Raw genomic sequence first — 72,089 nt, forward strand, 5'->3', positions numbered from 1 at the left:
GAACCATTCTTGCATCCCTGGGATGAATCCCACTTGGTCATGGTGTATGATCATTTTGATATACTGTTGGATGCGATTTGCCAATATTTTGTTGAGGATTTTAGCATCTATGTTCATCAGCGATATTGGCCTGAAGTTTTCTTTCTTTGTTGTGTCTCTATCTGGTTTTGGAATTAAGATGATGCTGGCTTCATAAAAAGAATTTGGGAGTTTTCCATCCTTCTGGATTTTTTGGAATAGTCTGTGGAGAATAGGGGTTAGCTCTACCTTAAATGCTTTATAGAATTCTCCTGTGAAACCATCTGGTCGAGGGCTTTTGTGTGATGGGAGTTTTTTGATTACTGCTTCAATTTCTTTTGCTGTTATTGGTGTATTTAGATTTTCTGCTTCTTTTTCACTGAGTTTTGGAAGATTGTATTTTTCTAGAAATGTGTCCATTTTCCCTAGGTTTTCAAATTTCTTGGCATACAATTCTTCATAGTAATTTCTTACAATCCCTTCTATTTCTGTGGTATCAGTTGTAATCTCTCCTCTTTCATTTGTGATTCTGTTTATTTGTGTCCTCTCTCTTCTTTTTTTGATGAGCCTCCTTAAAGGCTTGTCTATTTTGTTTATCTTCTCAAAGAACCAACTCCTGGATTTATTGATTCTTAGAATTTGTGGTTTTACATTCCATGTCATTTAATTCTGCTCTAATCTTGGTTACTTCCTTCCTTCTGCTTTCTCTGGGCTCTCTTTGTTGTTGTTCTTCGAGTACTTGCAGGCGTAGGGTTAGATTGTTTGTTCAAAATGTTTCTATCTTCTTTAGGTAGGCCTGTATTGCTATAAACTTCCCTCTCAGGACTGCCTTCACTGTGTCCCATAAGTTTTGGGTTGTTGTGAGATCATTTACATTTGTTTCCAGAAACGTTTTGATTTCTTCCCTGATTTCATTCTTGACCCATTCATTGTTTAATAGCATACCATTCAGTCTCCATGATTTTGGGTGCTTTGGGTTTTTTTCTTTGGGGTTGGTTTCCAATTTCAGTCCCTTGTGGTCAGAGAAGATATTTGGTATGATTTCAATTGTGTTGAATTTTTTGAGGCTCGTTTTGTGTCCTATCATGTGGTCTATCTTTGAAAATGTTCCATGTACATTTGAAAAGAATGTGTATTTAGCTTCCTTGGGATCAAGAACTCTATATATATCCGTTAAGTCCATTTCATCTAGAATGTTGTTTAATGCCACAATATCTTTGTTGATATTTTGTTTGGAAGATCTGTCCATTTTTGATAGTGGGGTGTTAAAATCCCCTACTATAATTGTGTTGCTGTGAATATCTTTCTTGAAGTCCTCTAAGATTTTCTTGATATATTTGGGTGCCCCTATATTTGGTGCATATATGTTTACAATTTTAATGTCTTCCTGGTGGATTCTTCCCTTGAGTATAATGAAGTAACTCTCTGGGTCTCTCTTTACGGACTTTTTTTTTTTTTGAAGTCTATTTTTTCCGATATGAGAATTGCTACCCCAGCTTTTTTTTCTTGTCCGTTTGCTTGGAAAACTTGTTTCCAGCCTTTCACTTTGAGTCTGTGATGGTCTTTTGTCCTGAGGTGGGTCTCTTGTAGGCCGCATATGTGTGGGTCATGCTTTCTTATCCATTGAACTATTCTGTGTCTTTTGATTGGAGCATTTAATCCATTTACGTTTAAGGTTATTATTGATAGGTACTTATTCATTGCCATTTTTGTACCTGTGTTCCTCTCTGTCTCCCTCTTATTCTTCCTTCCCTTAAAGCAGTCCTTTTAGTATTCCTTGTAGAGCTGGTTTGGTGGAGGTGTATTCTTTTACACTTCTTTTGTCCTGGAAGCTCTTTATTTGGCTTTCTATCTTGATTGAGAGCCTTGCTGGATAAAGTAGCCTTGGTTGTAGGCCTCTGGTTCTCATTACTTGGAATATTTCTTGCCATTCTCTTCTTGCTTGAAGTGTTTCCATTGAGAAGTCAGTAGCTAGCCTTATTGGGGCTCCCTTGTATGTTATTTCTTATTTCTCCCTTGCTTCCTTTAAGATTCTCTCTTTGTCTTGGAATTTTGCCATTTTCATGATGATGTGTCTTGAAGTGGGCCTCCTTGGGTTCCTCTTGGTTGGGACTCTGTGATTCCTGGATTTGTGAGACTTTTTCTCTTATCAAATTGGGAAATTTTGTCTCATTACTCATTCAAATACGTTTTCTATCCCTTGTTCTTCTTCTTCTCCTTCTGGTATTCCTATTATTTGGATATTATTACATTTTATATTGTCTTGCATTTCTCTTAATTCCTCTACATTGTTTCTGAGCCTCTTTTCATTTTCTTGCTCTTTCTGTGAGATGCTTTCTACCTTGTCCTCCAACTCACTAATCCTATCCTCCGCTTCATCTATCCTACTTTTGAAACTTTCTACTTTGTTCTTCATTTCGGAAATTGTATTCTTCATTTCCTCTTGTCTCTTGCTGATAGTTTCCATTTCGTTTTTCATGTTGATGTAGTTTGCAGAGAGATCATTGTAGTTCCCCTGTAGTTTCTGGTAGTTCACCGTGAGCTCTTTGAACTTCGTAATAACCGGTGCTTTGAATTCACTGATTTTTATCAGCCTCTATTTCATCTAACATTCTTTCTGAAGTTTCTGCTTTTTCTTTCATTTGTGGATTGTTTCTTTGTCTTCCCATTGTTTGAGACTCTTCTTGTTAGTCTCTGCTTCTAAAATTGATCTGTTCTGAAACCCTGGTTTTATGGTGTAAACATCTGTGGTATGATCCTTGTGGAGTTCAGTGGTTCAGACTCCTTGAAGTTTCTTGATATTCTTCGTCTCCACCTACACTCGCGCTGGTCCCTGCATTGGTCGCCTACCACTGCTGAATGTGCCAGCTCTAGTCGCTGCCTCCTCAAGCACCCAGGCCCATTACTATGGCACCAGCACAGAGGCTGGGAATATCCCGGCTCTCGTAGTTAACTCCTCTGGTGCCCAGGTCCATCACAGGGTTTTGGAGTGTCTGGCTCCGGTAGCTGATTCCTTGGCGCCCAGGCCCCTCTCTATGGCAGTGGGGCAGGGGCCTCTAGTGTCCAGGGTCCTGTAGCTGACTCCACGGTTTCCAGACTGGTCGCTATGGCAGTGGCAGAGGGGCTGAGAATATCCTGGCTCCCGTAGCTAACTCCTCTGCCACCCAGGACTGTCACAGGGATTTGGAGTGTCCTGGCTCCTGTACCTGACTCCCCGGCTCCTAAGCCTGTTTCTATGGTGGCAGCACAGGGGCCGTGTGTGTCCCAGCTCCAGTAGCTGACTCTGCTGCTGTCTGGTGTTTCAGTGTTGGTCACAATCTCTTGTCTTTAATTTCATAAATGCTGGGTAACTGATGGTTTATTGTGCTGTTTCTCTGTAAATCTGCCAGGATTTTCACCCATGAGTACAGGAGCTAGAATCAGCTCTGTCCTACTCTGTAGCCATCTTCCCAGCATCCTCTCTTACAATTCTTTATATTTCTATGGTGTTAATTTTTACTTCCTCTTTTTCATTTCTGATTTTATTTATTTGGTTCCTCTCTGGTTTTTTTTTAATAATAAATCTTGTTAAAGATTTGTCAACCTTGCTTATATTTTCAAAGTTCCAGCTCTTGGTTTTATTGAACTTGTATATTGTTATTTTTTAGAGTCTGTTTTGTTTATTTCTGCTCTGATCTCTAGTATTTCCTTTATTTCTACTGAGTTTAGGTTTTAGGTTTTTTTGTTGTGTTTTTCTAGTTTTTTTTTTAAGTGTACAGTTAGATTTTTTTTGAGATACTTTTATTTTCTGAGATAGGCCTGTAATACTATGGATTTCTCTCTTTGGAATGCTTTTACAGTCTTATAGAGTTTGGTTTGTGTTGTCATTATCATTTGTCTCAAGGTATTTATTTATTTATTTTGATTTAAATGTTAACCCATTCATTGTTTAGTAACATGTTATTTAGTCTCAATATCTTTGTGTGTTTCTTCAGTTTTTTCTCATAACTTTATGGTCAGACAAGATGCTTGATATGATTTCAAACTTGTTAAAATTTTTGAGATTTGTTTTGCATCCTAAGATGTGGTCTATCGTTGATGCTGTTCCATGTGCACTTAAGAAAAAATGGATATTCTGCTGCTTTGGGATGAAATATTCAGAAGATATCAATTAAATCCATCTGAAATATTATATCATTTAATACTGCCAAAGCATTTTTCTAATATTAGATGTAGATTTTATGTAGGTCTTCTTTATTGAATTGAGAAGGCTGCCATCTATTCTAATTTTTCTATTTTAAAATATTTTATTTATTTATTTTTAGGGAGAGGGGAAGGGAAGAAGGAAGAGTGGGAGAGAAGCATCAATGTGTGGTTGCCTCTCATGTGTCCCCTACTGGAGACCTGGCCTGCATCCCAGGCATGTGCTCTGACTGGGAATGGAACAGGCAACCCTTTGCTTCATAGGCCTGTGCTCAATCCACTGAGCTATACCAGCCAGGGCAATTTTTCTGACTATTTTTAATCACAGATGGATGTTGAATTTTGTCATAAGCTTTTTTATATGGCAATTGTCAAGATCACATTATTTTTCATTTTTAGTCTGTGAGTATGGTGATTACATTAATTCAAATATTAAGAGTCTTGCGTTTCTGGAATATAATCTACTTTGTCAATGTGTATATTTATTTTTGTATATTGCTGTATTCTATTTGTTAATGTTCAAGATTTTTGTATGTATGTTCATGAGAAATAGTTGAACTTTTATTTATTTTTTTGCACTTTATGTCTTTTTAGAATCAGGGTAATACTCACCTCATTAAAAGAATTGTGAATTGTACCTTTCTCTTTGATTTTCCAGAAGAGATTTTATATAATTGGAGTTAATTCTTACTAAACAACTCAGTAGAATTCTTCAATATAACCATCTGAGACTTTAAATTTGTCTTTTGAAGAGTTTTTAAATTAGAAATTCAATGTATTTAGTACTTATAGGCCTATTAAAATTATTTTTATATATTAAATGAGTTGTGGTAGTTTGTGTTTTTCAAGGAGTTTGGTTCATTTCATCATATTGTCAAATATGTGTGTATAAAGTAATCTTTTTGCATTCCTTTATAATCCTTTTGATGTCTTCAGGTTCTACAGTGATATGATTTGGGGCTTTTCTATTTTTCTTTTCAGTTCTGTTAGTTTTTGGTTCACACATATTGTAGCTCAACTGTTTGTTGCATACATATTTAATAATGCTATTCATGCTTATTAATTTTTCCTTTTATCACTATATAGTATTTCTCTGTCTCTCATAATTTTCTTTGTTCTGTATTTACTTTATATGATGTTAATGTCACCATACCTTCTTTTTTAAATTAATATTTATACAACATAAATTTTTCATTCTTGTACATTTAACCTGATAATTTTGTGCTATTTAAAGTGTGTTTCTTAAGACTATACTTTCAGGGATCATTTCTATAGTTTGTTAAAGTGTGTTTCTTGGAGATAACATATAATTGAGTCCTATTTTTAAATCTACAATATTAATTTTTTTAAATTTTTTGTTTTCAGTTTTTTTCTCCTTTTTTAGTTTCTCTGTTTTCTTTTCCTTAATCTTCCTGTAGATTTCTTGAACATATTTTAGAACTTCATTTTAATTTATCTAGTTTCTTTTCATGGATATCTTTGTGTAGTTATTTTCATGGTTGCTCTAGATATTTATTTTATAAGACTAACTTATCACAATCCATTAGTGTCATTACTTTATCAGTTTAAGTGAAGTGTGGAAACCTTACCTCCCTTTACCCTCTCCCCTTTATATATCAGTCATCTTCAATATTTATTGTATCAACATTTAAAACAATATAAAATATTATAATTTTTGCTTCAGTTTGTTAGTGTGATTTGTTAAACACTAGAAAAGAAGTCTACTGTATAATTTACATATATATGAGTAAATGTGTATTATACATACTCATATATATTATTATTTTCTGATGTTCTAAGATTCTTTTTTATCCTTTCTCCTTTGTTTTTATTATTTTTATCTGATTTTAGGGAGAGAGAGAGAAGCATCAATTTGCCGCTCCACTTATTTTTGCATTCATTGGTTGATTCTTGTGTGTCACTGACCAGGATTTAAACATGCAGTGCTGGCATATTGGTACTACATTTTAACCAACTTAGCTACCTGGGCAGGAACAATTTCCCTTTTCTCAGGTAACTTCCTTTAGACATTCTTTTAGTATAACTCTACCAGTGACAGGGTGTAATAATTTTCCTATATCTAAGAATGTCTTGATTTCATCTTCATTCCTAGAAGAAAATTTTGCTGGATATAGGATTGGAGGTTGACAGTTATTTTATTTTAGCACTTGAAAATATTGTTCTAATTTATTGTGGCCTCCATATTTCCTGTTGATAAACCTATTCTTATTTTGCTTTTCTTCTGTAGGTACTTATTATTGCTGTTTATCTCTGGTTGCTTTCAAGGAATTTTTAAGTTTTTAAAAGGTTGGTGTCTTAGTGTCATTTTAAAAAATATGTTTATTAATTTTTAGAGTGAGGGGAAGAGAAGGAGAAAGAGAGGGAGATAAACCTCAATGTGTCATTGCCTTTCACACATCCTTTACTGGGGACCTGGACCGCAACCCAAACATGTGCCCTGACCAGGAATTGAACCCATGACCCTTTGCTTTGCAGGCTCATGCTCAATCCACTGAGCTACACCAGCCAGGGCCTTTTTTTTTTTTCAGTTTATCATGTTTGGGGGGTTCTCGGGTTTTAGAATCAGTACTTTCATGTTTTCTCTTTCCAAATTCGGGGCATTTCCAGACAAAGTACTTATTCTTTGAGTACTTTTTTAGACCCTCTCTCTTCCCCTTCTCCTTCTGGGATCATATTGACATGAATGTTTTATCTTTTCATATAATCCCAGAGGATTATATGAGTCTCTGAGGCTTTGCTTTTTTCAGTCTCTTTTCTTTATGTTGTTCTGATTGGGTGATTTCTATATTGTATCATTCAGTAAATTTATTCTTCTGCATCTTCCATTTAACTGTTGTATCCATCATTTAGTTTAAGAAATGTTGGTTATTATATTTTAAATACTAAATTTTCCATTTGGTTCTGAATAAATCTTATTTTTTGATAAGACTCTCTTTTGTCATTTTAAAAGCACATACATAATTGTTTGTTGAAGACTTGCCATGATTTCTACTTTAATTTCTTTGTCATATAACTAGCATTTCTGTCATCTTGGTATTGCTATCAATTGATTATCATTTTTATTTAGTTTAAGATTCTCCTGTTTCTTTGTATGATAAGTAATTTTCTATTGAGACCTTTACAATTTCAGTCTTATTCTATAAGATTCAGAAACTTATTTAAATATTTTCTTTCAGCCATCCTCCTCTGACTCCTTTCTAGCAGTAAGATGGGGTGGAGACACTGCAGTGGGGGGGTGCTTGTTACTGCCTGGTGGATGTGAAAGTTCCGGATATGTATCCAGGTTCTTTATTCCATCCTCTAGGGATATTGAGGTACTTTACTACACTCTGGTACGGGTAATGATCTTGGTTCCCCTGTTGGCTCTTGCTTGTATTGGTAGTGTGGAGGTCACAGTTTGTTGCATGGTACTGGACTATAGTAGAACTGCTATTGCCTTAAAGTTTCTTATTTTGTTAGGCTGGGTCTTTTCAGGGTTCTATGGCTAGAGAGAATGGGACTTTGTTGTTGTTTTTGTCTCTACTTTTTAGCACTTGCAAGTTTCTGTCTTCTTCTGTTCCAAGTGTGTGATATATGAAAATAAAAAGAGAAGTCATTATTGTGTTGTTTGGGTTCTGATGTTTTTTCTACTCTCCATTTTTTAATTTTCTCATGTTATATATATAATCAGATTATATGCATATAATCTGTTAGTGGTACTTGGCAGGAAAAATTGGAGATTTTTCCCTGGAATTCAAAGTCCTTATTGTCCAATTTTGTAGAATAAGTAGAAACAAATGAGATTAATAATTGCATTCACTATCACATATCTGAGTAAGCAGGTGATCATTCTCTCCTAATATATTTTCTTCCAACATTGTTATAAATGTAATATAGGCCAGCAGAGAGGGAGGAATGGGGGCACAATTTGCTCCTACTCAGGGCACCTCACAGATGGATCAAAGGAGGGCAGCAGGGGCTCAGAGAGGCAGTGGCTCCCAGAGAGACTTCTTCCAATAGTTGAACTAAGTCACCATGCAGGACCTCATGTATGAAGAGTGGCCAGGCTAACAAAAGGAGGGGGCTAAACAATTAGCTCCCACTCAGTGTACATTATTAACTGACCAAAGGGTCACAAAAAGGTGGATTATCAGCACGGGCCTGGTGCAAATGCACAGAGTGGAGAGTGTGAGCCACACACAAAGAGAGAATCATAAAAGCAGAAAAGGAGAGAAAAGAAGTAATGTACGAAGGACCTCTGACAAGGCTAGCAGCTCACTTTTCAACAGAAGCACTACAAGCCAGAAGGGAATGGCAAGAAATATTCCAAGTAATGAAAAGCAAAGGCCTGTAACTAAGACTACTCTATCCTGCAAGGATCTCAATTAAAATGAAGGGTGAAATAAAGATTTTTCCAGACAAAAGAAGGCTAAAAGAATATACTTCCACCAAAACAGCACTTCAAGAGATGCTAAAGAGACTGCTTTAAGAAGAGGAAGAAAAAGAGTGTGTGAGAGAGAAACACAGGTACAAAGGAGAAAGAATGAATAAGTACTATCAATAATAACCTCAAATACCAATGGATTAAATGCTCCTATCAAAAGCCAGAGAATAGCTGAATAGATAAGAAAACTTGACCTGCACATACATTGCCTACAAGAGACCCACCTCAGAACAAAACACCTATAGAAGCTGAAAGTGAGGGATTGGAAAAAATATTCCTAGCAGTTTCACAGGGGAGTTGTACAAAACATTTAAGGAAGAGCTACCCCCAATTCTTCCCAGTCTATTCCAAAAAACCCCTGAAGAGTGAAGAGTCCCAATTCTTTTATGAGGCCAGCATTATCCTAATCCCAGAACCAGATAAAGACACAACAAAGAAACAAAACTACAGGGAAATATTGCTAATGAACATAGATGATAAAATATTCAACAACATATTGGCAAACCGCATACAGCAATACATTAGAAAGATCATATACCATGACCCAGTTGGATTCACCCCAGGGATGCAAGGAGGGTACAGTATTCACAAATCAATAAACATAATACATCATATAAATAAAAGAAGACAAAAATCACATGATCATATCATATAATCTTATCAAAGTATTTGATAAGGTACAGCACCTATTTATGATAAAAATACTCAACAAAGTGGTAGTAGAGGCAACGTACCTCAACATAATAAAGACCATATATTAGAAACCTACAGCTAACATTATACTCAATGGGCAAAAACTAAAAGCTTTCCCACTGAGGTAAGGAATAAGACAAGGATGTCTGCTTTTACCACTGCTATTCAACATGGTATAAGAAGTCCTAGCCACAGCAACTGTGCAACAAAAAGAAATAAAAAACATCCAAATTGGAAAAGAGGAAGTAAAATTGTCATTATTTGCAGATGCCATGAGAGTGTATACAGAAAACCCTATAGACTCCACCAAAAAAACTACTCAACCTATAAATGAATTTGGCAAAACAGTGGGATACAAAGTCAAGATTCTGAAATCAAAGGCATTTTTGTATGCTAGCAATGATATATCAGAAAGAGAGACCAGGAGAAAAATCCCATTTGCTATAGCAACAAGAAAAATAATGTACTTAGGAATAAACCTAACCGTGGAGGTGAAAGACCTGTACTCAGAAAACTATACATCACTGAAAGAAGAAATTAAGGAAGACACAAGTAAATGGAAGCATATACTGTGTCCATGGATTGGAAGAATTAACATCATGAAAATGTCCATATTACTGAAAGCAATATATAGATTCAACACAATCTCTATTAATGTACCAATGACATATTTCACTGATATAGAACAAACATTCTAAAAATTTATGTGGAACAATAAGCCACCACAAATAGCCACAGGAATTTTGAGAAAGAACAAAGTATGAAGGATCATAATATCTGATATCAAACTGTATTATAAGGCCACTGTAATCAAAACAGTATGGTACTGGCACAACAACAGACATATTGACCAATGGAACAGAATAGAGAGTCCAGAAATAAATGCAAGTCTTTATGGTCAACTAATATTTGACAAAAAAAAAACATATTACTTAAATGGGAGTATAATTCAAACATGTGAAAAGAGAAGAAAGGTTGAGATGAAAGTGTGGCAACCAATGTCTTATGAAAGGGTTATAGATGAACCTTCAATAGTGATTTTCTGGGAGTTTAGGTGGCAAGGTAGAGCCTGGGATAGTGAAATCCCCTAAGTTGTTGACGCTCTGGCTACAAGCAATGTCTACATGTATCATACTGAAATTATATTTAGGAAGCACTGATTTAGTTAGACACATTCATATAGACCTCATTCATTCAATCATTCATTTTAGTTCATAAGCAGGATCTGACGTAAGTATTCTAATCTAATTTCCGTATCTAGGAGAACTAGGGCACCTGTAGTAGGATGGTAAACTTTGAGGTTGTTACTAAGTTTTTATAACATCTTCTTTAGTATCACTTTTAGGAAAAAATATCAAACTGTTTGAGCAATATAGAGTGTTGGGTAAAATATAAGGTTTTAGAGTAAGAGAGAGCAGAAATGAGTTCCCACCTTTACTATTTACTGGTGGAATAGAGCAGTGGCTAGTTCTATAATCTTTGGATCCAAGCTCTTGTAAGTACAAACTCTGTGACCCTGGGCAAGTTACTTCTTTCTGTTTATTTACTAATCTCTAAAATGGTACCAATAATAGTAACATAGCTTGTAAGATCACTTTGATATTAAAGGGGTTAATATATAGTAAGCAATAAGCATAGAACCTGGCACATAAGTGTTTCATAGGTATTAATTGCTAATGAAATTGTTATTATCATTATTAGTTGCATTATAAATACATTATGTCATTCACTTTATGTGACAATTTTCAAGGTTACAAGAGTAATCCTAGTTATACTGTTCTATACTGCATTAGTCAATGGGTAAGTGGCATTGGTGTTAAAAGATAACTATGTAGTAAAGATTGTATGTTTTCTGTTTTGAAAGTGGTAGTATAGGAAGGAGGCATTTACAGTTTTCAACTCTAAATTCTAATTAATTACATAAATATAAGAAACCAGACTGAGATCAAAAGTCCAATTCCACTTGTTGAAAGCTGGACTGAATTATATAATTCTAGATCCTAGGCATGAGGGACTGATGTCTACAGGTGTTCTTGTTTGGAACTGTCACAATTACTATGTGGAAATAAATTTAATATATTGACTATAAAGGACACATGGACAATAACAAGGGGGTGGAGACAGAGGAAGGAGGTGGGGAGGACTGAGGTGGTGGAGAGTGGTAGGGGAAAAGGGCAGAAAACTGTACTTGAACAACAATAAAAAATTAATTAAAAATTTTTTGGTATGTTGGCTTTGTTTATTTATATGTGGTTATATTCACCTGCAGGTGTTCCATCATGCCTTGTTAAATGTCAGTTCCACTCAAAACATTAACAATTCCTACCACAATTTCAAAGTTATCTATTTGATTGGATCTTGAAATTTTATTTTTAACAGATAAAAGATAAAGGAATGATCAGCAACTATACCCAATATTATGAGTTATTATTAAGTCTTACTGTATTAATCTTGGAAGCTTGAATCACTATCTGGATCACCTAGATTTAGCTTATTCAGTACAGTCTAATTAATGGATAGCTTAATTCAGAGAAATACAACTTCATACTGAAATCAATTTGATCACCTATCAGCTTTTTAAAAGACTTTATTAATTTTAGACAGAAGGGAAGGGTGGGAAAAAGAGAGAGAGACAAACAAACATCAAGTGTGTTTGCCTCTCACATGCCCTGGCCCACAACCCAGGCTCATGCCTTGACCAGGGATCAAACCAGTGATGGTTTGGTTCAGAGGCTGGCACTCAATCCACTGAGCCACACCATCCAGGGCTGATCACCTAAAATGATACACAAAGGATTTAAAAAGAGATAACACAAAGTGTAACATATCTGTAGGTACGAGAAATCACTGGGAGCATGTCATATTACTGGACTGAATTTTAGGCATAATCTTGCACTAGATGTAATATTTTTTCATTAATTATATTTAAAGTTCTAAGGATTCTTGTGTCTTCCTCAGCCACAATTTAAGGGCTTTTAAAATAATAATACTTATATAGAATAATCATTTTAATTCTTCTGAATTATACCTTTTTATCATTTTAAGCAAGGTAATATTTTAAAATCTTAAGAGATTAAAGTTTCATTGCTTACCTCTTATTTATTCCCCCTGAAGGGAAATGAAGAGATGTTTGTCATCTAAATGCAACAGTGGAACACAATGTCTTAAAAGTTATGGAGACAGCCCAAACTTCCTTGGGTCACTCTAAATTTTCTCATTTATATCCAATAACAGATCAACATTTTCTCAATAACTTTTCTAGACTCTGTCTCCTGGATCCCTCATTTTTATTTACCTTTCCTTCATCCCCACTTTCTTTGTCCAAACATTTTTTGTCTGTGTTACAGCCATAGCCTTATATGTAGTGTTTTCCCCCTTAAATAATACCTCCTTTTTCTTATCCACTAATAATTGACAAATGAGGTAAGGTAAATGAGGGAAGGATTTACAAAATGGCATAGAGAAATGTAATATGCCAATCAACTGGACAATAATTATTAGAGACCTTGCCAGCCCACAAACACCTGAACTTTAGACAACTGAAAATTAAATATTAGAGTGCTACTTTCATACTTAAAATTGAAAATAATTAATATGAAAGAGTGATATCTATTTTCAACAAGTTCTGAGGAAATGGACAATATCAAGTACGCTGCTGCGAGTGTGGATGCTATAATCTTTTGGCAAAGCAATTTTTTTGTATCTTAATGTTGAACAATTTTATTAGGAATCTGTCCTACCCTAATAAAATATGTGTAAGATGCATAGTATATCATCGTTTTAATTAAAACGAACTATAAATATTCCCACTTTGTAAGGGAATGGATGACAATTATGGTGTAGTCATTCTAAATTTTAAAGAGAAAAATATATCTACGTCTGTTGGCCTAGAAAGGTCTACATAATATACTATTCTGTGGGGAAAATATTGAAGAACAATGAATATAAGATGATTACTTATAGACATAAAGAATAGAGAACCTAAAAATTAGATTTATAGTGTATCTTTGTGATATTACAGAGAAAGGGATGAGAGTGGTGATGGTTACCATTAGAGGGAAGGCTGTTTCCTTTTTTAAACAAATCAACTAAAATGTCAGTATCTTTTAATGATGTTAAAAATGTGATTATTTGTGTGATTATAGAAGATGGCACAGTAGTGGGGTGAATATGTACAAACCTAGTTACCACTGGGTAGGACTGATTGCTTCCTCTACTGTGTGATACTAGAGAGCCAGTATACCATAGCTGTTAAGAACATAGGGTCTGTATTATAACTATGTAGGTTTGAATCTTACTTCCACTATTTACAATATGTGTAATCTTTGACAAGTTTAATAAATCACTTAGTGTTTCTGTTCCCTCATTAGTAAAATAAGGTAACAATAATACTGCTGAATAAAGTGATTATGAGAATTACATAAACTATTAATACATATTTAATGCTTAAAATGTTTCCTGTTACAAAGTAACCATTCAATAAATGTTAGCTGCTATTCTAGAATGACAGAAGTTATATGGTTATCTCACTTACAAGGACATGGCATTTTAAAAGAATTATATATAAGTGGAACCTAATAATAGAAGTATAAAATAAAAGAAGTATAATAAGTGGAACAAAACAAACAAGCAAGCAAAATAGAACCAGAGACATAGAAATAAAGAACGAACTGATGGTGACCAGAGGGAAGGGCAGAGGAAGATAATGGGAAAAGAAGGGGAAGGGTCAAGTCTAGGATCATGTATAAAAGGCCTATGGACAAAGACAGTAGTGGGGGGGATTGGTGGGGGGGATTGAATGTGGGAAGGGTGGGGGAGTTAGGGTAGGGGAAAGTAATGGGGGAAAATGGGGACTGTAGTTAAACAACGATAAAAATTTTTTTTTTAAGTCCCTGATGAGTGCCAGCCTGCGAACCAAAGGGTTGCTTGTTCAGGTCCCAGTCAGGGCTCTTGCCTTGGTTGTGGGTCAGATCCCCCATTAGGGGGTGCATGAGAGGCAACCAAACATTGATGTTATCTCCTTCTCTCTCTCCCTCCCTTCCCCTCTCTAAAAGTAAATAAATAGAATATTTAAAAATTTTTAAAAGAAGTATATATGTAGGTAAATCCAGTTGATTTACATTGAGAATATGATGACAGTTTATTTTTTGATTTTTAATAATTTATAAAATATATATTATTTATTCAGATAAAAACAAAAACTTATTACCAGTAATATATGTTTGATGTTGGGGCAAATAAGATAAATCACCTGCAGCTTACCATACAAACACATCTAAGGCCAAGCTTTAGATTTCAGCCAAATTTATTTCCATATTTCTTCAGCTCTAATTAGAATGACCATATAATTTATCATCTAATAATTCAGGGAAGTTTTGAAAGAAAAATAGGGCATTTTATAATTAAACCTAGAACTTGTCTTAAAAGGGACCGTCTAGATAACTAGGATACATAGTCATGCTAGCCCCGGTAGAATTTCCCTTGACATACCAATACTCACCCCATTGTAGCCCAGTATACTTCACCATTGTGAATCTGAAGGACACCCTGGTTCAGGCTACCACCATTCTTCATTTGGATTAATAATAGCTTTACAAGAGACCTCCATTCTTTCCTTTTTAATATTCATTCACCACAGGTGTCAGAGTGATCATTTTAAAATGTAGGTTAAATCATGTCACTTTTTTGCTCAGTTCCTCCAATGACTTTCTGTGTCACTGAGAATAAAATCCAGTCCTTTTAACTGTCCTTATAAGACCCTACCCTATCTGGCTGTCCTCTACCTTCATATAAAGATCCCATTGATTCTCTAACCTTATCTCCTACTATTCCCCTTCTTATTGGTTTGCCTCCAGCAATGTTGACCCCTTTCCTGTTCTTCAAAATTATCAGAAATGCCTCCACCTGAGTGACTTTGCACTTCTGTTTTCTCTGCTTGTTGTGCTTTCTGCCAACATAAATGGGGTTTGCTTCCTCATATTTGTCAGTTTTTTTCCTCAAAGTCTCATTCCTCATGAAGACTAAACACTTTAAAATTGTAAATCACTGCCCCTCTGATACTCCTCATTCCTTTTCTCAATTTTATTTATTATCTTTTGAAATTCACCATAATGTTAGCCTCTCTGAATTAAGAATTGTCTTTTGTATCCTCTACTGTATCCATAATCCCTACAATAGCACAGACCACATAGCCACTGCTTGAATACATATTTCTTGATGGACAATGAAGACAAACTTTACTTGCTTCTCTAACTTTTTCAAGTACAGACTTGTGTATACTATGGAAATTCTTTGCAGGATCTAAACCCCATTCTTTGGGGGGGGCAATGCCTAATGCCATAACTTCTGTAAGCATATTGCCTATCAATTCTGAAAAGCCTCATGAGTCTGCTAATGACCACGGACTATATACTATTCCAATTTGTAAGTAAATGATGTTTTGAAAACATGTTTCTTCATATATTTTTAAGTAAGTGGGGTAGGAAATGAGAGTATGTTATCTGTGCTGGTGCAGATTTTTATTTTATAGCCACTAATTCCTCAAAGGAGTAGTAAAGAATGACATCAAAAGAAGAAAGATCTCCAGACTCATTTTTGTGTTATGCTTTGCCAAGAGAAATATTATCAGGGCAGTGCATGCAGCACATGGAGTTCAGGGTCCCTGAAAATGTGTGAATTTGTTGCCACCACCAAATTAACTGCTTAATTACGTTGTCTTTCCAATCCTACATTCTTAATTACGCATTCATAAAACTGCCCCTTTGAGCACAAATACAATTGCAACAAAAATATAATTGTGCATGTTTATCAAGTACCTAATTTGTTTTAGTTGCCAGTTTCTAATTATATATGAAATATAAATGAATTGTAGGCCATATATTCTGTGTTAACTCCTGCAAGGAAAACTTTTCATAGGTCCAATCAACACTGAAGTTGCAGGAACTAACAAGCCTGGTGACGAACATTCTTTATGTATACTACTTCTCAACCTAGATATCCAGGAATATACAATTAGCGATGGCTCACATATACATCCATAAAATGTCATAAAACAACATATCCCATGCAATTGTATTTTGAAAAGTTTTCATGCAGGGAAGGGTTTACAGGAAAAATATAAAGGACACATGGACAAAAACTAGGGGGGAGGTGGAAATGAGAGGGTGGTCGGGAGGGCTGGGGGGGTTGGCTGGGATGGGAGTAAAAAACAGAAAACTGTATTTGAACAATTAAATTAAAAAAGGAAAAAATATAAAAACAGAAAAGTTTTCATGCTATGAACAACTATTTTACCTTAACTTGCTCTAGTGCCACTAACTTTATTTCAAGACTAAACTTCATGAAGTCAAGACTCTTGTTCATCATTTTATACATAGGTATATTAGTTTCCTGAGGTTATCACAACAACTTACCATAAATTTAAGTTGAACTCAAATTTATTTTTTCACAGTTCTGGAGGCCCAAAGTCTGAAATAAAGGTGCTTGTACTGCTGCACTCTCTCATGAAGCTCTGTATGGAGAATCATTCCTTGCCTCTTTCTATTTCTGGTGGTTGGCCAACATTCTTTGGTGTTCCAATCCCTGCTTCTCTCTTCACATTGCCTTTTTATCTGTGTTCTTTTTTTATCTAAAAACATCCTCAACCTCTTTCTTTTAGGCATACATGCTGTTATGGACCTATATGCCATTATAAACCTACATGCCATTGCAAACATACATGCATGATAATTCAGCATAAGCATCTCTCAAGATGCTGAACTTAATCACATCTTTTACCATTTAATGTAATGTGCTCTATTTTTCATGTAAGATAATATTTATAGATTCTAGGTATTAGGAAGTGAATATGTCCTTGGGACATGATTTTTTCCAGCTCACCACACTATGATAGTACCTGACACATAATAAAAGGTTGACAAATTTAGTGGCTAATATGCCTTGAGCAAGTGTCTCCCTCTCACCAACCCATCTCTCTCATTTGCTTTGGTTTTCTCATACTTAGTCTGACAGGGTTGAATTATATAATCATTTTGACATAAAATCTCATAAAACAATGATAAAGAAAAAATCACATGGAATATAGATTAATTCAGGTATAGGCTTGAGTATGATATAGTTAATTCCACACTTCCATTGCTCCGTGCAATAGAGAGAGACATACAAATGTCTTTGTGTTTCTGAGTTGGCTTATTATAGTATATCAGTCATTTTGAGGCAATAGAATGAAATTTGATAGAGATATTCTCACTTCAAGTATGTATGTGAAAGTGGGAGAAATATCTGTAAATGTGTAATACTTGCAATATGTTTGTAATCAGTCTTGAGCCCCAAAATTTGATCATGAAGAACAATATTAGAATTATTTTTTTCCTGAATATCACAAAACAAAACACTGTAGGGGGTGTAGACTGCCATCCAAAGAAAACACATTTTGACAGCTAAAATTGTAATCAAGTGTAAACAGTTTGCAGTAGTTATTATTTCAATGTATATTAGAATTATTGATATTTTAAAATAAAACTTTAATTATGTTTAGAAATATATCAGTCATGAAATACAAGTACCATATGGTTTCACTCATATGTGGAATCTGATGAACAAATGAACTAATAAGCAAGATGGAGACAGACTCACAGATAGCTGTAAGGGATAGGATCGAGGGGCTGGGTGGGGAATGGGATGGAGGGACTGAGTGAAAAAGAAAAGCAGAAAAACTCAGGGACACAGACAACAGAGTGGTGATTGGCAGGGGGAGGTGATGAGGGAGGTGGACAAGTGTATAGAGGAGATAAATAATAATGAAAGGAGACTTGACTTGGGGTGGTGAACACACAATGCAGTGTGCAGATGACATGTTGTGGCAATGTGCACCTAAAAACTGTATATATAAGTTTAATAAAAAGAGAAAAAGTTAAAAAAACATGCAAATTTGAGAAAGTTTCTTTATAAATAGGAAATTTCCCCTTAAATTCATTTTTTATTCAACTAGTCAAAAGTTTATTATCCTAATTTAATATACAATTACATGAAAAAAATTTATTGGTTTTCAATGAATGGTGCTTGACAACTGGACATCCACATAAAAAATGAATCTAGACACAGACCTCATACCCTTCACCAAAGTTAACTTAAAATGGATCACAGATCTAAATGTAAAGCACAAACCCATAAAACTCCAAGATGATAACATTGAGGAAAACCTTGATGACTTTGGGTATAGTGATGATTTTTTAGATTCAACACCAAAGACAGAATTCATGAAAGAAATAATTGATAAGCTGAATTTTCTTGAAATTAAAAACTTTTACTCTGAAAGACAATGTTAAGGATGAGAAGATAAGCAACAGACTTGGATATTTACAGGGGTGAGTGAAAGTAGGTTTACAACTGTGAGTATACAAAGCACAGTTTATTCTTGTATTATTATTTATTAATTATTATATAATTTCCCATCCTACCAAACCACTTTTGCCCACCCCTGTATTTGCAAAAGACACATATGATAATGGAATGGTATACAAAATACACAAATAACTAATAACTCAACAACAATAACAATGACAAAATTAAAACTGGGCCAAAAGCCTGGCTGGTGTGGCTCCATTAGTTGGGCATCATCCCGCAAACCTAAAGATCATAGGTTTTGTTCCTGGTCAGTGCACATTGTCTAGGTCAAAAATTTGGTCCTTGGTCAGAGTGCATACAAAAGGCAACCATTCAATATTTCTCTCTCACATGAATGTTTCCCTCCTAATCTTTCTCTCTCACTACCCCTCTTTCTCTTTCTAAAACTTCTCTCTCTCTCTAAAGCAATGAAAAAATAACTTCAGATGATGTTAAAAAACATTTAATGGGACAAAGATGTTAAAAGACACCACAACATAAGATATGTACAGATAGCAAATAAAGTATATGGAAATATGCTTCACATCATATGTCATCAGAGAAAGGCAGTTTAAAACAACAGTAAGATATCACTATGCACTTATTAGAATGGCAAAAATCCAGAACATTGACAACAGTAAATGCTGGTGAGAATGTGGAGCATCAGGAAGTCTCATTCACTGCTGGTGAGAATGCAAAATGATACAGCCACTTTGGAAAACAGCTTGTAATTTTCTTACAAAACTCAACATAATTTTACCATGTGATCCAGCAATCTCATCTCTTGCTTTATACACAAGTAAATTGGAAAATTTATATTCACACAAAGTCCTGCACTTGAATACTCATAAGTTTTTTCCTAATTGCTCAAACTTAGAAGAAACATTATCTTTGAGTAGGTAAATACATAAACTTGGTACATCTAGACAATGGGATCTTATTTAGCACTGAGAGGAAATGAGCTATCAAGCCAAGATAAGACATGGAGAAATCTTAAGTGCATATTAATAAGTAATAGCCAATCTGAGAAGGCAACATACTACATGATTCTAACTATAAAACTTTCTGGAAAATATAAAAATATGAAGGTAATAAAAAGATTAGTGCTTGCCGGGAGGTAATAGGGGATGGGGAAAGGTGAATTTGTAGAGCATGGTGGATTTTTAGGGCAATAAAAATATATAATACTTCACTCACCAGTGTTGTTCAGTTGGTTGGGCATCATCCCACAAAGTGGATGGTTGTCAGTTCAATTCCCAGTCAGAGCACATGCTTAGGTTGCAAGTTTGGTCACAGGTCAGGGAATGTATAAGAGGCAACTGATGGATGTTTTTCTCTCACATCATTGTTTCTTCCCTCTCTTTCAGCCTCCCATCCCCTCTCTCTAAAAATAAATAAATAAAATCTTTAAAAATGTAACAAGTATAAAAATAGGTAATATGTATTTGTCCATACCCATAAAATATATAACACCAAGAGTGAACCATAATCTGAACCAGGGATTTTCAATTCATGTGCTATAAGAATGGTTTAAAAATGTAATACCTGACTAGTTAATTAGGAACACTGGCCTCTTTTTCCATATATTGTCAAATAAAAATGACTACATCCAATAAAACAATAGCTGTCCAGCATGAATAAATCAAAAGCATACCTATTTTCTGTCACATTGGCAAAAATATATATTTTTTGGTGTGCTGCTGAATTTTAGAATTAGTTTCTGTGTGCCATGTGATGAAAAAAGTTGAAAATCACTGGTCTAAACTGTAACTTTGGATGATTATGACGTGTCAATGTAGGTTCATCAATTTCATTTTTTCACCTTTAATCTTTATTATATTTTCCATTGTATTTTTTAAAATTTTTGTTATTTAATTATTGTTCAAGTACAGTTTTACTCCCATCCCAGCCCACCCCCCCAGTGCTCCCCACCTCCCTCCCATTTTCACCACCCTTAGTTGTTGTCCATGTATCCTTTATACTAGTTCCTGTAAATCCTTCCCCTTTTCCCCCTGAAATTCCCTTCCCTTTCCCCTCTGGTCCCCCCCGTTCTCTATTTTAGTGTCTTTATTTTTATATTGCTTGCTTGCTTGTTTGTTTTGTTGTTTAGCTTAGTCCACTTATACTCCCCTCCCCCCAGCAATCACCATTCTGTTGTCCATGTCCATGAGGCCTTTCTCCTTTGTTCTCAATCCCTCCACCTCATAACCTCCCCACACCCAGCTGTTATCTGCTCTCTGTCTATGGGTCTCTGTTTTGCTCGTTAGTTCAGTTTGTTTATTAGATTCCACATATGAGTGAGATTATATGGTATTTATCTTTCTCTGAGTAGCTTACTTCACTTAGCATAATGTTCTGTAGGTCCATCCATACCGTTGCAAGTGGTAAAATTTTCTTCTTACAGCCGAGTAGTATTCCATTGTGTAAATGTTCCATAGTTGTTTTAGCAATGCATCTATTGATGGACACTTGGGCTGCTTCCATACCTTGGCTTTTGTAAATAATGCTTAAATTAACAAAGGAGTGCTTACGTTCTTTTGAATTAATTTTTTGGGCCCCTTCCAATACATTCTCAGAAGTGGGATCACTGGGTCAAAAGACAGATACATTTTTACTTTTTTTGAGTTATCTCCATACAGCTTTCCAGAGTGGTTTCATCAACGTGCATTGCCAGCAACGGTGCAAGAGTTCTGCTTTCTCCACATCCTTGTCAGCACTTGTTGTTTGTTGATTTATTGATGATAGCCATTCTGATAGGCTGGACATGGTATCTCATTGTGGTTTTAATTTGCATCTCTCTGATGACGAGTGATGTTGAGCATCTATTCATAAGTCTATGGGCCATCTGTATGTCCTCTGTTGAAGTGTCTATTCAGTTCCTTTGCCCATTTTTAATTGGGTTGTTTGGGTTTTTTTGGTGTTGAGTTTTGTAAGTACTTTATAAATTTTGGATATTAACCCTTTACTAGATGTATCAGCAAATATATCTCCTATTGTATGCATTGTCTTTTTTATTTTGTTGATGATTTCCTTTGCTGTGCAAATCCTTTTTAGTTTGATATAATCCTATTTGTTTATTTTTTCTTTTTCATCCTTACCAGAGAGATATATTTTTCAATTAGCAACAATTGCACCTTGGATAATCCTCATTGGTTACGATACTGCCACTGGGCAAAGCTCAGAGAGATATGTTAGACAAAAAATTGCTATCAGTAATGTCTGAGATTTGCTGCCTATATTTTCTTCTACAGTTTTTTTTTCTTTTCAGTTTTTTTTCTTTTAATAAATTTTATTTAGTTATTTTTTTACATTTTTTTATCTATTTCTCCCATCCCATTCCCCCTGCCCCGTCTCCCCCCTCCCTCCCATTTCCCCGCCCCCAGTCCTCATCCCTGTGTCATGATACTTGTTCCTCAAAATCCCTCCCCCCTTTTCCCCTTAAATTCCCTTCCCTCTACCCTCTGGTCACTGCCCACTTGTTCTCTATTTCAGTGTCTTTGTTTTTATTCTGTTTGCTTGTTTGTTTTATTCTTTAGCTTCCTGTCAAAGGTGAGATCATATGGTATTTGTCCTTCAATGCCTGGCCTATTTCACCCAGCATAATGCTTTAACTCAAGGAACAACAACAAAAACAGCCCAAAGCAAGTACAGGTTTTTTTTTTATTATTATTTGGGATGAAACATTTAAATCTCTGATCCACTTTGAACTTTCTCTTGTGTTTGGAGTATGGGGATGGTCTAGTTTCATTTTTTTCTGCACATATCTGTCCAATTGTCACAACACCTTTTATCGAATAAACTATCTTCAGCCCATTGTATATGCTTGCTTCCTCAGTTGAATATTAATTGACTGTAAAGGTGTGGGTTTGTTTCTGGGCTCTGTATTCTGTTCCATTGATCTATGTGTGTGTTTTTATGCCAGTACCAGGCTATTTTGATTACTATGGCCTTATAGCATAGTTTGATATTTGATAGCATGATCCCTCCAGATTTGTTCTTTCTCGAATTGCTGTTGCCGTGCAGGGCTTTTTGTGATTCCATATAAATTTTTGATATATTTGTCATAGTTCTGTGAAATACCACTTTGAATCTTGATAAGAATTGTGTTAAATCTATAGATTGCTTTGGGTAATATGGTCAGGTCAGTGATTTTAATTCATCTTGTTCATGAACACGATATGTATTTTTTAAATATATTTTATTGATTATGCCATTACAGTTGTTCTATCCCCCCCTTCATTCCCCTCCACCCTGCACACCCCCTCCCACCCACATTCCCCCCTTTAGTTTATGACCACATGTCCTAAGTTCTTTAGATTCTATATTTCCCATACTATTCTTGCCCTCCCCCTACCTATTTTCTACCTACCCTCTATGCTACTTATTTTCTGTACCTTCTCCCCCCTTCTCCTTCTCCCACTCCCCTGTTGATAACCCTCGATGTGATCTTCATTTCTATGGTTCTTCTTCTGATCTAGCTGTCCTCTTAGTTTGCCTTTGTTTTAGGTGTAGTTCTTAATAACTGTGAGTTTGCTGTTTTTTCACTGTTCATATGTTTTATCTTCTTTTTTAGGTAAGTCCCTTTAACATTTCATATAATAAGGACTTGGTGATGATGAACTTCTTGAATTTGATCTTATCTGAGAAGCGCTTTATCTGCCCTTCCATTCTAAATGAAAGCTTTGCTAGATAGATCAATCTTGGTTGTAGGTCCTTGTCTTTCATGACTTGGAATACTTCTTTCCAGCCCCTTCTTGCCTGTAAGGTGTCTTTTGAGAAATCTGCTGACAGTCTGATGGGAACTCCTTTGTAGATGACTGTCCCTTTATCTCTTGCTGCTTCTAGGATTCTCTCCTTCATTTTAATCTTGGCTAATATAATGATGATGTTACTTGGTGTGTTTCTTCTTGGGTCCAACTTCTTTGGGATTGATTCTCTGAGCTTCCTGGATTTCCTGGAAGTCTATTGCCTATGCCAGATTGGGAAAGTTCTCTTTTATTATTAGTTCAAATAAGTTTTCCACTTGCTCCTTCTCTTCCCCTTCTGGTACCCCTATAATTGGGGTGTTGGAGCATTTAAAGGTGTCCTGGAGGTTCCTAAGCCTCTCCTCATTTTTTTTTGAATTCTTGTTTCTTCATCCTTTTCTGTTTGGTCATTTTTTTTCTTCCTTCTGGTCCACTCCCTTGATTTGAGTCCCAGTTTCCTTTCCATTACTATTGGTTCCCTGTGCAGTTCCCTTCATTTAACTTAGTTTAGCCTTCATATGTTCCTCTAATTTGTGATTAAAATCAACCAGTTCTGTGAGCATCCTGATCACCAGTGCTTTGAACTGTGCATCTGAAAGTTTGGCATTTTCTTTGTCACTTAGATTTATTGGCTCTAGGGCTCTGAGTTGTTCTTGAGCCATGTTTTGATCTGTTCATGCCTGTTAAGTATGAGGAGGGGAGCCTTTGGTGTTCACCAGGATGGGACCACCCAGGTCACTTGTTTGTGATGCTGTATGTGGGGGCAGGGTCAGAGAGGTACAATGGCAGTTTCCTCTGCTGCTTCCCGCTGCTGGGGCTTATGTGGTCTGTCTCACTGCTTGCTCCTTCACCAGGTTATCTCCATGTGAATGTGTGACCATGGTCAGCCCTCAGTGTGTCTGCTGCCTTGTGCTCTCAGTGGGTCCGCCCGATACTCCACACCTGGGATCCACCCATAACTGCCAGGGTGCCTGGGTCATGCTCCGGGGTTGCTCTGGTGGATCTTTCCTTCCAGACCCCATTCTGCTGCTGGCTCTGCTCCTCTTACTGCTTTGGCTGAAGTGTTCGTTGTGGTCAGACTTCCATATAGTTCAATTTTCTGTGGTTTGGCTGCATTTTTATTGCTTAAACTTTGTTGTTTTTAAACTTGGTTGTGCGAGAAGGCACAGTGTGTCCACCTATGCCTCCATCTTGGTGGAAGTCTCCAGTATGTACGTATTTGTACAAATTCTTTCTTCTGTGTCTTCTAATTTTCTAAGTACAGGTCTTTTACATCATTGGTTAGGTTTATTCCTAGGTATTTGTTATTTTTGATGCAGTTGTGAATGGAATTGTTTTCTTAATTTTCCTTCCTCTTAGTTCATTATTGGCATATGAAAATGCGACTTATTGCTCAATATTAATTTAGTATCCTGCTAATTTGCTGAATTTATTTATCAGGTCTAGTAGTTTATTGGTGAAATCTTTGGGGGTTACTGTGTACAGTATCATGTCATCTGCAAATAAAAACAGTTTTACTTTTTCCTTTCCAATTCGGATGCCTTTTATTTCTTCTTCTCTGAATGTTGTGGCTAGGACTTCTAGTACTATGTTGAAAAAGAAATCTGAAAGTGGATATATCCCTGTCTTTTTCTTGATCTTAAGGGCAATACTTGTAGTTTTTTTCCCATAGAGTATGATGCTAGCAGTGGGTTTGTCAAATATAGCTTTTATTATGTTATGTGTGTTCCTTCTATTCCTACTTTGGTGAGAGTTTTTATCATGTGTGCTGGATTTTATCAAATGCTTTTTCTGCATTTATTGATATGATGATGTGGTATTTACCCTTCATTTCATTTAGGTTGTGAATCACATTTTTGATTTATGAATGTTGTACCAACCTTGCATTCCTGGAATAAATCCCACTTAATCATAATGAATGATGTTTTTTGATGCATTGCTGTATTCAGTTTGCTAATATTTTTTTGAGGATTTTAGCATCTATGTTCATCAGGGCTATTGGCCTATAATTTTCTTTTTTATAGTGTTTTTATTTGGCTTTGGAATTACAATGTTGATGGCCTCATAGAGTTTGAAAGCCTTCCCTCCTTTTGAATTTTATTAAATAGTTGAGAAGCAGAGGTGTTAGTTCTTAGAGTGTTTGGTGAAGTTCACATGTGAAACCATCTGGTCCAGAGTTTTTGTTTGTTTGAAATTTTTTGATTATTTCTTCAATTTCACTATGTATCATATGTCTATTAAGATTCTCTGATTCTTCCTGATTTTGTTTTGGTATGTTTCTAGGAATTTATCCACTTTGTCCAAGCTGTCTAGTTTGTTGGAATATAGTTGTTCATAATATTTTCTTACAGTCCTTTGTATTTCTTTGATGTCAGTTGTTATTTCTCCTGTTTCATTTCTGATTTTATTTATTGAGGTACTTAATCTCTTTTTTTTTTCTTGATGGGTGTGGATAAAGGTTTGTCAATCTTATTTATCTCTTCAAAGAACCAGCTCTTGGATTCATTGATCTTTTGTATCATTTTTTTAAGATTCTATTTCATGTATTTCTGCTCTGATATTTAGTGTTTCCTTCCTTTTACTCTGAGCTTTTTTAATTCTCCTTTTTCAAGTTCCTTTTAGTGTGAAGTTAGATTGTTTATTTGAGGATTTTCTTTTTCTTTTTTTCTTTTATTTTTTTAAAGATTTTATTTATTTATCTTTAGAGGAGAAGGGAAGGAAAGAGGGAGAGAAACATCAATGTATGGTTGCCTTTCGTGCGTCCCCTGCTGGGAACTGGCCAGCAGGGAACCGGCCTGCAACCCTGGCATGTGCCCTGACTGGGAATCGAACCTCGATTGTCTGGTTCGAAGGCCCATGCTCAATCCACTGAGCTACACCAGCCAGGGCTCTTTTTTTTTTTTTAAATAGGCCTGCAATGCTATGAATTTCCCCTCATGGGATTAGTTTCCCAGTGTCCCACAGATATTGGATTGTTGTGTCCTCTTTTTCATTTGTTACAAGGTATCTTTTGATTTCTTCCTTCATCTTGTTGGCCCATTCATTGTTTAATAACATGTTATTTAGCTTCTGTATCTTCATGTGATTTTCATTATTCTTATTAGTGATTTCTAGTTTTATAGCATTGTGGTCAGAGAAATGCTTGATATGATTTCAATATTCATAATTTATTGAGACTTATTTTGTGACCTAACATGTGGTCTGTCCTAGAAAATGTTTCATGTGCACTTGAGAAATATGTACATTCTTCTGCTTTGGGGTGAAATACTCTGAATATATCAATGAAATCCATTTGATCTAGTGTGTCATTTAAAGACTCTGTCTTCTTGTTTATTTTAATCCCTGGAAAATCTATTCATTGATGTCAACTGGGTATTGAAATTTTTGTTGTTCTTCCTCTAGTTCTTATAGATGTAGGGTTAGGTTGTTTGTTTGAAATGTTTCTATCTTTTTTAGATAGGCCTGGATTGCTATGAACTTCCCTCTCAGGAATGCCTTTGCTGTGTCCCATAGGTTTTGGGTTGTCGTGAGTTCATTTTCACTTGTTTCCAGAAACTTTTTGAGTTCTTCCCTAATCTCATTCTTGACTCATTCATTGTTTAATAGCATGTTATTCAATATCCATGATTTTGAGTGTTTTTTTTCCTTGAGGTTGGTTTCTAATTTCAGTCCCTTGTGGTCAGAGAGAATGCATGATATGATTCCAATTTTCTTGAATTTGTTGAGGCTTGTTTTGTGTCTTATCATATGATGTATCTTTGAAGTTGTTCCATGTGCACTTGAAAAGAATGTGCATTTTGCTTCTTTGGGAGAAAGGCTTTATATATATATATCAGTTAAGTGCATTTGATGTAGGGCATTTTTTAATGCCACAATATCTTCGTTGATATTTTGTTTGGAAGATCTGTCCATTTTTGACAGCAGGGTGTTAAAATACCCTACTATAATTGTGTTACTGTCAATATCTTTCTTGAAGTCCTCCAAGACTTTCTTTATGTATTTGGGTGCTCCTATGTTGGGAGCATATATATTTACAATGTTTATGTCTTCTTGATGGATTCTTCCCAAGAGTATCATGAAGTGACCTTCAGGGTCTCTATGGCCCTTTTTTTGAAGTCAATTTTGTCCGATATGAGAATTGCTACCCCAGCTTTTTTTTCCTGTCCGTTTGCTTGGAATAATTATTTTCAGCCCTTCACTTTTAGTCTGTGTAGGTATTTTGTTCTGAGGTGGGTCGCCTGTAGGCAACATATGTATGGGTCATGACTTTTTATCCATTCAGCTATTCTATGTCTTTTGAATGGGGCATTTAATACATTTACATTTAAGGTTATTATTGATAGGCCGTTTTCATTGAATGGCACTTATCGAATGGCACTTATTTATTGCCATTTTTCTGTACCTGTGTTCCTCTCTGTCTCACTCTTTGTCTTCATCTTCTTAAAGCAGACCCTTTAGCATCTCTTGCAGAGCTGGTTTGAATGAGGTGTATTTTTTGAGGCTTCTTTTGTTTGGGAACCTCCTTATTTGGTCTTCCAATTTAATTGAGAGCCTTGCTCGCTAATGTAGTCTTGGTCGTAGGCCTCTGGTCCTCATTTCTTAGAATATTTCTTGCTATTCTGTTCTTGCATGGAGCGCTTCCATGGAGAAGTCAGCAGCTAACCTTATTGGGGCTCCCTTGTATGTAACTTCCAGTTTTTCCCTTGCTGCTTTTAAGATATTCTCTTCATTTTTAATTTCATCATTTTTATTATGATATGTCTTGGAGTATGCCTCTTTGGGTTCCTCTTTTTTTTTAATTTTATTTAGTTATTTTTCTTGATTGGGCCTCTGTATTTCCTCGATTTGTGTGATTTTTTCTTTGATCAAATTAGGTAAGTTTTCCATCATTACTTTTTCATACAGGTTTTCTGTCATTGCTCTCCTTCTTATGGTATCCCTGTTTTATGAATATTATTACCTTCTATGTTGTCCTTCATTTCCCTTAATTCTTATTCATTCTTTCTGAGCCTCTTTTCCTTTTCTTGCTGTTTGTGGGTGTTTTTTCTACTTTGTCCTTCAGCGTCCTGATCTAGTCCTCTGCTTTATCTATCCTGCTTTTGATTCCTTGTGCTGTGTTCTTCAATTCAGAAATTGTATTCTTCATTTTTTCTTGGCCCTTGGTGATAGTTTCTATTTCCTTTTTTATGTTGATATAGTTTGCAATGAGTTCATTGTAGTTTCCCTATAGTTTCTGGTAATTCTCTGTGAGCTCATTGAGCTTCCTGATAACCACCGCTTTGAACCCAGTATCTGATAGTTGACTTGCCTCTATTTCATTAACATTCTTTCTGAGGCTTCCTCCTTTCTTTTCATTTGTGGATTGTTTCTCTGTCTTCCTATTGTTTGTAAGACTCTTCTTGTTAGCCTCTGCTTCTGAAATCGATCTATTCTGAATCCCTGGGTTTTTGGTGTGAACTTCTATGGTAGAAGACATGTGACATTCATTGGTGCAGTCTCCTTGATGTACTGATCTCATTGATCTTGGGCTGTCATTTATGTTGGCTCTGCGTATGTCTTTGGGTTTTGATTGTTGTTGGGTCTTTCTTTGGTGGGTCCTTCCCTCCAGCTGGTTAACTGAGAGTCACTCTGTCCACCATGTCTTATATTCTGTTGTGTGGGTGTGGACAGGTTGTATTGAAACTGATTCTTCTTCTTTTTTTTTTTAAAGTTAGTGTAGTTTTGTATGAAGTTTTGAGGCTTCTTTCTTGCTCTTGTTCAGATATTTGTTCTGGGTAATTTCTCCACCATTTAGTTGTATTTCCAGATTGATCCTGGGTGGAGGTTAGTGTGGCTTCCACTCTCTCCTTCACCTTCTTCCATTGTGATCTGTTGGTGGTTCCTTTGTCGGTGAGTTTCCTCTTCCAACAGATATCCTGGTGTTCACAGCTCCCACTGACACTTTTTTTGTGATCAGTTGGAGGGGGCAGGCAAAATGGTTTAAGATAGTGGGAGTGTATTCTCTGGTATTTGAAGTATTAAGTGAAATTGTTTTGTTTATCCCATAATCTTTACTAAGTTTCTTATATTTTGAACTGAATGAACCAGATTTTCTGATCATCTTTAAATATGCAAACTTGTAATATTGACTTGAAAGGAAGAGTCAAATTATGTTTCCTGAATGTTTCAGATAAAATTTGAATTTTAAGGGTTTTTATTGAAGTAATGCCAAATTCTAAATTTTACTTTTTATAATTTGTGGGGTCACCAAACCGTTTTATTTATTTCTGGAGATTAGTGGAGCACCATCACTTTGAATTTCCTTATTACCTTGATCAGGATGGAAGTTTAGTATTTAAGTTAATCAATGGAGTCCTCACTTACTTAGCCTTTCCTTAAATCCAGTCATGGAATATGATGGGATTCTATACCATGCAAATGGATGGTTTGCTTTTGTTACTCTCAGTTTACAGACAAGCATTATAAATATTTGTTTTTCACAAACAGCAGGGTAATTTGGTGGAAAAGAAAGTAGCTTGAACTAGTAAATTAGTTAAAATACGGAATAGTTTTTATACTATTTTTTGTTGTGATAATATAGGACACATTTACTTTTTGGAAGTGTAATTGACATATAACTATATATATATATAATATATATATATATATTATTGTTGTTCAAGTACAGTTTTCTGCCTTTCCCCCAAGCCCTCCCCACCATCCCAGCCCTCCCTGCCTCCCTCCCCCATTTCCACCCCCTTTTTGTTGTACTTATGTCCTTTATACTTGTTCTTGTAAACCTTTCACCCTTTTCCCCCATTATCTCCTCCCCTCTCCTTTCTGATCACTGTCAGCCTGTTCTCAATTTCAATGTCTTTGGCTATACTTTGCTTGCTTGTTTGTTTTGTTGATTGGGTCTTGGGGCTGATAATTGTATACATTGACAAATGATCACCAAAGTAAGTTTAGATAACATCCATCACTGCAATTTCATATATATATATATATATATATATATATATATATATATATTTTTTTTTTCTTTTGATCAGAATATTTAACTAAGAACCAAACAACCATGGTTCGATTCCCAGTCAGGGCACATACATAGGTCACAGGCCAGTTCCTAGCAGGGGACACACAAGAGGCAACCATACATTGATATTTCTCTCCCTCTCCCCTTCCCCTCTAAAGATAAATAAATAAAATCTTTTTAAAAAGAATATTTAAGATTTACTCTCTTAGCAACTTTGAAATATGCAATACATTATACTCACTGTGCTGTATAGTACATTAATGCCCATGACTTAAGTATTTTATAACTGGAATTTTACTTTTTTTGACCCCCTTTATCATACCAATCTATTCTCTATATTTATGAGTTTGACTGATTGTTTTTTAGAATTGACATATTAGTGAGATAATATAGTATTTATCTTTCTCTTTCTGACTTTATTTATCATATACCTTCAAAGTCCACCCATATTGTTGCAAATGGTAAGATTTCTTTCTTTTTCTTTACTCTCTATTGCTGACACTATTACAGATGTTCCCATTCCTCCCCCTTTGCCCACCTCACCCTGCCTTCATCACCCCTTCCCTCTGGCCATCACCACACTGTTGTCTATGTTATGCATATATCTTCTTTGACTAATCCCTTTACCTTCTCTCATTTAGTCCCCTCTGCCCTCTGACAGCTATCAATATGTTCCATGCATCCATGCCTGTTTCTCTTTTGTTCATCAGTTTATTTTGTTCATTAGATTCCACATATAAATAAGATCATATGGTATTTGTCATTCATAGGCTGGCTTATCTCACTTAACATAATAGTCTCCAGGTCCATTCATGCTGTCATAAAAGGTAAGAGTTCCTTTCATTTACAGCCTTGTAGAATTCCATTGTTTAAATGTATCCAGTTTTTATTTTTTAGAGAAAGGGGAAGAGAGGGAGAAAGAGAGGGAAGCATCAATGTGTAGTTGCCTCTCACATGCCCCCCACTGGGGACCTGGCCCACAACCCAGGCACATGCCCTGACTGGGAAACAAACCAGCAACCCTTTGGTTCTCAGGCCAGCACTCAATCCACTGAGCCACATCAGCCATGGCTAAATGTACCACACGTTTGTTTTTTTTTATATCCACTCATCTACAAGTGGGTACTTGGGCAGTTTCTGGATCTTAGTTATTGTAGATAATACTGTTATGGATGTAGAGGGTGCATATATTCTTTCATATTGGTGGTTCAAGATTCTTAGGATATATCCCCAGAAGTGGAATCACTGAGTCAAAAGGAAGTTCCATTTTTAATTTTTTTAGAAAACTCCATACTGTTTCCTACAGTGGCTATACCAGTCTGCATTTCCCCCAACAGTACACTAAGTTCCATTTTCTCCACATCCTCACCAGCATTTGTTGTTTGTTTATTTAGTGGTGATTATCATTCTGACAGTTGTGAAGTGGTATCTCATTGTGATTTTAATTAGTATCTCTCTGATGATCAGTGACCTTGAGCATTTTTTCATATATCTATTGGCTATCTGTATGTCCTCTTTGAATAAGTGTCTGTTTAAGTCTTTGCCTATTTTTATTTTTCATTTTTTTCATTTATTTAATTATTGTCCAAGTACAGTTTTCTGTCTCTTTGCCTATTTCTAAATTGGATTGTTTGTCTTCCTGGTATTCATTTGTATGTTTTTTGTGTGTCTATCTATAATCTATGTATGTATGTATCATCTATTTATGTATATGTATATATATTTTTTCTCTCTCCTATCTATCATCTATCAATCATCATTTATCATCTATACAAATACACACACTGGCTTTTAAAAGCATATTTTTCCTCACCTCCCAAGTATTTTGAATATATTACTTATCTACAAATCACTTTCTTTTAAGAAATTGATTAAGTAAATTTTTTGCATAGGAGATTATTACCTCAACCCATATCTTAATATTTGTAAATTTCTTAAAATTTTAAAAACATTTATAGATTTTAGGGAGAGGGAGAGAAAGGGAAAGAAAGAAAGGGAGGCAGAAACATTGATGTGATAAATAAACATCAATTAGTTGCCTCCCATAAACACCCTGACTGATAGAACCCCCAGCTTAGGTATATGCCCTGATCAGGAATTAAACCCCTAAACTTTTGGTGTATGGAATGATGCTCTAACCAACAGACTCACATATCCTCCAGCTATAAATTTCTTGATAGTGCCTCTGAAAATGGGAATTCTTGCCTATTTGTTTTACATATACCATAATGTTTTCAGCTTTATTGACATATAATTGTTAAATAAATTGTAAGATATTTAAAGTATATATCTTAGTGATTTAATGTACATATACATTGTGAAAAGATTCTTTCCACCTAATAAATAAACACAACCATCACCTTACATATTTATCTTTTGTGTTTGTGTGTAATAATATATAATGAGTAGATCAAAAAACTATGGTACATCTACACAATGCAATACTACACAGCAAAAAGAAAGAACTCCTACCCTTTGTGACAGTGTGGATGGAACTGGAGACTATTACGCTAAGTGAAATAAGCCAACAGTGAAAAACAAATACCATGTGATCTCACATATAAGTGGAACCTAATCAACAAAACAAGCAAATGAGCAAAACAGAACGAAAGACATGGAAATAAAGAACAAACTCATAGTAACCAGAGGGGAGGAGAGAGGGGAGTAATGAGGGAAATAAAGGGAATGGTTGTCAAGTAATATGAATAGATGACTCATGGGCACAGGCAATGGGGGGATTTACCGTGGGAGTTGGGCAATGGAGCAGGGGAGTATAATGAGCAAAAAAAAGTGGGACAGCTATTACTCAACAACAATAAAAAATGAAAAAAAATAAATAGTGGAAACTAAAAAAAAAAAAAAACTCTCTATGCTTTGTGATGATTATTTGTGCCCTGTACTAATGTAGTAGCTGTGGACATGGTAATAAAAGAAAAGATTCAACAGAGATTTACAAGTTTTTAGGAGTTATATGGGTGAAGGAATTTTCATAATCAAAACTACACATATGATTTTGGCTTAGGCATTATGGTAATGGGTAGTGTTATTACTGAGTAGGGAATAGCTTTGCATAGGCCAGGGTTAATAGAATAGGAAAATAAAAGTCTCCTTTGGATTGCATATTTTTAAGATAGGATGAGGACTCTGTGTTCACCATACCTAAGAAAATGAAACCCATGTGAAATTATGGATTCTTAAGCTCTGTGAAACTGTAAATCAAGTTATAAATATAACATTGTGTTATCATTATTAATTTTTAGTCAATGTTGCCTACATCTTAGCTTTGGTTTGTGCATGTAAACAATTGATATAGTGAGAATCTTATGGGCATTGAATTAATTATTTCTAAGTTTGAATCCCAGATCTGTCATTTTATACCTTCTTGAACTCAAGAAAATTACTTACCTTTTCTGAATTTCTGGTTTTTGAGCTATAAAATCAGTATAGTAAATTTTATTTTATACAACTCCTGAAAATTAATTAGAAGTCAGTCTACTTTGGAACTGAACATGTTTCTAATCAACCTCTTTTCTCATTTCCTTACTTCCATAAATGTGATCTAATTTACAACATAGTATGCCTATTGTAACTTCTAATTTATAGGCCAATAACACTAATTCTTGATACTTTTCTTACTGTACACTGGTGGACCTCATTCTGTAAAATTGATATGCTTAAGAAATGTGCATTTTTCCTAAGTCAAATAATTTTCAAATATATTAGAGAATATGATAATTTAACAGAATCCTGTTATAAACCATATTTTAAGCTGAAAAGCCTATGTCTTATTCATTTATTCCTTTACCCTTCTTATCATGCAGTTGTCATTTTACAAACATGGTTTTTATTATTAGTAAATCTGATTATTAAAGTAGTTCAATACAAGCAGCATAAAATATATATCAGAACATACCACTATTTACCAATGTTCTCCTCCAAAACTTTAATGGTGTCGCAGCTTATATTTAAGTCTTTTATCCACTTTGAATTTATTCTGGTGTATGGTGTAAGTTGGTGCTCAAGTTTCATTTTTTTTTTGCATGTAGCTGTCCAGTTCTCCCAACACCATTTGTTGAAGAGGCTATTTTTACTCCATTTTATGTTGCTGCCCCCTTTGTCAAATACTAATTGCCCATAGAGACTCGGGTTTATTTCTGGGCCCTCTGTTCTGTTCCATTGGTCTATATACCTGTTTTTATGCCAGTACCAGGCTGTTTTGATTACAGTGTAATACAGTTTGATATCAGGTATTGTGATCCCTCCTACTTTGTTCTTCCTAAAATCGCAGCTGCTATTCAGGGTCATTTATGCTTCCATATAAATTTTTGAAGTGTTTGTTCTATGTCTATGAAGTATGTCATTGGTCATTTAATAGGTATTGCATTGGATCTGTAAATTGCTTTGGGTAGTATGGACATTTTGATGATGTTAATTCTTCTGATCCATGAACATGGTATATGTTTCTATTTGTTTGTGTCTTCCTTGATTTGTTTCTTCAGTGTTGTGTAGTTTTCTGTATACAGGTCTTTTACCTCCTTGGTTAGGTTTATTCCCAGATATTTTATTTTTCTTTTTGCTATATCGAATGGGATTTTTTTCTGATTTCTTCTTCTGCTGTTTCATTGTTGGTATACAAAAATGCCTTTGATTTCTGGATATGGACTTTGAATCTTGCTGTTTTGCCAAATTCATTTATTAGGTTGAGCAGTTTTGGGTTAGAGTCTATAGGATTTTCCATGTACGCTCTCATGTCATCTTCAAACAGTGACAATTTCGTTTCCTTTTTTCTGATTTGGATGCCTTTTATTTCCTTTTCCTGTCCGATTGCTTTGGCTAAAACTTCCAATACTATATTGAACAGAAGTGGTGAAGGTGGACAACCTTGTCTTGTTCCTGATCAAATGTTGCTGCGTGAAATATCTCAGATATTTCACGCAGCAACATTTTTACTGATATGTCCCCTAGAGCAAGCGACATAAAGGAAAGAATAAACAAATGGGATTTCATCAAAATTAAAAGATTTTGCACAGCTAAAGAAAACAGTATTAAAAGAAAAAGAGAACCAACTATATGAGAAAACATTTGCCAAAGATACCTCAGACAAAGATTTAATCTCCAAAATATACAAAGAACTTCCACTACTCCACTCTAAAAAGACAAGCAACCCAATTAAAAGTGGGCAAAGGACTTAAACAGACATTTCTCCAAGGAGGACATAGAGAAGACCCAGAGACACATAAAAAGATGCTCAGTATGGCTAGCTATCAGAGAGATGCAAATTAAAACCACAGTGAGATGCAACTTTACACCAGTCAGGATGGCCATCATAAACAAAGCAACAAACAACAAGTGTTTTATAGATTATGGAGAAAAAGGTACCCTAATCCATTGTTGGTGTAATTGCAAACTGGTACAACCACTATGGAAAACAGTATGGAATTTTCTCAGAAAAATAAAAATCGACCTGCCTTTTGACCCAGCAATTCTACTGCTAGGACGATATCCTAAGAACCCTAAAACAGCAATCCAAAAGAACCTATGCATCCCAATGTTCATAGCAGCACAATTTACAATAGCCAAGTGTTGGAAGCAACCTAGGTTTACATCAGTAAATGAATGGATACAAAAACTATGGTACATATACACAATGGAATTTATGCAGCAGAAAGAAGGAGCCCCTACCCTTTGCAGCATCATGAATGGAACTGGAAAGCATTATGCTGAGTGAAATGAGCCAGGTGTTGAAAGACAAATACCATATGATCTCACCTTTAACAGGAAACTAAACAACAAAACAAACAAGCAAGCAAAATAAAAACAAAGACACTGAAATAGGCAACAAAGGGACAGTGACCAGAGGGGAGAGGGGAGGGAATTTCAGGGGAAAAGAGGAAGGATGTACAGGAACTAGTATAAAGGATGCATGGACAACAACTAAGGGGGATGGAAATGGGAGTGAGGTGGAAAGCACTGGGAAGGTGGGCTGTGATGGGAGTAAAAGACAGAAAACTGTACTTGAACGACAATTAGATTTAAAAAAGAAATAAAAGAAATGAAGAACATACCACTGTTTACAGAAAAATTTGAAAGAAAATGATAGGACACAAAAGTGAATAACTCACTGATACCTAGTTTAATTTGGTACTTCTGGAAAAAAGGAAGAATGTATTTACTTATTTCAAGTACTTATGGTGACAGATTTCATCATGCAACAGTAATATTTTAAGTCATTCTTTCCATGCTGTGCTGTCAGCTGTGATAACAAGAAATGCACATTGCTCTCTCCAGGACAAGTTTTAAAAATGAATGACCATTATTTTGAGTAACAATTGTTATCAAATTATGTGTGAAGTTAAATCTTAAAATGAGAATGTACTATTTTAAAAAGGCTTATAGGGATGGATAATGTCAAGTGTAAGAAAATTTATTTAGTGGCTTTTTTTTTGTTTTACAAATGGAATAAACTCTAGGAAAGTTAGAAAAAGGGAAAGTAGAAATATGCATAAAGGAACAAGAAACATACGAAGTAAATACATTAGTATTTCACATGGTTTTGCAAATTTTCCTGTGAATTCCATATAATTAAGATACTCTTCTATATGCTTTTCTGCATCCTGCTTCTTGTTCTTTTAAGTTATAAAAATGGAGTTTATCCATATTGGTAACATTATTTTTAATCATTACTTTTTATATTTATATTTTATTTTTTTCTATCACCATTTATTACCCCATATACTTTCTTCCATTACTTTTAATGGTGCCATGTGTTCCATTGAGTATGCATATCCTTTCTATTTTGCAAATCAAGAATTTGGAGGCATCTGTGTTACTTACAATGCTTACACTTTTAGCAGTTAACTATTATTATCCTGCCCAGTATTTCTCACTTATTTTCCTAGGAACTAATCCTACCCATGTTCCAGATACCTTGTTACCAAAGGTATTTTTAGCATCTGACTTCAACCTTGCTTAATCATTTCCTTTGCTACACATTTTGAATTTATAATCCAAGAAAACATTGTCTCTTATATTGCTAAAAGTGTAAGTTAAAAACTTAGAAGTTGTTGGCAGCTGCAAATAGTGTCATATGGTAAGAGCTGATCTGTAGTGAAAAACAATGAAACAGACATTCAGAGGAAAACACATATTAGAGACAACATTTGAATTTCTAGTCCGGTTGCTCCTGAGGCAAGGTTGTTTTCCTGACATTGCTACAGTTTCCTTACTCAATTCTTTTTTTTTTCTTTTTTTTGTTGTTGTTCAAGTATAGTCGTCCCTATTCCGACCCCCATCTTTCCCCACACCAGCCATCCCCACCTCACACCCTCCATCTAACCCCCTTAGGCTTTGTCCATGGGTCCTTTATACATGTTCCTGAAAACCTTTCCCTCTTATCCCTCCATTATATCCTCCACCTCCCCTCTGGTTACTGTCAGTTAGTTCTTAATTTCAATGTTTCTGGTTATATTTTGCTTCTTTGCTTGTTTTGTTGATTAGGATCCACTTAAAGGTGAGATATATGGTATTTGTCTTTCTCTGCCTGGCTTATTTCACTTAGCATAATGCTCTCCAGATCCACCTATACTGTTGCAAAGAGTAGGAGCTCCTTCTTTCTTTCCACTGTGTAGTATTCCATTATGTAAACGTACCACAATTTTTTGATCCACTCATTTACTGATTAATGTGGATCCTGGCCCACAGGATCTGTGTATTGTGGTAGCTATGAACAAATACACACAGATTACAGATGTGGAGAAAAGGGACAGCACAGCTACTCTCTAAGTGAAAGAGAGGGCCCCGACCCCAACCTAGACAGGCTTTTATTGTTTTTCTGAGTGCATTACATTGAGGATGGTCTTCCTTTACTATGCTCAGGTTCACATTAGGTGGTTACCTTTTACAGATAACAAAGGAAATGATGTTGCTAATTACATCAAAGAAGAAGGATATTTGCAAATATAAAGAGAAAAGTAGCTGGATTGGTTACATTTCATACTTGGGAGGTTTAGCTCAGGTTTTAGGAAGTTTCAGTAAGCACTTTCTACCTCAATTCAGGGTGAGGGAGTTTTAGCAAAAGCAAGCCTCATAGCAGCCTAGGTACAATGCAGGCCTGATTTCCCACAGGAAAACCTATCTTTGGGAGTGGCTCCTTGTGTGCCCCCTCACTCGTTCTCCACTGGCCTTTCTGAGTAGGGGCTGAGTTACAGTCCCTTGCCACACAGAACAGCTCCCTACAACTGATGGCCACTTAGGTTGCTTCCACCACTTGGCTGTTGTAAATTTTGCTGCTATGAACATTGGGGTACATTGGTTATTTTGAATTGGTGTTTCAGGATTCTTAGGGTATAATACTAGTGATGGAATTGTTGGATCAAAATCAGTTCCATTTTTAGTTTTTTGAGGAAATTCCATATTTATTTCACAGTGGCAGCATCAGTCTGCATTTCCATCAACATTGTACTAGGGTTCCCTTCTTTCCACAACCTCACGAGCACTTGTTAATTTGGTTATGATGGCCATTCTGACCAGTGTGAAGTGTTATCTCTTGTGGTTTTAATTTGCATCTCTCTGATGGATAGTGATGCTGAGCATCTTTTCTTAGGTCTCTGGGCCCTCTGTATGTCCTCTTTGGAGAAGTGTCTGTTCAGGTCCTTTGCCCAGTTTTTAACTGGGTTTTTAGTCTTCCTGGAGTGGAGTAATGTGAATTCTTTATATATTTTGGAGGTCAGACCCTTGTCCGAGGTATCATTGGCAAACATGTTCTCCCATACAGTTGGTTCTATTTTCTTTTTGCTGATGTTTTCTTTATCCAAGCAGACACTTTTTATTTTGATGAAGTCTCATTTGTTTATTCTTTTCCTTATGTCTCTTGCTCAATGAGCTAATAATCTCCTCATTTATAAATCTAATTTTAGTTGAGTGTTTGAATATTACAACAAAAGGGTCCTTATTTTAAACAAAGTGTTGAATATCTTTGAGCATAAAACATGGTCTACATTTGAGATTAATTCCTTAGAATTATTTTTGTATATTATATAGTCTCTAAATAATGGGATTTAAATATCACCAGATTTAAAGAAACTGGAGGATACAGTCCTAATAAGATGTCAAATTTTAGCTTATTTCACTATTAACTAATTGTGAAAAAGATGGCCAGGGAGTTATAATCAGATAAAAACACAGTTGAGTCTCACCATGAATAAAAGCCTGGATCATTATGAAAGTTTCTGTGGAGAAAAATACACATATTAAAAAGAATGCAAAGAAATAACAAATATTCAACATTTGATATGGATTTTACTTATTTTAAGATAACCTAGAAAACATTAACTAAGTTTGGAAGAAAATAGATTTTGTAACATCATGTTTTCTGAATGATATGAAAATAACGCAGCTGTGTCTAGAGTGTCCCATTCTTGCATTATCCAAGAAATCTTTCCTTACTGCCTGAAGTAGAAATTTTTAATAAAAAAATGTTTAATGAAGCTAAATGTCCAATCAGCTTTCTTGTGAAAGAATTTTGGATTCTTTAGCACAATGATTCTCTGAATCATAAGATGTCTTCTTTGAAATGTTTTGCACCAAAACTGAAAATATTGCAAATTCATCATCCATTTCTTTTGCCATATTATGTTCTATGACTCTGTATTTTCTCCAGCAATGAAACATATTGTCACAGGATGAAGATTTATTACAACTGAGAATATGTAAAGTGAGTCTAAAATATCTAAAAGTATCAGGAAACCTTTATAAATATACTTTTAGCAGTAGCTGTACCGTTATAATAAAGCAATGGCCTATTATATGACTGGCTTGAGATGAATAGCACTTCTTTAGATACATGTGGAGAAAAAAACATCATAACAACATATCTTTTTAAAAATTTTTTATTTAGTTTTTTTCAAGTACAGTTTTTTGCCTATTTTTCCCATCCCAGCCTCCCCTGCCCCATGCTGCCCACCTCCCTCCCATTTCCACCCCCCTTAGTTCTCGTCCCTGTGTCCTTCCTAATTGTTCCTCCAAATCCCTCCCCCTTTTTCCCCTTAAATTCCCTTCCCTCTCCCCTCTGGTCACTGTCCCCTTGTTCTCTATTTCTGTGACTTGGTTTTTATTCTGCTTGCTTGCTTGTTTGTTTTGTTGTTTAGCTTCCTGTTAAAGGTGAGATGAGTGAAATAGGCCAGGTGTTGAAAGACAAATACCATATGATCTCACCTTTAACAGGAAGCATAACAACATCTCTTACTTTTATCATTGTCTGAAGTAATTTTGCAATAGATGTCAAACCTTAACTTGGTAGTAAAAGCTTCTGTGATAGTTGAAACTGTACCTCACTCATAGAATTTCCTCTGCAAATATTCCCTGAATATATGGTAAATATAATAACCTCCCCAGTCCTATTTATCCTTTAGCCATCGGAACGAATACTCTAGTTAGATCTCAGGAATGTATTCCCTAAATATCTTTTCAGGAATAAAAACATTTCAGTTAAGAATTCCCAAGTGACATCTATAAATTAATGTGCTTGTATGTTAGCAAAGTTTTACTATAAGAATTTAGTTTAATTATATACATAAAATGACAGAATTTCCTTACCAAGTAGAATTTAAAAATTTCCTGAAAACTATGGTACATTTACACAACGGAATACTAGCAGCAGAAAGAAGGAGCTTCTATCCTTTGAAACAGCATGGATGGAAGTGGAGAGCATTGTGCTAAGTGAAATAAGCCAGGCAGTGAAAGAGAAATACTATATGATCTCACCTATAAGTGGAACCTAATCAGCAAAACAAACAAGCAAGCAAAATAGAACAAGAGACAATGAAAAAAAGAACAAATTGAGAGTAACCAGGATGGGGGGAGGAATAATGGGGGAAAATAGGGGAAGAGCCATCAGGGCACACATATAAAGGACACATGGACAATGTCAAAGGCGGTAGGTTCAAGGGTAGAAGGTGGCAAATGGTTGGGCAGGGCATGTCATGGGAGAAAATGGATATAAATGTCTTTGAGCAATAAAAACAGTACTTGCTTTGGCAGCACATATGCTAAATTGGAACAATACAGAGAAGATTAGCATGACCCCTGTGAGAGAGGATGACAAGTAAATTCATGAAGTGCTCCATATTTAAAATAATAAAGCCCTGGCTGATGTAGCTCAGTGGATTGGGCACGGGCCTGTGAACCAAACAACCTCAATTCCATTCCCATTCAGGGCACATGCCTTGGTTGCAGGCCAGCTCCAAGCAGGGGACACATGAGAGGCAACCATACACTGATATTTCCCTCCCTCTTTCCTTCTCTTCCCCTCTAAAGATAAATAAATAAAATCTTTAAAAAATAAAAATAGGACTTCTGCCAAGATGGAGGCGTAGGTGGAAGCATTGCAAATTCTCCCACAACTAAGTTTAAAAACAACAAAATTTTAGCAACAAAAACACAGCCAATCCACAGAAAATTGACTTACATGTAAGTCTGACAATAACAAACCCTTCAGCCAAACCAGTAAGAGGGGCAGAGCCAGCAGCAGAGTGGGGTCGGGCAGGAAAGATCCACTGGACTGACCTGGGTGTGTGACCCAGGTGTGCCCGCCAGCAGCTGTGGGCGGATCCCAGGTGTGGAGAAGCAGGCGGACCCACTTAGGGCCTAAGGCATTGGACCCACTGAGGGTGCAAGGCGATGGACCCACTGAGGACTGATTGAGGTCACATATTCACACGCAGATAAAACAGTGAAGGAGCTAGCAGTGAGACAGATTGAGCAGGCCCAAGCAGCAGGAATCAGCAGAGGGAACCACCATTGTCCCTCTCTGACCCCACCTCTACATAAGTGTCACAAACCAGCGACCTGGGTGTCCCCTTTCTCACCATGCCCCCAAATATAATGTCACAAACCAGTGACCTGGATGGCCCCACCCTGGTGAACAACTAAGGCTCTGCTCCTCAGACTTAACAGGCATGAACAGATCAAAACATGGCTCAAGAACAACTCAGAGCCCCAGAGCCCATAACTATAAGTGACGAAGAAATAGCCAAACTTTCAGATGTACAGTTCAAAACACTGGTGATCAGGATGCTCACAGAACTGGTTGATTTTAATCACAAATTAGAGGAACATATGAAGGCTAAACTAATTGAAATGAATGGAAATACACAGGAAACCAATAGTAATGGAAAAAAAACTGGGACTCAAATCAAAGGAGTAGAGCAGAAGAAGGAAAAAAATGACCAAACAGAAAAAGATGAAGAAACAAGAATTCAAAAAAATGAGGAGAGGCTTAGGAACCTCCAGGACATCTTTAAACCTTCCAACATCCGAATTATAAGGGTACCAGAAGGGGAAGAGGAAAATCCACGAGTGAAAAACTTATTTGAGCAAATAATAAAGGAGAATTTCCCCAATCTGGCAAAGGCAATAGACTTCCAGGAAATCCAGGAAGCTCAGAGACTGCCAAAGAAGTTGGACCCAAGAAGGAACACACCATGGCACATCATCATTACATTAGCCAAGATTAAAATGAAGGAGAGAATCCTAGAAGCTGCAAGAGATAAGGGGACAGTCACCTACAAAGGAGTTCCCATCAGACTGTCATCAGATTTCTCAAAAGAGACCTTATAGGCAAGAAGGGGCTGGAAAGAAGTATTCCAAGTCATGAAATCCAAACACTTACAATCCAAGATTGCTCTATCCAGCAAAGCTTTCATTTAGAATGGAAGGGCAGATAAAGTGCTTCTCAGATAAGATCAAATTCAAGTTCATCATCACCAAGCCCTTATTATATGAAATGTTAAAGGGACTTATCTAAGAAAAAGAAGATAAAAAACATGAACAGTGAAAGGACAGCAAACTCACAGTTATTAACAACCACACCTAAAACAAAAGCAAACTAAGAGGACAGCTAGGTCAGGAGTAGGACCATAGAAATGAAGATCACATGGAGGGTTAGCAACAGGGAAGTGGGAGAAAGAGAAGGGGGGAGAAGGTACAGAAAATAAGTAGCATAGACAGTAGATAGAAAATAGATAGGGGGGGAGGGCAAGAATAGTATGGGAAATATAGAATCTAAAGAACTTGAGACACATGGTCATAAACTAAAAAGGGAGAATGGTGGGGAGGGGTGTGCAGGGTGGAGGTAAATGAAGGGGGGAAATAGAAGAACTGTAATGGCATAATTAATAAAAATATATTAAAATAAAAATAAATAAAAAGTAAAAGTAAAAATAAGGAAGATTGTCAACAGTTAAAAAAAGAAAGTAGATTATTCACCAATGTGTCAGGGTCCATTACTGACCACCCTCCAAGATTTTTATCCCTGCAGACCTCTTTCAGAAATAGACAAAAATATTTGTGGGAAAGAACCTTGTAATATATATGCAGATATTTACAAAATTTCATGTTCCCTCCCAAATTGGATCATCTAGTTGCAATACTTGCTTCCATTACATATGCTCTTGTTGAGCCCTTTAGCATGGGATCATGGATCAAATGAAAATGTATTGGGAAAATCATATAACGGTGAAGTATGTGGGTATTACACTCACCTCCTTCCTGGATCAAACTGGAATTACAAGTAAATTATAGAAAAATTATCATGAATAACCCACAGAAGACTAGCTGAAAAGAAGTCTTATAATCAAGGATTTATAGAAGAAGCTACATTCAGACTGTCAGGGAGGGCAGAGATAAGAAAAGGGCTGCCCCACTCCCATGGACAGTAGCTGAGGTTCCCATAGGATATCTCAACTGTAGGCAGTTTGCTATGTGAAGTAACCCCAAGGCAGGATCACCATCCCAGACCACCAGAGTTCGAAATAGGTGCCCAAAGAACATCTGCCTGTGAAAAGCAGCAGGATTTCTGCCCATTGGGAAAAGACAGGCGTCTGCTAGAGACACAGGAGCCCTTTTAAAAGGCCAATGTGCATAATTTGTTTAAACAGCCATTTACTCTTGTTGTTGTCAGGGGAAAGGTGGAGCAGACTAGTCTGTGGCTCTGTGGAAAGCTGAAGAAACAGCCACCAGGACCTCTATGCTAATCGACTCTTGCATACCACAAATACCATCTTTCTTGAATAGAACACTGTGTGACATAAGGCTGGTGAAAAACAATAACTCCAACTTCTAGACTATATCTTGCCTTACCATGGGGAGCTTCCACCCTGTGGAAGAGTCAGATCCCTTGACCAGGGTGTATAGTTTCATACAGAATTAGGGGTTGTCAATGACTGAGTTGTGGCTTTGGGGTAGGGACCATTTCCACCACTTTCCTGTGATCCTGATTTATGCTGTTTCCTCATTGAAAATCTGCTACACTAACTCCTGGCCTTCTGGTAGACTCACCCTCCAGGTCCCAGTGGCTCTACATCCCCAAGTCCTAGTAGCTCTGCCCTGAAAAAGTTAACACAAAATTTCAGAGAGACTGAGTTGGGTAGCTCTAAGACAGGGGCCATTTTCCCCTCCCATGTCTAATCAGAGAAGAGCCTTCCCTTCACATGGCCAAGTCTTGGGCTGTTTGGGCCTGATAAACTCTGCTACAATCACTCTGATGACTCTATGGTATCATTCTCCAACACAAAGATAATGATCACATAATGTCTGGGACAGAGCTAAACTTGGTTTACTAGGGAACATTTGCAGAGTGGCCTCAGACCCAACAATGCCAACAAATTTGAACTGGTATCAGTGAGGTGAGCACCATTCACCCTACCTGCTGACTACCTCATACAACTCAAGTACTGGCAGAGGCTCTTTCATTGGCTGAACCTAGCAGGCAGCCAGCAGGATGAAAAAGGTGGAAGCAGATCTCAGGGCAATAGAGACATCTGTAAACATGCACCCATGCCCAGTGCTGGTAAAAGTTCACTTTGGTGAACAGTTGGGCTTTCCCATGTGTACCAGATTCAGCAAAGATTGCCACAAATTGTGGACTGCTTGCAGCTTTAAACAGGTTGCTGAGGGCCAGTCACAGTCAGTGTATGACATTGGGCAGCATAAGAATCTCTCCCAAGAGGCCCTGAACCAAAACAATGATTGGCCAGCTTCACACAACATTAGAAAAAATCCACTGAGCATCACGAGTTGCATATCCAAAGGGGGATATTAGCAGACATAAGTAGCTGCTGGTTGAATTCTGCTTTGTGTCATCACCTGTACAGCAGCTTGCAAAATGTGATTAGGAATGAGCCTCTCATTAAGCCTGCCTGAGGGTTGATCCCATGTATGAATAAGCCAAGAACAATAAAGACTCAATTATAATAGGTGGATCCACAAAACTAACACAAGGGACATTCCTAGAGCTCTCAGCTTAAGTGATCAAGGGGACTCCACCACAAAACCCAACATTACACTTACTACATAAAACCAATTCCACCAAGGCTGGGAGTCCTAGCAGATCTATCTAATATACAGACAAATAAAACACAAAAAGGCAGACAAAATGGGGAGATAAAAAAATGCCCCAAATGAAAAAAATAGAAATCTCTAGAAAAAGAGCTAAAGGAAATGGAGGAAAATAATTTATCAGATACAGAGTTCAAAGTAATGTTTATAAGACTGCTTAACAGCATAAAATAGGACATAGAAAACATACAATATTAATAGTCAAAAATGAAGAATATAATCTCAAATAAAGAACACGCTTGAAAGAATAAAATGTAGGCTGATGAAGCAGAAGATGGAGTCAACAATTTCAGAGATAAGGTAGAAAAAAATTCAATGAGAACAACAAAAAAAAATAAAAATTATAGAAAATAGGAATAGTTTAAGAAACCTTTTGAACAACATGAACTATAACAATAATTACATCATAGGGGTACCAGAAGAAGAAGAGGAAGAGCAAGGGATTCAGAAACTATTTGAGGAAATAGGGACTGAAAACTTTCATAACCTGGTAAAAGAAAAAGACACACAAACTCAAGAAGCACAGAGAGTTCAAAAAAAATTAACCCAAAGAGGCTCTCACCAAGACACATCATAATTAAAGTTTGAAAGGTTAAAAACAAAGAGTGAATCTTGCCCTGGCTGATATAGCTCAGTGGATTGAGTGCGAGCCTGCGAACCACACGATCGCGGTTCGATTCCCAGTCAGGGCACATGCCTGCGTTGCAGGCCAGTTCCTGGCAGGGGACTCACGAGAGGAAACCACATATTGATGTTTCTCTCCTTCCCTTCCTCTATAAAGATAAAAAAAAAGTGAATCTTAAAAACACCAAGAGAAATGCAGGTAGTTACCTATAAGGTAATTCCCATTGTGTCAGCTGATTTCTCAATAGAAACACTTCAAGTCAGAAGTGATGGGCATGAAATATTGAAAGTGATAAAAAGTATGATCAAGACTACTTTACACAGCAAAACTATCATTTAAAATTGAAAGGAAAATAAAGAGCCTCCCAGACAACTAAAATCTAAAGGAGTCTGTTACCACAAAACCAGTATTATAAAAAATGTTACAATGCCTTCTTGAGGAGGAGGAAGGAGGAAGATGGAAGGAGGAAGAGGAAAGGAGAAAAACAACAACAGAGGAATATAGCTATAAGAATAAAATAGCAATAAACATGTACATATCAATTATCACTTTAAATGTAAATGGTTAAATGTGCCAATCAAAAGACATAGAATAGCTAATGGATAAGAAAACATGATTCATAGGTATGCTGTATACTATACACATACATCAGAATGAAAGATACAGACTAAAAGTAAAGGGATAGAAAAAGATATTTCATGCAAGTGGAAAAAAAGGCTGCAGTAGCTATACTTACACATGCCAAAATAAACTTTAAAATAAAGGCTATAGTAAAAGATAAAGAAGGTCCCTGCATAATGATAAAAGGATCAATTCAATAACAGGATATAATTCTCATAAATATTTAAGCAACCAACATAAGAACAACTAAACATGTAAAGGAAATCTTGATGGACATAAATGGAAAGATTAACAGTAATACAATTATAATACAAGATGTTAACACCCCATTGACTTCAATTGATAAAAATTCCAGAAAGAAAATCAACAAGTGAATGGCAGCCTTAAGTGACACACTAGGTCAGATGAATTTAATTGATAACTTCAGAGCATTTTTCCATGAAGCAACATATAATCTTTTCAAATGCATGATATTTTTATGGGATAGACTATATATTAGGATATAAAATAAGTATCAATACATTTAAGAAGATTGGAATCTTATCATGTATCTTCTCTGACTATATGGTGTGAAACTAGAAATCAATTACAAGAAGAAAACTGAAAAACACATAAATACATGGAGGTTATATAACGTGTTATTTAACAGTGAATGAGTTAACAATGAGATCAAGAAAAAAAAATAAAAAGATACCTTGAAACACATAAACATGAGAACACAAGAATCCAACATGTATAGGGCACAATGAAAAGAGTCCCAAGAGGGAAATTCATAGCATTATAGGCTTATCTCAAGAAACAAGAAATATCTCATATAAACAATCTAACATTATACTTAAAGGAACTACAACAACGAATCACAAAACACAAAATGAGTAGATGAAAGAAAATAATAAAAGCAGAGCAGAAATAAAAGAAATAGCTCCTAAAGAAGAATATGGCTGGGATTCTGTTGGCTGTTCACCCTGAAGGATCTCAGCTGTATTATTTTCTGTCTCTATGGTCAATTAATATTTTTAAAAGTTTGCTTCATAACATGGAGTAAAAAAAGCCTCTTCAACAAATGGTGTTGGGAGATCTAGATAACTACATGCAAAAAAATGAAACCTGACCATCAACTTACACCATACACAACAATAAACTTAAGATGGATATAAGACTTGAATATAAGTTGTACCACTATAAAAGTCCTTGAGGAGAATGTAGGCAGGAAAATCTCATTATTCCATGAAGCAATATTTTCACCAATATGTTTCCTAGAGCAAGATACATAAAGGAAAGAATAAACAAATGAGACTTCATCAAAATAGAAATCTTCTGCACAGCTATAGAAAACATTAGCAAAATGCAAATGCAACCAGCCATATGGGAAAACATATTTTTTAATGATACCACAGACTAGAGTCTGATCTACAAAATACGTAAAGAACTCAAATGACTCTACTCCAGGAAGACAAACAACCCGATTAAAATATCAACAAAGGCCCTCAGAGACTCCTCCAAGGAGTACGTACAGAGGCCCCAGAGATATATGAAACTACACTCAGTCAGCTTCACTAGCCATCAGAGAGATGCAAATTAAAACCAAAGTGAGTTACCACTTTACACCAGTCAGAACACCATCAAAAGCAAATCCACAAACAAGTGCTTGTGAGATTGTGGTGAAAAGGGAACCCAAGTACACAGTTGGTCAGAAAGCAGACTGGAGCAGCCACTGTGGAAAACAGCATGGAACTTCCTCAGAAAACTAAAAATGGAAATGCCTATTGACCCAGAAATTCTGCTGCTAGAATTATACTGTAAGAATTCTGAAACGCCAATTCAAAATAACCTATGTACCCCAATGTTCATAGCAGCATAATTTATAATAGCCTAGTGGTGGAAGCAATCTAAGTGCCCAGCAGTAAACGGGTGGATCAAAACACTGTGGTACATTTACACAATGGAATACTATGCAACAGAAAGTAATAATGAGCTCCTAACCTTTGCAACAGAATTGATGGAACTGGAGAGCATTATGCTATATGAAATATGCCAGGTGGTGAAGGACAAATACCATATGATTTCACCTATACATGGAACCTAATCAACAAAACAAACAAGCAAGATTTAACCAGAGGCATTGAAATAAGAACCAACTGGCAGCAACCAGAGGGAAGGAGAGATGGGTATAATGGGGAAAAGAAGATGAAGAGTCATCAAGAAACATGTATAAAGGACCCATGGACAAAACCAAATGGGGTACAATTGAGGGGGGGAGTTGGGAGTCAGTGGTGCTGTGAAGAGTGGTGGGGGGAACATGGTGACAACAATATGTGAACAACAATAAAATTTTTTTCTAAGATGGAAGATGGTGGCAACATAGATGGGAGCTAAAGGCACTTGCTGGTACCCAACTGGGACACTAGTAGATCCGAGGAACAAAGTGAACAGCCAACAGTGTTCTGGCTGATATTAAGTTTGGAAGCCAAAGAGTGCACAGGACATTTAAAAATAAACATGTAAGACAATAAGACTTGGATCTGTGAGAAGACCAAAGACAGATCTAGAAAGAAGTCAGAAGGCTAACATCCAGCTAAGACAAATTTCATTCTGCCTTCCTTCAGAACTTGCATTTTATTTATTTTTATTATTTTTATTTCTCTTTCTCTTTAGTTTGTTTTGTTTGTTTCTTTGATTTCATTGTTTGATTGATTTTCTTTATTCTCCCTTGCATATGGCATTATAATTTTTCTTCTTTCACTTTACTCATATTGCAATAACACACTACTCTTGGTCTTTTACTTTTTATCCCTTTTATTCATGTTATATATTTCTTATATTATTTCTTATCATATTATTGTCACACAAAATCCCACATAGCACTCTTCCCTGGTATTAATCCATTTTGCCATCTTCCAGAGCCTTATTACTATTGTGGCTAACTCTATTCTCTTACACACTTCACCAATTTCTATCTTTCACTCTCACTATATCTCACCATCTAACGTGGCATAAGTGCTCTCCTTTCTAAAATCAGCTCACATTCCTTTTTCCTTCTAATAAGAGTCTTATGTGTTTTTCACCTTTTATAAAAAGTGGCTAGTGGAGTAAAATATTGCGGTTATTGTTGTACTTCTCCAAAGGACCTGATATTTGTTCTTTACTTGTTAGTACTTTAAATCCTATAAAATACTCTCCTGTGGCCTTACCCTATTCCACCTATGCCCTGCCCATGATCACATTCAAGACAAGGTGGGAGTTGTGAGTTCCAGTAAACCTGCTGGTGAGCATAACCCACCAACAAAGGAGCCATCAACAGATAAAGCCCAAGTACAAGAGAGCCCACATAAACAAAAGAAAGAGCAATCCCAGAGCATCCAGACAAGAAGATCAAGGAGACCACAGCACTGAGCCCCACAAAACCCCTACCACAGAAGTTCAACTTATGAAGGCATCTGGCAAAGCAGAGCATTGGGAGTCACAGAAACAAACAAAAAGAGTCATCTAAAATGGAGAGGCAAAGAGAGACCCCACAATTAAAAGAAATGAAAGAATCCCTAGTAAAAGGGCTAAATGAAAGAGATCCAAGCAAACTATCAGATGTAGGATTCAAAAGAATGATGATAAAGATGCTCAAGGAACTCACAGACAATTACAAAAAACTGAGTGAGAATTACAACAGTATGAAAACGGAAATAGAAACTATAAACAAGACCCAGGAAGAAATGAAGAATACAATTTCTGAAATAAAAAGTCATGGCTGGTGTGACTCAGTGGATTGAGTGCTGGCCAGAGAACCACAGGATCACTTGTTTGTTTCCCAGTCAGGGTAGATGCCTGGGTTGTGAGCCAGATGCCCAGTAGGGGAAATGTTAAAGGCAACCACGCATTGATATTTCTCTTCCTCTTTCTGCCTCCCCTACCCTCTGTATAAAAATAAATAAATAAAATCTTTTCAAAAGTAAACTAGAAGGAATTACAAGCAGACTGGATGAAGCAGAGGACCAAATTAGTGTATTGGAAGATAAGGTAGAAGGAAACAACCAGATAGAGCAGCTGTAAGAAAAAGAAAAAGTCAAGAAATATGAAGACAGCTTAGGGGAACTACAAGACAACTGGAAACACAACAACATTCAAAACATTGGAATACCAGAAGGAGAAAAAAAGGAGCAAGAGATAGAAAACCTGTTTTAAAAAATGACAGAAAATATCTGGAACCCAGAGTGGGGAAAGGCCACACAAGCTCAGGAAGTACACAGGGTCCTGATTAAGATGAACCCTAAGGGGCCTACTCCCAGACACATCATAATTAAAATGTCAAGTTTTAAAGAACAAGAGATCATCTTAGAGGCAGCAAGGGAGAAAAAAGTAAAATAAAAAATAAATAAAAGTAAAATACAATGGAACTCTGGTAAGGCTAGTAGCTGGTTTTTCAATGGAAACACTACAAGCCAGAAGGGAATGGCAAGTAATAGTCCAAGTAATAAAAAGCAAAGGCCTGCCACCAAGACTTCTCTACCCAGCAAAGATCTCAAGTACAATGAAAGGTGAAATAAAGTTTTCTAGACAAAAGAAGTGTAATAGAATACACCTCCACCAAACCATCACTGCAGGAGATGCTAAAGAGACTATTTCAAAAAGAGGAGGAAAAAGAGTGAAAGACAGAGAGGGACACAGGTACAAAGGAGGAACAATAAGTACTATCATTAATAACTTAAATGTAAATGGATTAAGTACTCCAATTAAAAGACAGTAGCTGAATGGCTAGAGAAACATGACCTGCATGTGTGCAGCCTACAGAAGGTGCACTTCAGAACAAAATAGCTTCACAAACTGAAAGTAAGGGGTTTGGAATAATATTCCAAGAAAATGGACAGGAAAAAAAATATGGTGTATCAATACTTATATCAGAAAAAAATAGACTTCAAAACAAAGGCCTTAAAAAGGTACAAAGAAAGACAGCCCTGGCTGGTGTAGCTCAGTGGACTGAGTGTGGGCCTGTGAACCACACGATCACAGTTGGATTCCCAGTCAGGGCACATGCCTGGGTTGCAGGCTAGTTCCCAGCAGGGGACTCATGAGAGGCAACCATACATTGATATTTCTCTCCCTCTCTCCTTCCCTTCCTTTCTAAAGATAAATAAATAAAATCTTTTTAAAAAAGGTATAAAGAAAGACACTTCATAATACTCAAGGGAACAATTTATAAAGAAGACAAAAACAGCCCTGGATGGTGTAGTGCAGTGGAATGAGAATAGACCTTTGAACCTGAGGACCACCTAGTTGATTCCCAGTCAGGTCACATGCCTGGGTTATGGGCCAGGTCCCCATGTAGGAGACATGCGAGAAGCAACCACATGTTGATGTTTTTCTCCTTCCCCCGTCTCTAAAAATAAATAAATAAAATATTTAAAAAGAAAGAATGTACAACTCTCATGTATTGCTGGTTGACATGTAAGGGGCAAAACCATTAAAGAAAGACAAAAAACATTATAAACATATCTGCACACAACATAGGAGCACCCAAATATATAAGTAGAATCTTGGAGTATTTCAAGAAAGATACAGACAACACACTTTTACTAGGGGTTTTTAACAACCCACTGTCAAAAATGGATACATCTTATAAACAAAATATCAACAATGATATTGCAGCATTGAACAAGGCCCTAGATCAAATGGACTTAACTGATATATATAGAACCTTTCATTGAAAAGAAGCAAAATACACATTCTTTTCAATGTATGTGGAACACGTTCAAAACTAGACCATATGAAGGACACAAAAGAAGCCTCAAAAAATTCAATAAAATTGGACTTATATCAAGCGTTTTCTGAGACAACAAGGGCCTGAAACTAGAAACCAACCTCAAAGATAAAACTCAAAAACATTCAAATTCATGGAGACTGATTAGCAAGCTATTAAACAATGAAAGTAGATGAATGAAAGGGTTAATAATGAGATTAAAGAAGAAATCAAAAAGTTTCTGGAAACAAATAAAAACTAACACACAACAATCCAAAACTTATGGGACATAGCAAAGGCATTCTTGAGAGGGAAATCATATCAATATAGCTCTATGTAAAAAAATAAAAACATTTCAAATAAACAACCTAACTGTACATCTACAAGAACTGGAGAAACAACAACAAATACAGCTCAGAGAATATAGAAGGAATAAAATAACCAAAATCATAAAAGAATTAAATGACATAGACTAAATGAACACTTCAAAGGATCAATAAATCAAGAAGCTGGTTCTTTGAAAAGAAAAACAAAATTGACAAGCATTTAAGCAGACTCCTCAAGAAAAAAAGAGAGAGGACCCAAACGCAATCAGAAATGATAGAGGAGAGATTACAACTGATACCATGGAAATACAAAGCATTGTAAGAAATAATTATGAAGAACTGTATGCCAAGAAATTTGAAAACCAGGGTGAAATGGACAAATTTCTAGAAAAATATAATCTTCCAAAAGTGAATGAAGAAGAAGCAGAAAGCCTTAACAGACAAATAACAACTGAGGAAATCGAAGCAGTAATCAAAAACCTCCTGGCAAACAAAAGCCCTGGACTGGAGGGTTTCACAAGAGAATTTTACAAATATTTCTGGAAGATCTAACTCTTATCATTCACAGAGTTTTCCAAAACATCCAAAATGAGGGAGGACTTCCAAACTGATTTTATGAAGTCATCATCATCCCAATCCCAAAACCAAAAAAAGACACAAGAAATAAAGAAAACTATAGGCTACTATTGCTGATGAACATAGGCCATAAAGTCCTCAACAAAATATTGCAAACCACCTCAAGCAATATATTAAAAAGATCAGACAGTGAAAGAGGTCTTCCGGCCAAGATAAATGCATGGGTAGACACACTGTGCTTCCTCCCAAAACCAAAAGAAGAAGAACAACAACAAATTTAAAGAGAAAATACAACCAGAATTGACACAAAATCGAACCGTATGGAAGTCTGACAACCAAGGAGTTAAAGAGAAACATTCATCCAGACCAGTAGGAGGGGCATAGATGGGCAGCTGGGTGGAGAGGACTTGTGGCAAGGCAGTAGCTGACTGAAAAGGTGAGGCAGCGGCTTGTGGACTAGGCAGTCTCATATTTATGTGCAGATAAACTGAGAGGAACAACTGGGGAGCAAGACAGACCACAAAAACCAGGGTTCCAGTGTAGGGAAATAAAGCCCCAAAGCCTCTGACTGGAAACTCCTCTGGCGGTTGAGGTGACAACAGGAAAAACTCCCAGCCTCACAGGAGAGTTTGTTGGAGAGACCCACAGAGTCCTAGAATATACACAAATCCACCCACCCAGGAATCAGCAGCAGAAAGGCCCAATTTGATTGTGGGTAGGCAGGGAAGTAATTGAAAACTGGCAGAGAGCAGAGCAAGCAACACGGTTCCCTCTCAGATCCCTCCCCCACATACAGAGTCACAATGCAGTGATGTGGGTTGCCCTGCTTTGGTGAACACCTGAGGCTATGTCCCTTAGTATATCACAGGTACACTGAGGCAAAAAAAAAATGACCCCAATAAAAGAACAGTTCAAAAGTTCAGAAAAAAATATAACTAAGTGATGAAGAGATGGTCAACCTATCAGATGCACAGTTCAAAACACTGGCTATAAAGATGTTTCAGGAACTCAATAGGCACTTCAACAGCATAAAAAAGACCCAGGAAGCAATAAAGGTTGCATTATGTGAAATAAAGAAAAATCTACAGGGAACACACAGTGATGGGAAGGAAACCAGGACTCAAATCATGGTTTGGAGCAGAAGGAAGAAAGAAACATTCAACCAGGACAGAATGAAGAAACAAGAATTTTAAAAAATGAGGAGAGGTTTAGGAACCTCCACAACATCTTTAAACATTCCAACAACTGAATCATAGGGGTGCCAAAAGGACAAGATGAAGCCCATGAAATTAAAAACTTATTTGAAAAAAATAATGAAGGAGAATTTCTGCAATCTGGTAAAGGAAATAGACTTACAGGAATTCCAGGAATCTCAGAGAGTCCCAAAGAATTTGGACCCAAAGAGGAACACACCAAGACAAGTTATAATTACATTGCCCAAGATTAAAGATAAGGAGAGTATCTTAAAAGCAGCAAGAGAAAAGGAGACAGTTACCTACAAAGGAGTTCCCATAAGACTATCAGCTGATTTCTCCAAAGAAGTCTTGCAGTCAAGAAGGGACTGGAAAGAAGTATTTGAAGTCACAAAAGTCAAGGACCTGCATCCAAGATGACTCTATCCAGCAAAGCTATTATTTAGACTGGAAGGGCAGATAAAGTAATTCTCAGATAAGGTCAAGTTAAAAGAGTTCATCATAACCCAGCCCTTATTATATAAAATGTAAATGGGACTTCAAAAAAAAAAAGATCATACACCATGATCAAGAGGGATTCATCCCAGAGACTCAAGGATGGTACAATATTTGCAGATCAATAAACATAATACATCATATAAACAAAAGGAAATTACAAAAATCACATGGTCATTTCAATAGATTCAGAGAATGCATTTAATAAGGTACAGCACCTACTTATAATACAAATACACAGCAAAGTGGGAGTAGGGGCAGCATACCTCAACATAATAAAGGCCATATATAAGAAACCTACAGCCAACATCCTACTCAATGGGAAAAAAACTAAAAGCTTTTCCACTAAGATTAGGGGCAAGATAGAGATGTCTTCTTTAACTGCTTCTATTCAACATAGTACTGGAAGTCCTAGCCACAGTGATCCAACAAGACAAAGAAATAAGAGGCATCTAAATTGGAAAGGAGGAAACAAAACTGTCACTGTTTGCAGGTGACATGATAGTGTACATAAAAAACCCTATAGACTCAACTAAAAACTATGTGATCAGTGAGTTTGGCAAAACAGTGGGATACAAAGTTAATATTCAGAAATTGAAGGCAGTTTAGTATGCCAACATGAAAATATCAAAAACATACATTAGAAAAAAAATCCCATTTGCTGTAGCAACAAGAAAAGTAAAGTACCTAGGAATAAACCTAATCAAGGTTAAACACCTATACTCAGAAAACTACATAACACTGAAGAAAGAAATTAAGGAAGACACAAATACCATGTTTTTGTACTATAAGATGCACTTTTTTTCCTCCCAATTTTGGAAAGAAAATGGGGATATATCTTATAGTCTGAATGTAGCTTACCTGGCTCACTATGGGGGGCAGGCAATGGTGGAGCAGGGTCACAGGTTATGAAATGTTTTACTACATGTTTTGCTTCAATTTTTCTTTATTTTCCTCCTCTAAAACCTAAGTGAATATTATGTTCTGGTACATCTTATAGTCCTAAAAATATGATAAATGAAAGCATATACCATATTCATGGATTGGAAGAATTAACATCATTAAAATGTCCATAGAACCCAAAGCAATTTGTAGATTCAACTCAACCCCTATGGACATGATATAGAACAAACATTTCAAAAAATTATATAGGGCCATAAGTGACCCCAAATCACCGCAGTAATTTTGAAAAAGAAGAATGAAATAGGAGGGATCACAGTATCTGATATCAAAGTGCATTACAAGGCCACTGTAATAAAAAATGTTTTATACTGGCATAAGAAGAAACACATGGATCATTTAACCAGAATAGACAGCCTGGAAATAAACCCAAATCTCTGTATTCAATTAATTTTCAACATAGTGGACAGAAACATAAAATGGAATAAAAATAGCCTCTTCAGCAAATGGTGTAGGGAGATCTGGACAGCTACATAAAAAAAAATGAGACACTTATTTGTTCCTAATTCTTACTCTATGCCACAGTAAGAAATAAAACCATATTTTACTGTTTACCTAACAAGTTATACCAATAATTCAAAGAACTGATAACCTCGGTTTTAAAAAGAAACTATAAGGTGAAACCTTTAGGTCATTTTATTATGTCAGTATTATGTAATGCAGTCTGAACATCAAAAGAAGCAACATATGATAAAGATAATTTATTGTAAAATCTCATTTATGAATATAATGGAAGAATCTGAAATAAAATATTAGAAAATATAACAGCAATATATTAGAAGTAGTAGTACATCATCAGTGACTGGAGTTTATCAAGGAAATGATAATAATTTACATTACAAAATGCAAAATATATACTAAATGAAATGAGCCAGGCAGTGAAAGACAGGTACCATATGATCTTACCTATATGTGGAACCTAATGTACAAAAGAAATGAGCAAAATATAACTGATGATATTGACATAAAAAACACACTGACAGTAACCAGAGGGGAATGGGGAGGGAGATAATGTGGGAAGGAGGGTAAAGGTTGCCAAGGAATATGTATAAAGGACCCATGGAGAAAGACAAAGGGGGTTAGTATTGAGGGTGGAAGATGGGGGTGGGTGTAGTGGGGGTAAAATGGGGACAACTGTAGTTTAACAACAATAAAAATTTAAAGGGAATAATAAGACCCTGAATAGCTGTAGCAATCTTGAGAAATAAAAAAACCAAATTGGAGGAATCATACTACCTGGTATCACTCTATATGTAAAGCCATTTTATACAAAACAGCATGGTATTGGCATAAAAACAGTCATTTAGGTCAATGGACCAGAATAGAGTCTACAGATGGACAATGGACTTATGAATAAATGTTCAGTATTACTAATAATCAGAGAAATGCAAATTAATGCAGATGTTACCTCACATCTCTCAAAATGGCTCTCAATAAATCAACAAGCAACAAGTGTTGGTGAAGATTTGGAAAAAAGGGATCCCTTTTATACTCTTGGTGAGAATGCAAATTGGTACTGCCATTGTGGAAATCAGTATGGGGTTTCCCCCCAAAATAAAAAATAGAACAGCCTCGTGCCCTAATGATTTCATGTGTGGGAATAGAACCAAAGAAGGAACACACCTAAATATAATAAAGGCCATATATAACAAACCCACTGCCAGCATTATACTCAATGGGCAAAAACTACAAGCACTCCTCTTAAGATTGGGAACAAGATAGGGATGTCCAGTTTTCTTTCTCTTATTCAACACAGTACTAGAAGTCCTAGCCTCAACACTGAGACAAAAACAAATAGGAGGCATCAGAAATAGATATCATACAACAAGAAGATATAACAGGCATCTATATTGGAAGAGAAGAAGTAAAACTGTCTCTATTTGCACATAACATGATACTGTACATAGACAGCCCCAAAGATTCCACCAAGAAACTATTAGAACTGATAAATGAATTCAGGAAAGTAGTGGGATGCAAACTATTTAGAAATCAGTTGCATTTTTATATGCCAATAATAAACTAACAGAAAGGGAAACAAAGAAATCAATCCCATTTACATTTGCTTCAAAGAGAATAAAATACCTAGGAATAAATCCAACCAAGGATGAAAAATTCCTATACTCAGAAAATTATAAGACACTGAAGAAAAAAATTAAAGGAGATAGAAATAAGTGGAAGCATAAACTGTGTTCATGGATAGAAAGTATTAACATCATTAAAAATTCTGTGCTACCTGAAGTAGCCTACAGATTCAATTCAATTTCATCAAGAATCCAATTATGTATTTCACAGAACTAGAAACATTTCTAAAATTCATGTGGAACCACAGAAGACCTCACACAGCAACAGTGATACTGAGAAGGGAGAACAAAGTTGGAGGAGTTATGCTACCTAATATCAAACTACATTCTAAAGCCATAGCAGTCAAATGGCATGGGACAGGCATAAAACAAACATATAGATCAATTTAACAGAATAGACAGCCCAAATAAACCCACACACTTTTAATCAATTAATATTCAACAGAGGCAGCAAGCACATACAGTGGGCTAAAGATAGTTTATTGAATAAATGGTGTTGGGACAATTAGGCAGATATGTGCAGAAAAATGATACTAGACTACCTTCTTATACTGCACAAAAAATTAAAAATGGTTAAATACTTGTTCAATCTAAAACCATAGAAATCCTAGAAGAAAACAGACAGTAAAATCTTGAACATTGCTCACACCAATATGTTATCTGATATATCTCCCTCAGCAAGGGAAACAAAAAAATAAATAAATGGTACTATATCAAATTAAAAAGTTATTGCATAGCAAAGGGAAAGCAAAAAACAAAGTAAAAAGACAACTCATGTAAATGGACAATATATTCACTTATGCATCTGATAAGGGGTTAATACCCAAAATTTATAAAGGACTGACAAAACTCAACACCAAAAAGCAAACAATCCAATTAAAAAAAAAGGGTTAAGGGCCTGAATACATACTTCTCCAAAGGGGACATACAGATGGAAAATAGAAATATGAAAAGATGCTTAAGGTCACTAATCACCAGAGAAATATTGATTAAAACCACAATGAAATACCATGTCCCATGTGTCACAATGGCTATCATCAATAAATCAACATACAGCAAGTGCTGGCAAAGAGGTGGGAATGCAGATTGTTGCAGCCACTGTGAAAAGCAGTATGGAGATATCTCTAAAAATTTAAAATGTTGGCTATTGTAAATTGTGCTTCTATGAACATTGTGGTGCATAGATTCTTTGATATTGATGTTTTAGGACTCTTAGGATATAATCCTAGCAGTGAAATTGTTGTGTCAAAAGGCAGGTCAGTTACTATTTTTCTGAGAAAATTTCATACTGTTTTCCATAATGGTTGTACCAGTGTGCAATCCCACCAAGAGTGAACTAAGGACCCCTTTTCCCCACAACCTCTCCAACATTTGTTGTTTGTTGCTTTGTTTATGATAGCCATCCTGACTGTTGTAAAGTGGTATCTCATTGTGGTTTTAATTTGCATCTCTCTGATAGCTAACGATATTGAGCATCTCTTCATGTGTCTCTGAATGGTGCCCATCAGTAAATGAATGGATCAAAAAATTGTGATACATATACACAATGAAATTCTATGCAGCAGATAGAAAGAAGGGGCTACTACCCTTTGCAACAACATGGATGGAACTGGAAAGCATTAGGCTGAGTGAAATAGGCCAGGCATTGAAGGACAAATACCATATGATCTCACCTTTGACAGGAAGCTAAAGAATAAAACAAACAAGCAAACAGAATAAAAACAAAGACACTGAAATAGAGAACAAGGGGACAGGGAACAGAGGGGAGAGGGAAGGGAATTTAAGGGGAAAAACGGGGAGGGATTTTGAGGAACAAGTATGAAAGACACAGGGATGAGGACTGGGCGGGAAGAAATGGGAGGGAGGTGGGGAAACGGGGGGGGGCTGGGATGGGAGAAATAGACAAAAAATGTACTTCAAAAATAATTAAATAAAAGAAAAGAAGGAGGATGCTGGGAAGATGGCGACGGAGTAAGATGGAGCTGATACTAGCTCCTGTACTCATGGGTGAAAATCCTTGCAGATCTATAGAGAAACAGCACAATAAACCATCGGTTACCCAGCATTTATGAAATTAAAAGACCAGAGATTGTGACCCACGCTGAAACACCAGACGGCGGCAGAGTCAGCTACTGGAGCTGGGTCTCACGCGGCCCCTGTGCTGCCGCCAGAGCAACAGGCCTGGGAGTGGGGAGTCAGGTACGGAAGCCAGACACTCCAAGCCCCTGTGACAGTCCTGGGAGACAGAGGAGTCAGGAACCTGAGCGGGGACAATCTCGGCCCTTGTGCCAATGCCATAGCTATCGGCCTGGGCAACGGAAGGGTCAGTTGCAGGGGCTGGGACACCAAAGGCCCCTGTGACGCCGCCAATAGAGACAGGCCTGGGCCCTGAGGAACCAGCTATGGGAGCCAGGACATTCACAGATCCTGTGCTGCTGCCATAGTGACAGGACAGGACATCGGGGAGTCAGGGACGGAAGCTGGGACACTCCAAACCCCTGAGACAGCCCTGGGTGCCAGAGGAGCCCTCTACAGGAACTGGGACTGTCTCAGCCCCTGTGCTGCTGCCATAGCGACGGGACTGGACACTGGGGAATCATGTACGGGAGTTGGGACATTCTAAGCCTCTGTGCCACTGCCATAGAGACAGGAATAGACTCCAGGGAGTCAGGTACAGAAACCGGGACACTCCAAACCCCTGTAACGGCCCTGGGCGGCAGAGAGAGCCAGATACGGGAGCCAGGACATTCCCAGCCACTGTGCCGCTGCCGTAGTAACGGGTCTGGGTGCTTCAGGAGGCGGCTACTAGAGCCGGGTCATTCAGCAGTGGTAGGCGACCAATGCAGGGACCAATGCGAGGACCAGCGTGAGTGTAGGTGGAAACGAAGAACATCAAGAAACTTCAAGGAGTCTGCACCACTGAACTTCACAAAGATCATACCAGAGAAGTTTACAACATAAAACCAGGGTTTCAGAACAGATCAATTTTGGAAGCAGAGACTAACAAGAAGAGTCTCAAACAATGGGAAGACAAAGAAACAATCCCCAAATGAAAGAAAAAGCAGAAACTTCAGAAAGAATGTTAGATGAAATAGAGGCTGATCAACTATCAGACAGTGAATTCAAAGCACTGGTTATTACGAAGTTCAAAGAGCTCACAGTGAACTACCAGAAACTACAGGAGAACTATAATGATCTCTCTGCAAACTACAGCAAGATGAAAAAGGAAATGGAAACTATCAGCAAGAGACAAGAGGAAATGAAGAACACAATTTCCTAATTGAAGTCCACAGTAGAAAGTTTCCAAAGTAGGATAGATGAAGCGGGGGATAGGATTACTGAGTTGGAGGACAAGGTAGAAAGCATCTCACAGAAAGAGCAAGAAAATGAAAAGGGGCTCAGAAAGAATGAAGAGGGATTAAGAGAAATGCAAGACAATATGAAACGTAATAATATCCGAATAATAGGAATACCAGAAGGAGAAGAAGAACAAGGGATAGAAAATGTATTTGAACGAGTAATGAGACAAAATTTCCCAATTTGATAAAAGAAAAAGTCTCACAAATCCAGGAATCACAGAGAGTCCCAACCAAGAGGAACCCAAGGAGGCCCACTTCAAGACACATCATCATGAAAATGGCAAAATTCCAAGACAAAGAGAGAATCTTAAAGGCAGCAAGGGAGAAAAAAGAAATAACATACAAGGGAACACCAATAAGGTTAGCTACTGATTTCTCAATGGAAACACTTCAAGCAAGAAGAGAATGGCAAGAAATATTTCAAGTAATGAGAACCAGAGGCCTACAACCAAGGCTACTTTACCCAGCAAGGCTCTCAATCAAGATAGATGGCCAAATAAAGAGCTTCCAAGACAAAAGAAGTCTAAAAGAATATGCCTCCACCAAACAAGCTCTACAAGAAATACTAAAAGGACTGCTTTAAGGGAAGGAAGGATAAGAGGGAGACAGAGAGGAACACAGGTACAAAAATGGCAATGAATAAGTACCTATCAATAATAACTTTAAACGTAAATGTATTAAATGCTCCAATCAAAAGACACAGAATAGATCAATGGATAACAAAGCATGACCCACACATATGCTGCCTACAAGAGACCCACCTCAGGACAAAAGACCATCACAGACTAAAAGTAAAAGGCTGGAAACAAGTTTTCCAAGAAAACGGACAAGAAAAAAAAGCTGGGGTAGCAATTCTCATATCAGACAAAATAGACTTAAAAAAAAAGGCTATAAAGAGAGACCCAGAAAGTCACTTCATTATACTCAAGGGAAGAATCCACCAAGAAGACATTAACATTGTAAACATATATGCACCAAACATAGGGGCACCCAAATATATCAAGAAAATCTTAGAGGACTTCAAGAAAGATATTGACAGCAACACAATTATAGTAGGAGATTTTAACACCCCACTATCAAAAATGGACAGATCTTCCAAACAAATTATCAACAAAGATATTGTGGCATTAAACAACACCCTAGATGAAATGGATTTAACTGATATATATAGAGCCCTTCATACCAAAGAAGCTAAATACACATTCTTTTCAAACACACATGGAACATTTTCAAAGATAGACCACATGATAGGACACAAAACGAGCCTCAAAACATTCAAGAAAATTGAAATCATACCAAGCATCTTCTCTGACCACAAGGGACTGAAATTAGAAACCGACCCCAAAGAAAAAAACCCAAAGCACCCAAAAACATGGAGACTGAATGGTATGCTATTAAACAATGAATGGGTCAAGAATGAAATTAGGGAAGAAATCAAAACGTTTCTGGAAACAAATGTAAATGATCTCACAACAACCCAAAACTTATGGGACACAGTGAAGGCAGTCCTGAGAGGGAAGTTTATAGCAATACAGGCCTACCTAAAGAAGATAGAAACATTTCAAACAAACAACCTAACCCTCTGCCTGCAAGAACTCGAGGAACAACAACAAAGACAGCCCAGAGCAAGCAGAAGGAAGGAAATAACCAAGATTAAAGCAGAATTAAATGACATAGAAACTAAAAGCACAATTCTAAGGATCAATGAATCCAGTAGTTGGTTCTTTGAGAAGATAAACAAAATAGACAATCCTTTAAGTAGTCTCATCAAGAAAAGAAGAGAGAGGACTCAAATAAACACAATCAGAAATGAAAAAGGAGAGATTACAACTGATACCACAGAAATAGAAGGGATTGTAGGAAATTACTATGAAGAATTGTATGCCAAGAAATTTGAAAACCTAGGGGAAATGGACACATTTCTAGAAAATTACAATCTTCCAAAACTCAGTGAAAAAGAAGCAGAAAATCTAAATACACCAATAACAGCAAAAGAAATTGAAGCAGTAATCAAAACACTCCCATCACACAAAAGCCCTGGACCAGATGGTTTCACAGGAGAATTCTACAAAGCATTTAAGGAAGAGTTAACCCCTATTCTCCACAGACTATTCCATAAAATCCAGAAGGATGGAAAACTCCCAAATTCTTTTTATGAAGCCAGCATCATCTTAATTCCAAAACCAGATAGAGACACAACAAAGAAAGAAAACTTCAGGCCAATATTGCTGATGAACATAGATGCTAAAATCCTCAACAAAATATTGGCAAATCGCATCCAACAATATATCAAAAAGATCATACACCATGATCAAGTGGGACTCATCCCAGGGATGCAAGGATGGTTCAAGATTCGCAAATCAGTAAATGTAATACATCACATAAAGAAAAGCAAAGACAAAAATCACATGATCATATCAATAGATGCGGAAAAAGCTTTTGATAAGGTACAACACCCATTTATGATAAAAACACTCAGCAAAGTGGGAATACAGGGGAGCATTTCTCAAAATAATAAAGGCCATATATGAGAGACCTACAGCCAATATCATACTCAATGGGAAAAAACTAAAAGCTTTTCCACTAAGATCAGGAACAAGACAAGGTTGTCCACTTTCACCACTTCTATTCAATATAGTATTGGAAGTTTTAGCCACAGCGTTCAGGCAAGAAAAGGAAATAAAAGGCATCCAAATAGGAAAGGAGGAAGCAAAACTGTCACTGTTTGCAGATGACATGATAGTGTACATGGAAAATCCGATAGACTCTACCCAAAAACTGCTCGAACTAATTAATGAGTTTGGCAAAACAGCTGGTTACAAAGTCAATATCCAGAAATCAAAGGCATTTTTCTATACCAACAGTGAATCAGCAGAAGCAGAAATAAAGAAAAAAAATCCCATTTGATAGAGCAAAAAGAAAAATAAAGTATCTGGGAATAAACCTAAATAAGGAGGTAAAAAAACCTGTATGCAGAAAACTACACAGCCCTGAAGAACGAAATCAAGGAAGACACAAACAAATGGAAGCATATACCTTGGTCATGAATTGGAAGAATTAACATCATCAAAATGTCCATACTACCCAAAGCAATATTCAGATTCAATGTATACCTATTAAAGTACCAATGGCATATTTCACAGACATAGAATAAACACTTCGAAAATTTATATGGAACCATAAACAAGCCCGAATAGCAGCTGCTCTTTTGAGAAAGAAGAGCAAAGTAGGGGCGATCACAATACCTGATATCAAACTGTATTAAAGGCCACTATAATCAAAACAGCCTGGTACTGGTATAAAAACAGGCACATAGATCAATGGAACAGAACAGAGAGCCCAGAAATCAACCCAACTCTCTACAGTCAATTAATATTCGACAAAGGGGGCAGTAACATAAAATGGAGTAAAGATAGCCTCTTCAACAAATGGTGTTGGGAGAACTGGACAGCTACATGCAAAAAAATGAAACTTGAGCACAGATTTACACCATACACCAAAATAAATTCAAGGTGGATAAAGGACTTAAATGTAAGTCGTGACACCATTAAAGTCCTGGAGGAGAACATTGGCAAGAAAATCTCAGATATTTCACGCAGCAACTTCTTTACTGATATCTCTCCTAGAGTAAGGAATATAAAGGAAAGAATAAACAAATGGGATCTCATCAAAGTAAAAAGCTTCTGCGTGGCTAAAGAAAACAGTATTAAATTAGCAAGACAACCAACTGTATGGGAAAACATAATTGCCAATGATACCTCAGACAAAGGTTTAATCTCCAAAATATACAAAGAACTTACACGACTCCACTCTAAGAAGACACCCAACCCAATTAAAAAATGGGAAAAGGACTTGAACAGACACTTCTCCAAGGAGGACATACAGAGTATCCAGAGACACATGAAGAGATGCTCAATATCGTTAGCTATCAGAGAGATGCAAATTAAAACCACAATGAGATACCACTTTACAACAGTCAGGATGGCTATCATAAACAAAGCAACAAACAACAAATGTTGGAGAGGTTGTGGGGAAAGTGTCCTTAGTTCACTGTTGGTGGGATTGCAGATTTGTACAACCATTATGTAAAACAGTATGGAATTTTCTCAGAAAAATAAAAATCGACCTGCCTTTTGACCCAGCAATTCCACTGCTGGGATTATATCCTAAGAATCCTAAAACATCAATATCAAAGAACCTATGCACCACAATGTTCATAGCAGCACAATTTACAATAGCCAAGAGTTGGAAGCAACCTAGGTGCCCATCAGTAAATGAATGGATCAAAAAAATGTGGTACATATACACAATGGAATTCTATGCTGCAGAGAGAAGAAGGAGCTACTACCTTTTGCAACAACATGTATGGAACTGGAAAGCATTATGCTGAATGAAATAGGCCAGGTGCTGAAAGACAAATACCATATGATCTCACCTTTAACAGGAAGCTAAACAACAAAACAAGCAAGCAAAAAAAACCCAAAAAACCCACAAAGACACTGAAATAGAGAACAAGGGGATAGTGACCAGAGGGGAGAAGCAAGGGAAGTTAAGGGGAAAAAGGGGGAGGGATTTGGAGGAACAAATAGGAAGGACACAGGGACGAGAACTAAGGGGGGTGGAAATGAGAGGGAGGTGGGGAGCAAGGGGCAGGGGAGGCTGGGATGGGAAAAGTAGACAAAAAACTGTACTTGAAAAATAACTAAATAAAATTTAAAAAATAAAAATAAATAAAAAATAAAATGAAAAATAAAAGAAAGAAAAATTTTGCTTGCAGGTGGATATCCCATGAGTCTATTTCCTGTTACTCATTAATGAAACCTGAAAGGAAAGAATAAGGCCCAGGAAGTAAAGAAAGATCCCGATATACTGGCAAAGTGCAATAGGAAACAGAGTGGGGTGGGCGCTATTTGACATGTAGAAAAGACTAACAGACTTCCTGAGTTTGCTCAGTTGATATTTTCCCCCTCATTGTTAACTACTGCCCTCTTCTCTGCCTAACAGTACTGAAAGTTCAGTAAGATAAATTCAGGTCATGTTCTGGCCAAGAGTCTGACTTATTATGATTTCTATTTCTTTATTTGCTTCTCTTTGAATTTGCATTTCACCCTAATCTCCATCCTCACTTTCTGTATGAAAGGAACTATCTTTCCACTTGCTGTGTCCTGGGATTGGGAGGTGAGATTTTATTGGGTTGGCCAAAAAGTACTTACATTTTTTTCCATAAAATTAAAAACACATTTTTCATTTTCACCAACAAATTTGTTGATTTGGATATTTTGAGCATGTTGGTTATCTCCTGTGTGGTATAACATTGGTTGTTCTCAATTAATGCCTCAGTTTGATTGCTATCAAATTCAACTGGTCTACCCAACTGTGTAGCTTTGTCCAGTGAGAAATATCCAGAATAAAACTTTCCAAACTTTTTTGACAACTCAATCAGTCGCATCACCTTTTCTACACATTGCACAAATCTGTTTTTCTTTTCTTTTCAGTTGCATTTTTACCTTTCTTTTTTTAAGATTTATTTTTTTATCTTTAGAGGGAGAAGGGAAGGAGAGAGGGAGAGAAATATCAATGTATGGTTGCCTCTCATGCATTCCCTACTGGGAATGGCCTGCAACCCAGGCATGCGCCTTGACTGGGAATCGAACCACAATCCTTTCTTTCTCAAGCCCATGCTCAATCCACTAAGCTACACCAGCCAGGGCACATTTTTACCTTTCTTGAAATAATAGAGCATAATATCCTGAGAATGTTGTGTACTTTCTCCATTTTCAGTATTAAAATGGCTACACAAAAATCCAACAATTTTGGTAAGTTTTTTTAAAATGCAAGCTGATATGACAGCTGTTACAATAAAACTAACAAAAGTATTTTAAATGAAGAAAAAAATAGCTACTACAGCCATCTTATGGGGAACAAAAACAATGAACTTTTTGGCTAATCCAGTAGTATACACAATACCACCCTACCCCTCCCATAGAATTTTAGATAAGGAATGATATAAACTCGAATTTAATATTAGATGGGTTATCTAAGTTGAGTAATTTCTAGTGTCAGTTACAATTGCTTGGACATCTCTCAGACAAGAGATCTCTGCATGATTGATGTAAAAGTTGTGAGCACTTACAGCAAAAATTTACTAAAAATTTGCTTATCAAACTTATATTTGCTAAAAACTGTGATTGAATCCTAAGTGTATTTCCAGTGTGTCTGCATTATTTTATTATTTTTCCCATATTGCTAGTGTGAAAAAAATTTCCAATTAAAATAGGGGACTACGGTGAAAACTATCATATATAGTCAATGGGGGAAAACTGAAAATGTTCTCATAAATCACTGTAGCAGGATTGAAACAAATAAATAGCATCTCTGCCTTGTTCTCTGAGGGCTTTTTGCACTCCAGGGTATCTCAGATGTCCTCTGAGTGGCTCTCCTTTAATGTTTTTTGCTATCACCAGAGAGCTATGCCCCATTGATCAGCACAATGTTTGCTTCTCTTTTTTGAGTGCTGCTTCTTCCTAGCAGCTGGAGAGGTATCTTGCTATTGTCAGCTCTTTCCTTGAAACTTGTCAAGTGGAAATGAGCTGCCTATTAAAGTAGTAATGATGTCATTCTGTGTTCTTGCAAGAGTCCCTAGTCATGATTTGGGAGGTGAAGGACAGCTGAGCATTATTTAAATGTGTATAGCTGTACCAAAGAAGTGCAGGCAAAGACCCGACAGAACCTTCTTCAATAGAGGCTAGATTAAAAACTTACACTCTGGTGACAACTGCAGCATGAAAGATTTTTCTTGGCTCTCATAGCAATTCTTCCTCTTTTGCTCTATAGAACTGGAGAATCTCTGGGTTTCCTTGATGTCATGTAGTCCAGTGATTTTCAAATAGTTATTATCTGATGTATGGTGAGTGATGCAGTTTATATTACAATCGTACACACATATACAAACATATATGTAACTGAAACATTTCAAAAACACCTAAAAAATGAGAGGCTTTCTGATATTTTTTATTCTATATTATTATATTAAAAATCTTTCTGTGACCCACACAATTGATTTCAAAACCTACTAATGAGTTGCTGTCTACAAATAAAAATACATTGATCTAGTCCAATAAAAATTTGAGTCATAAATTCTTTATTTTGTATATGTTATCATTAACATATTTTCTCAATTAAAATTATGATTTTTGATCTGTATGAAGACAATTATACCCTATATTGATCTGGTTTAAAACAACAAATATAATCTCTTTTTCCCTATATTTTCTACATACATAAGAGGGAGTATGATAAAGTGAAAGAGTACTGGTTTGGGAGTATCAGTCTTGGATTTGACACTATTTAGCTTCAAGACCTTTAGTAAGCCATGCACTTCCTTAGGTCTCAGTTTCCTCAACTGTAAAATGAAGGTAACATTATAAGTGACTTATATATTCTATGAGGTACAATCTTTGATTTTGTCATTTCTTTCATGGAATTGCTATAACGATGATGAGAGGTAATATGTATGATAAATCTATGAAAGATTTTGTGACTTTCATTTATTTATATCAAGTAGTGGATTGTATTCCTATATTGTGTTTCAGTACTGTGCCAGATAGGTGAGAGATTAAGAAAATGTAGTGAGGTAATGTCCTGGCAAAAATAAGAGTATCTGAGCTCACAGGAATCTGCTTTATAAATCCAAGTTGGAAAAACTTCAGAATTTAAATTGTAGTCTAAGGTACTACTTGACTGTCTCAGTTAAAAAAGCCAGAGATGTAATCACATAATCCTGATGTCAGATGTAGAAAAGAACTCAGAGATTATTTTATTCAAAGTACACAGTAGTATTGACCATAGTATGTTCAGAGTTGTCAAAGAAAGACAAAGTAAAACATCAACATTGAATGAATTTACATAATCAGCATAGCGTATGAATTCAGAAATTCTTCTAAGTGGAGAGGGCCTTGTTTTTAAACACTTAATATAAACCCAGTTTCAATTAATTCACTGACAACTTGCTTTGAGAGCTGGGAATTAAAAGTCTTTGTGGATTTTTGAATGGTTGGGAGGATACTTTGTAATGGTACATTTTTTTTTCTTTGACCTGTGGTTAACTGGTGATTAACTTTAACAATAGGTTTAAAAGTGTGATTTCTTTGTTGCTGAGATGTCCCATAGTTCTCACAAATCAAGGCTTAAAACTAGTAAATTCCTATCTGTTTACCCCAAGTTTTCAATATAGTAGCGGGTATTTATACCAGTGTTGCTTGCAGAGGCAGTTGTCATTTGTCTGATTTATCTTCTCATAGCAAAATGAACAACATTCTGCTCTAGAATTCAGCCATCTCATTTTCTCACACCCAGGCATAGAAATTCAAAGCCATCTTAACTCTTCCCAGAAGTTTTTATTCCATGTTTCCCCTTATACCACTCCATGTTTGAACTTTGGAAATGGGGCTAGCAAGACATGTGAAATACTCATCTTAGCAAAAAACATAACTGATCTTCTATGGACCCCATCAGCTTTTATTATGTTGTCAGTTGATTTATTTCTACTAAATTACAAGGTTTTGGATCTTTGGAATTCTTACCCATGGTAAGTATTAGATGTACAATTAAACTTTGCGGCTATAAATTCAAAGAGGTAAACATCTATTAAGGACCTACTTCAGTTGTAGAACTTGTGTATATATTCAAGACAAAGTTTCTGCTCTTGTAAAACTTGTCTTCTGCTGTTAATGAAGGAAAACACTTTGTATCTGAAATCTGGAACAATCATTCATTTAATATTCTGTAATGATCAATTAAAATAGAATTTTAATATTTATATGGGAATAGATTAATAAAAGGAAATATTAAAATACATATAAATGTTTATCCCCACTACAAGCCAAAACAATACAATTAAAAAAATAGATATTGTTTTCACTTATACAATTTGCAAGTATATTTAAATATATAAGGTACCAAATGCTGGCAGTGGTTTGGGAAATTTTTATGTTCTTACTTTACTAGAATAGTCAGCACTTTAAAAACTAAGTGTCAGTAAAATATCCATAACCTCTATTACAATAATTCCTCTTTTGGTTCATTCACTTAACAAAATGATTTTTACAAAACTTATAAAATCACAAAAAGTAATAAAATGTGTTTAAAATTGTCCATCTCTCATGGTACAGTCTGGGTTTGTGGTTTCTGAAGCACCATTTGTAACATAGTCATCTGTTGATTGGAAATATTTATTTAGGGCTTATGTGATTTAAGAAGGAACACATTTTGGTCTGTTCTACCTCCTAGGAACATGCTTAGGCCTTTCCCTTCCTCTTCTTCTTCCTTCACAGACATGCATTATTTAAACTCTAAGTGACCCTATGAAACTGGCAACTAGGGGAGCAATGGGCAGCAGCAGCTCATCCCAGGCTTATATCCTGAACCTGTGTCCAAGTCTCCCTTTTCTCTGACTTCAACTAATCTCAGCCAAAGCAACCTTACTAGGCTCTCTTCTGTTGCTTCTATTCTACACTCTTCCTTGTTTCACCGTCCCAAGTTTTAATAAACATACTCTGAAAATAAAAAAGAAGAAACAAATTACTTTTATTGAGCTATTAAACTTTGTGATTTGTTTGTTAAAATAACTAGAATTAACTTAACCAAAAAATTTTTGGAACTTAAATCATATGCACAAAGCATTTAAAGCATAGTCTGTCATAAAAAGGTTCTCAGTAAATGTTGTATAATATCATAAGTATTGTTTATAATAGAAAAACTGCAAATAATCTATACAATCATACTAGAAATAGTTAATGATATTACATCCATTCTGTGGAATAGTGGGCACATGTGAAAAATATGATAAATTACAAATAAATTATAGAAACATGGAAAAATGTACATTATAAAACAAAAAAGCCACAATGAGCTTTCTAATTTTTTTATTTAATCAGAAGTATATGTATTTTTTATACCCAATATTATTTTGTATTACTTTCAGGGGTATAGTATAATAGTTAGATGATCATATACATTACAAATGACTCCCGATATTTCCAGTGCCAACTGGCACCATACATAGTTATACAGTATTATTGGCTATTTTCCCTATGCTGTACTTTACATCTCCATGACTACCAATCTGTATTTCTTAATCCCTTCACCTTTTTCATTCAGTTCCTCATCTCCCTTTCCCTCTGGCAACCATCAGTCTACTCTCTATGTCTGAGTCTGTTTCTGTTTTGTTTGTTTGCTTATATTATTGTTTAG

The 72,089-nt window shown here is 36.2% G+C and overlaps 1 non-coding gene and 1 pseudogene across 1 annotated transcript; one reads left to right on the plus strand and one right to left on the minus strand.

Annotated features, from left to right (window-relative positions):
• Positions 1-21,820: 21,820 nt before the first annotated feature.
• LOC119056031 (uncharacterized) lies at positions 21,821-21,900 on the minus strand (annotated as a pseudogene).
• A 19,602-nt stretch (positions 21,901-41,502) lies between these two features.
• On the plus strand, positions 41,503-41,610 carry LOC119056032 (U6 spliceosomal RNA). The gene has a single exon (XR_005083807.2). It is a non-coding gene; the product is annotated as a U6 spliceosomal RNA (small nuclear RNA).
• Positions 41,611-72,089: the final 30,479 nt, after the last annotated feature.

This window comes from Artibeus jamaicensis, unplaced genomic scaffold, assembly GCF_021234435.1.
Source record: "Artibeus jamaicensis isolate MK-2021 breed Jamaican fruit bat unplaced genomic scaffold, CSHL_Jam_final contig_240, whole genome shotgun sequence".
NCBI classification, from domain to species: domain Eukaryota; kingdom Metazoa; phylum Chordata; class Mammalia; order Chiroptera; family Phyllostomidae; genus Artibeus; species Artibeus jamaicensis.